The sequence below is a fragment of the Spinacia oleracea genome, chromosome 4 (genome assembly GCF_020520425.1).
Source record: "Spinacia oleracea cultivar Varoflay chromosome 4, BTI_SOV_V1, whole genome shotgun sequence".
Lineage (NCBI taxonomy): Eukaryota > Viridiplantae > Streptophyta > Magnoliopsida > Caryophyllales > Amaranthaceae > Spinacia > Spinacia oleracea.
In genome coordinates this window covers 42,075,442-42,147,530 of record NC_079490.1, presented here as the reverse complement: position 1 = coordinate 42,147,530, position 72,089 = coordinate 42,075,442, and the positions used below count along the sequence as shown (strand labels likewise).

At 38.5% G+C, this 72,089-nt stretch overlaps 1 protein-coding gene, 1 non-coding gene and 1 pseudogene across 2 annotated transcripts; 2 read left to right on the top strand and 1 right to left on the bottom strand.

The window, feature by feature from the left end:
* Positions 1-4,113: 4,113 nt before the first annotated feature.
* Positions 4,114-4,216, bottom strand: LOC130460308 (small nucleolar RNA R71). Its single transcript, XR_008920218.1, has one exon. It is a non-coding gene; the product is annotated as a small nucleolar RNA R71 (small nucleolar RNA).
* A 21,351-nt stretch (positions 4,217-25,567) lies between these two features.
* Positions 25,568-26,194, top strand: LOC130471493 (uncharacterized). Its single transcript, XM_056841667.1, has one exon. It carries the CDS (start codon positions 25,568-25,570, stop codon positions 26,192-26,194), a length of 627 nt encoding a protein of 208 aa, XP_056697645.1.
* Positions 26,195-26,496: 302 nt separating this feature from the next.
* LOC130471492 (uncharacterized) lies at positions 26,497-57,595 on the top strand (annotated as a pseudogene).
* The last annotated feature ends 14,494 nt before the right edge of the window (positions 57,596-72,089 follow it).

Below are 72,089 nucleotides of genomic sequence, written 5' to 3'. Positions count from 1 at the left end.
GGGATTGTAACTCCTTGGGTCTGGAGTCAGCCAAAAGAATTCTGTTTTCTCAACATTTAGATGTAGCCCCATCGCCAGGTCCTTCTGAAGTGATTACATGCAAAGCAGACGAAACGAATACAATGTCTCCAATAATCGTACTGTCATCTAGGTACCAAGCCATGAAATCCAGGTTGCATTTATTGTTGATCAAATGGACAAGTGGATGCAAGGTAAGCGCAAATAATAAAGGCCCCAAAAGGATCACCCTGCTAAACACCCTGAGAAGACAACAAAACAGACTCGTCATTATTATTATTATTATTATTATTATTATTATGAATTATTTTTATTATTATTCATGTAAAAATATTTACACAAAGTTGGATGGGAGCCTAACAACTAACTGAGCTCCGACGCCCTTATTCAAGGCAAAACACAACCGTTGAAAAAGAAAAGAAGTAATGTTAGCATTGGCCACGTTGCTCTGAGCAGCCCGTGTGACCCTAGACATAAAGTCGAGGGCATCATGTAGGGGAATACAGTTAAATACATATAACATGTGCAAAACAATCCCCAAAGCCAGAAAACATGTACAAAGCACATATTAAGCAAACTTACGTTCGAAGCGTGTTTTCCTAAGTTTATGATTCACGAACACGAACAAAGAACTCCAATTGTCATTCCTCTATTTGGTTCACCGACACGTTCAGATCCGTCTTGAGATTCGTAGCTTAGATGTCACTCAAGAGTTTGTGCTTTTGGGAAGAACACATCCATGGAGGCTAAGAGAAAATTAGGGTTTCTCTCTCCTCCTTAGGATTTGATGTGTGTAATCTGAATTGTGTGTTAGAAAAACATGTTCTTAGGTTATTAAAATAACTTAGATAATAAGCAAGCCAACTGACCAAGGCCTAAGGCCATTGGCCGGCCAACAAGCCCACGAAGGGCATTAGACGTGCACAAATTAAGCTGGGCCGTGGGCCGCTAGCTGATGTTGCTTGCTTCATGCTTTGTCCGCGCGTTCCACACAACAGCGAGGCCTTTGGGCCAACGCTTCATTGCCATGCACGCTGCGCCCATGGGCCTTGCGCTTGTGCGCTCCGGCTTGTGGGTTGCTTTCGTATTGCGATTAAATTATTTTTCGACAATTTATTTATCGTTTCGTACTTGACGATCCAATGTCGTACGATATGATTATTCCTCTCGCTTAGATACGAATATACGCAATACGATATACGATTTTACGATCCAATGTGTAATCGTATGATTATGTTTTAAGAAATAATTTCCCGAAAAGCTATTAAATGAATTTCCGATTTATTTAATCCGGTGATCTGTTACATGCAAATGGTGTGACCTTATAGGTTCAGTCAAGAGTAAGCCGTGAGCCTAACATAGATTAGAACTCACTGATCCGAAGCATTGCTCCAACTAGCTGTTCCGATCACTTGTTCTCACTAAATTAGTTGTTCGTAATTAATCTGAACCTTGGTATTAGAATAATACACCTTGGGTGAAGGACATATTTCTTTTTGTCTCCCATTTGTCATTCAGACAAGTGCGCATTCCGATTCCTTTGTCTCTTGGTGTTACTTACCGGACGTAAGGTAAGATCCAAGCCATCCTTATTAGGTCCAAAAGTGTTAATCGAATTACTGAGTTCAACTGTTAAACATTTACAGAAGGTTAAGCCTTAACCATTCTGAGCGCGGCCATGCATTTTCACAGTATCTAACTCTGTGAGAGGCCTTGTACAACAAAAACACCATATCCTATCAAAGATAGGAGAAAAATCCCTTCTTGTAACTTACGAAAAACTTTGATTCATAGTACGCCAATAACTGCTTTTATATCCTCCTTTTACGGTGCGACATTTAGCGAGCATTAAAGCGAACTAAATCTCAAACAAGCAGCCATAACTACTCAGGTTATGAGGAATAGGTTCCAATCACCATAAATGAGAACTACTTATGACATGACTTTAATCTCTTAAAGTGTTCTCATGGTTAATCCGATACAAGATCCAATAAGTATCTATGCAAATGATTTCTGCCATCCAGTCCATCTAGTTCATGAAACTAAACTATAAATCAACTTGCAATCTATTCGTCATTAGTCATTGGTCGTCCAACCTTTCAATGACCTGGATTAGGGATCCTTTTGTGATTTCAATATTCAAGTTCACTTATGGGCGTTTCTTTGTCAAAGAATCCATCTTGACATCGCATTTGAATGTTTTGAATCACTTGGACTTCATCATTTAATACTATATCAAGATTAAATGAAATATGAAATATAATTTCATAAATGAAATATGAAATATATCGCATCTGGGTCTGCTCGATCGCACGGCTGCGCGGGCTGACCTTTTCGAGTTCAAATTTCTATTTTTTAGGGGTTTGTATAAATAGAATTTTCATTATTTTTATTAGACAATTAATTTCAAAAATAGAATTTAGGAAGGTTTAGAAGGTTTGCTCTTCAAGCTAGTATTCTAGAGAGAGAAAATCATTGATTTTGAAGCTTCAATTTGTAATTTCTTCAACTCTTCTCTTTTCCTTGCAATTTAATTCAAGTTCTTAGTATTTTGTTCATGCTATTTTGTCATTGTTATTTGATTGATCTTCAACTTCTTGAATTCCTCTTTGCTTTTATTTTAATTTCATTGATTCTCAATTCCTTAGTTGTTGATTCTAGTTTGCAATTAAATTCTTGATTCTTTCCTTCTACTCCTTCAATTTCATAATTACTTGCTTAGAACTCATGAATTCCTTAGTTTCAAATATGTGTAGTGAGTAGATTTAGGTTAGGAAAAGGGGAGAATCTAAGGGCTTAATTAGGGGAAATTGATGATTGAATTGATGATTGATTGTTGTAATTAAATTGATTTAGTGATAGGATATCCATGCCTAATTGAGTGGTAGTTGCAAATGCTATTGGATTGGAATTTATTGGATTGCATAGTTTAGGTTTGGCAAGATATTGTGAGCTTATTTGTGCAAGAGAATGGTAGTTCCTATTATATGCAAGCTTATCTAGTCTAGGATTAGGCGAAAGCTCTTCCATAGGCTAGATTGCTTCGCGTGCTCCATCCGAGAGGTGGTGAGAACGTCATTCGATTCTATTCCCCTATATGCTAAGTCTTTACATGATCTTGAATGCTTGATTGTTTAGTTCGTTTCCCCCAATTTCCCTAGGCTATCCCCGACTCCCTAGCATTTCCCTTATTTGATTCAATTCGTGAAATTGTTAGCATAGTTCTTTTAGATATTAATTCAAACCAAATCTCGTTCAAACTAGCTTAATACCTAAACTCAATAACCACCGTTTCTATGGGACGATCCCTATACTTGCCGCTATAGCAATATAGCCGGTTAGTTTAATGGTTTTATAAATTTTGTTTGGTGAGGTGATTTTCTATTCAACGACGGAAAAACACCCTATCAGAATGGCGCCGTTGCCGGGGAACGGTCGTTGTTATTGAGTTTTGTTGAGACAAGTTTATCATTAGAAAATACAAAAACATTGCATTCTTGTTTGCTTTCTTATTTCCTTTGCAATACTCACGTGTTCTTTGAGTTTGTATGCTTGATAGGGGTTGTGCACGTCAAAGGACCCTCCATCCTCTTGACCTTGAATTGGAGAGGACACTTAGGAGACTAAGTCGTGTTCGAACTAGCTCATCAAGCCACAACCGATTCCAATCCTTGAGTGTAGGCGTTGAGAAAGAAGAGAGTGAGCAAGCTTTTGAGACTATGGCGCTCCCGGTTAAGAATTTGGGAATACCGGGGAAATTTGAAGCAACATGCGGTATCCAAGCCCCCACAACTAGTGCTAACAAATTCGAGATCAAACCCGCTTTGATCAACTTGGTTCAAAGCCACCCTTTTTGTGGGAAGAGCAACGAGTCACCCCACGAGCACCTTAAACAATTCGAGCACTATTGTGACACAATCAAACACAATGGTGTGACATCGGACTACGTGAGGTTGACATTGTTTCGTTTCTCTCTCCTTGGGCGTGCTAGCGATTGGCTTGACAAGGAGGTCAAGCCAAATTCACTTTGCACTTGGAATGAAGTGACTAGCACCTTTTTGAGCAAGTTTTACTTCCATGGAAAGACGGCGGAATATCGCCACAAGATTCAATCCTTTGAGCAAAAGAGGGATGAATCACTTTTTGAAGCTTGGGACCGATTCAAAGAATACCAAAGGGAATGTCCTCACCATGGGATCCCTAAGTGGTTGTTGCTTCAAACCTTCTACTTGGGATTGAGCCCATCCTCATAGACGAGTCTAGATGCGGGGGCGGGTGGTCCCATCATGAACAAGACCGAGGATCAAATTGAAAATATAATTGAGGATGTAGTCCAAAATTATAAAGCTTGGCATGTTGGTGCAAGGGACTATGATGGCAAGGGTAGGAATGATGATGGTAAATGGTCGGTATATGCTATGGAGCAATCTTGGATCATTGAAAAGCTTAGCTCGAGGTTGGAAAAGCTTGAGAGCACACCAAGTACCCCACCATCACCATCAACAATTCCACCGCCTTCGGCTACTCTTCTCACTAAGGGGAAGAGCAAGGTGAGTTCATATGACACAATGCCTCCGGGCACTTCTTTTTGTGATAATTGCCAAGATTATGGTCATTTCCCCAATGCTTGTCCCTTGGTTCATAATGTGTCTTATGTGAATTATGGCCCTTCGTGTGAAGGGGTTTTGATATGGAATATGCTCATGCCTTGAATGAGAGGTCTAGAAATGATAACCCCAACAATCAATACTTTGCTAGGCAAGCACCTAGAGGGATCCCTATGTATGGATCCCACCAAGGCTATTGTAACACCCTAATAATTCCTTGCTTTTTGTAAAACATTTTCCGACTCAAAACACAGGAATTACCAAGATATTACTGCCACCGTGATAACGGCTAAGGCTATTTACCAGAATTACGCAGCAGAATTAACTAACTTTCAAAACATATTAAATAAATAGTTAATGGTAATTAAAACAAGTTGGAACCGTTTAGGCCCAAACTAAAACAAACCGTTTGAAATCCATTAACTGAAAATAGTAGTAGTCGTGACATTGAAATAAAAATAGAGTTTAAGTATTACGGAAGAATAAACTCTCAACTCGAATCCCATGATAACTTCTCCCGCAAGTTATCTCTACAAACCTGCTTATTGAAAATCTACTCCCCAACAACGCAAATGCAATTGATGGATCATCATAGGGTCATTAAGGCGAAGGCCATGACAAGAAGACATGAAGCACGAAGTCAGCAATAGCTGAGTACGAACAAGCTAGAATAACATTCTATCATAACATGCTTCACTCGACAATTAAATAATCAACATGAAAAATCCATTTAATAAACAGATAAATATGGAGACAAGACTCGACACATGACACGACTCTTGACTCACTGATTAATAAAAAGTAGCTTCGAACGGGTAAAGTAAGTATCCTCAAAAGGAATGAAAAGGGTGATGGGAGCCAACCATACACCAAAATAGGTCGGGCTACTACCGACAGTCGGGCCATACCGACAGGAATTCCAATGCACAACGGCATAAAAGAGAATGAAACAACGTCTTGTATCATTCTAGGAGTACAAGTTTTCCGGCAAGACTCCCCCCATGGTTCATACTCAAGGTATATAGGTTCCAAGAGTTTTGAAGCTCTTTTGGGTTACACTTTACGTTAATTAGTATGTTATGTTCAAGGCGACTCAAGACTCTACACAAGACATAACTTGCAAACAATTAAACAATTAAACAATTCAAAAACGACACTTCATTATTTTACTTCTTTAGGACTTGTGATCAAACATAGACTCAAGTGAAATTACTCCCATTGTTCCTTCTCAAAACATTGTTTGAGATAACCCGACATTGCCTATAAACAAGCGGGGTGTGCCCTTAGCACGAATTGTCCTTAATTCAATTCACATAGACTCTCTAACATATTCTACCCCTTTGGTAGAATATATATTGCTCACTGGCAATATTCGACTGGCTCAATAATTATGCTAGACATCCTGTACTATAGCATAATAATAATAACAACTTGCATGCGCACTACTTATACATGCAAACCAACTTGAACAACATGCTTGACATAATTCAACGATTATAAAAGTCCATAACATGATAGTTCAATAGAATATATAAAGCATAATTCAACTCATAACATGCTTGTTCACATAGATTCAACAATAGTAATAACATACTCGTTCTCAACATTAAACATGAATTGATGACAACATAATCATTCCCAATCATCAAACATGAATTCATAGCATATAAGTTCACATGATTTGCATTCAATACACTTCACAAAGTCCTTAAGGGATGGGTGTTCACCCTAGTCTTGTACGTACCTGGAATACCTAAGTATGGGGGCCACTGTGCGAATCACGACTCACTAGAAATCTACTCCTATAAAACAAAATAAGAGAACTAAATTATTATCCATGTTTACTAAATTTCCAGCAACTATTTAAGAAACTAAAGCTCTTAGTTTAATTAAAAATCATTCATTAAATGGTAATTTAATAGTCTCAAATAGTCAACTCAAGTCCTAACATAAAAACTTTGACTTTTTAGCTTTAAAACCATTAAAAATCTACTTTTTAAAGCTTCTAAACAATCTGAAAATTTAGATTGATTCCCATAATTTAAGTTGTCATTAAATTATGTAAATCAATCGCTCAATCAATTTGAAACCAAAACCCTAGCAATAGTTTAATCCGAAAACATGTTTTGACTTCAAAAATCCATACTTTATAAACACATAAAATCTGAAAATCATAATTTCAATCATCAAAACCAATTTCTTTAATTAAAACACAATACTAACCCAATACGGTGGTCATAACCGTTTTAATTAATCTAAACAATCCAATAATTAAATCAATCACAACAATTAAATTGATTTAAAACTGAAAATTAATATTATTGAAAACAAAATTTGATCTTTCCAATTGACAACACACACACACACAACAATTACTTGTGTTGTGTGCGTGTGCGTCGCACAAACAACGCAACAACAACCACACGCAATACGCACCGCAAGCAGCAGTGGCGCGCACACGTAAAGGGACGAGAGGGGCGACGAGGGCGCTGGGCACAGCAAGGCACACACACGCGGCACAGCGTGCACGCAAGGGACAGGCGAGAGGTGCTGGGCACAGGCGAGACACAGCGCGCGCATACACAACACTACCGTTGTGTTGCGACGCGACGCGGGACGAGGGCGAGCAACAAGGTACCACCGCACAGCATGCAGGCACAATGTGCTACGCTGCGGCTACGGGAGGCGAGAGGGACGGGCTGGCTGCCTTGCGCCGCAAGCAAGGGCGACGAAGAGAGAGGGAGTGTGGTTGAGTGTGCCGCAAGGAGAGAGGAAGAGGAGAGAGAGAGATTTCTGAATTTTTGGTTGTGAGGGTTTGACATGAGGTCTTATTTATAGGTTCCTCTCCTTTGTGGGCTAGGTTAGGGTAATTTGAGTTGGGATTGCTTTCGGGCTTAGTTCATTAAATTCCTTGCAAGCTTTGTTGGGTTTAATTAAAACAAAACGACCGGGCTTTAAGTTTATTAAATTCGTTTTTGAAATACGACCCAACAATTCCCGACAAAATAAATTTTTTGAATTTATTTAATAAAAAAAATACGGTTTTCGAAATAATTAATATTTAAATTAATTAAAAATAAACGCGCATTTAATTCTCATTAAATGAAATTAATTTATAAAAATACAATGAAATGCTTTATAAAAATAATCAAATATATTTATAATAATAGAAAAATACGAGGTATTACAGTCTACCCTCCTTAAAAGCAGTTTCGTCCCGAAAATTGGGCACGGAAATCACAATTTTAAAACTAAACTAGAGACTATTTTGAGACTTTAGTGCGTTTTCTTTGTAAAAAGTTTTAGTTGCTGTACTCTTTAAGTAATTCAACATGACAATAAACATTGAAACTTCATTGGGAACAACGATTTAAGCATATCCTAAAGGATAAATTGGGTAAATAAGGTAAAAAGCGCGAAATTCTACCGCACTCTACCGCCCTTAAAGAAAATGAGTTACGGCCTCGTAACTCAACTAACCTCGGAAAAAAAAAGCTCGGGATATTTCTTTCTCATTTCCTCCTCCGCTTCCCATGTAGCTTCCTCAGACTCTTGGTTAGACCACAACACTTTTATGATCTTAACATCCTTAGTTCGACTGCTACGCACTTTGCTATCAAGTATCTTGACAAGTCTTTCCTCAAAGGTCAAACTTTGTTCTAACTCTATGGTCTCCGGTTGCAGTACATGAAACTTATCCGGGACATACTTCCTCAACTTGGATATATGAAACACATTATGCACTTTATGCAAGTCCATGGGCAAGGCTAGTCTATACGCTACCTTCCCTATCCGTTATAAGATCTCATATGGGCCTATATACTTCGGGCTAAGCTTTCCCTTCTTTCCAAATCTCATTACACCTTTCATTGGTGAAACCTTTAGCAACACTTTGTCACCTATTTGGAACTCTTTATCCCTACGCTTTAAATCTGCGTAGGTCTTTTGGCGATCTTGCGCAGCTTGGATTTTGGATTGAATAGTTCTAACCTGATTCATAGTGTCCTCTATCAATTGGGGACCTAGTACAAAGGTTTCACTAATATCACTCCAACATAGTGGACTTCTGCATTTTCGTCCATACAGGGCTTCGAATGGTGCCATTCCAATACTGGCATGATAGCTATTGTTGTAGGAAAACTCAATGAAATCTAGGCTATCTTCCCATCCACCTTGAAAATCAATCACACAAGCTCTTAGCATATCTTCTAAGGTTTGAATAGTTCTTTCGGTTTGTCCATCCGTGGCTGGGTGGAACGCTGTACTCATTTTCAATGTGGTACCAAAGTTCTTCTGCACACTCTTCCAGAAACTCGAAAGGAACCTAGAATCTCTATCTGATACGATATCCTTAGGAACTCCATGTAATCTCACTACATGTTTGATGTAAGATTTGGCAAGTTGTTCCATTTTCCAGGTTTTTTTTCATTGGTATGAACACTGCTGACTTAGTCAACCTATCGACCACTACCCAAATGGTGTCATTTCCACTTTTCGACTTGGGTAAACAAGTAACAAAGTCCATTGAGATACAGTCCCACTTCCAACTTGGAATTTCTAAAGGTTGGACCTTTCCCTGAGGTCTCCTATGCTCAATCTTAACCTTCTGACAAGTCAAACATCTTGCCACAAATTCAGCCACTTCGTTTTTCATCCTTGGCCACCAATAGACCTTTTTCAGATCCTTATACAGCTTGTCACCTCCCGGGTGAACAGAATATGGTGTATTGTGACCTTCTCTCATAAACTTTTCCTTAAGTCCACTACACTTTTGAGGTACACACCATCGTCCTTTATACCTCAAACTTCCATCCTCGTAAACCTTAAAATCAATCTCCTTTCCTTGCGAAATCTTTTGCTTGATCCGCTCTAACTTAACATCACCAGCCTGATTCTCCCTAATTTCATCAAATACTGACGACTGGATAGTTAAGGATTCATCATACTCTCAAGTCATTCTCCACTCACTATTTCTAGATTCAGTCGTTGCATGTCCTTACACAGCTCATTAGCAACTACTAACGCATTCACACCATGACTTGATTTCCTACTCAAGGCATCTGCAACTACATTGGCTTTTCCCTCATGGTATTGAATATCTAGACCATAGTCCTTGATCAATTCCAACCACCTTCGTTGGCGCATATTTAGGTCCTTCTGTGTGAAAATGTACTTTAAGCTCTTATGATCTGTAAATATCCTACATTTCACACCATACAGATAGTGTCTCCATATCTTAAATGCAAACACTATGGCGGCTAACTCTAAATCATGGGTAGGGTAATTGGATTCATATGGCTTCAACTGCCTCGATGCATACGCAATCACTTTCCCGTTCTGCATCAACACACACCCTAAACCATTCTTAGAGGCATCACTATACACATCATAAGTACCGCTCTCATCTGGCAAAGTTAACACTGGCGCGGTTGTCAATCGCGTCTTTAAGGCTTGGAACGCTTCCTCACATTGGTCATTCCATTCAAACTTCGCTTATTTCTTCATCAAGGTTGTCATTGGTTTGGCGATTCTAGAAAAGTCTTGCACAAAGCGTCTATAATAACCCGCTAAACCAAGAAAACTTCGAATATCGATGACACTCTTAGGTGTAGGTTACTCCCTAACAGCTTTTTTCTTTGCAGGATCCACTGCAACTCCTTCCTTGGATACAAAATGTCCTAAGAACGCAACTCTTTCCAGCCAGAATTCACACTTTGAGAATTTGGCATACAACTAATTGTCTATCAGGGTACTCAACACTAACCTTAAGTGTTCCGCATGATCCTCCTCATTCTTAGAGTAGAACAGAATATCATCTATGAAAACCACTACAAACTTGTCCAAGAATGCATGGAATACTCGGTTCATTAAGTCCATAAAGATTGCAGGTGCATTGGTTAACCCAAATGGCATAACAGTGAACTCATAATGACCGTATCTAGTCCTAAATGCAGTCTTTGGTATATAGTGATCTGCGATTGTCAACTGATGATAACCTGACCTCAAGTCAATATTCGAAAACATTCCCGCTCCTTTCAACCGGTCAAATAGGTCATCTATCCTAGGCAAAGGATACTTATTCTTGATTGTGACCTTATTGACTCCATGTAGTCTATACAGAGTCTTATACTACCGTCCTTCTTCTTCACAAACAAGACTGGCGCTCCCCAAGGCGATGCACTTAGTCTGATATAACCTTTCTCTAGTAAATCCTCAAGCTGACCTTTTAACTCACTCATTTCTGATGGAGCCATCCGATATGGGGCTTTCGAAATAGGTGCAGTTCCGGGTGCTAAATCTATGGTAAAATCGATTGGTCGATTGGGCGGCATTCCCGGGATCTCTTCCGGAAACACGTCCAAGAATTCACTCACCACTGCAATATCCCCTGGTTGCTCTTTCATTACATGGTCTAGGTCTCTTACATTGCATAAGAAAACAGGGTTCCCTTTGTGTATTAGCTTCACGAGTTCCATTGCCGTGACGATTCCTACACTCCTAGTCTTCCCTAAACGGCGATACCATACAACCTTTCCTAGACTAGACTTCAAGTGAATCTTCTGCTTCTCACAGTCAATCTTAGCTTTAAACATGGCTAACCAGTCCATTCCCAAAATCACATCTAAATCTCCTAACTCAAACTCAATTAGGCTAGACAAGAATATGGTCTTGGCTATGGTGAAAGGTACATTCCTATGGATCTTAGTGCATTTCACGATCTCACCTGTTGGTATCACTATGGTTACTTCAATCTCTTCAGATTCTTTCAATCCTAACTTCTCTAAGATACCCTTTGATATAAATGAATAAGTCGCACCAGAATCAAATAGTACTTTAACTAAAACGGAGTTAATAGAAAAAGTACCAGCTATGACGTCATACGAGTTTTCGGCTTCCTGCCTAGTGATCACATTCAGCTTCCCTTGGGCAACTCCCTTGTTATAGCCACCTCCATTGCAATTGGCATTTCGGTTCCCATTTTGCTGATAGTTCCCTCCGGGATTTCCATTACCCTGGCCACTATTGCCATTGTTACCATTCTGGTTACCCCTTTGGTTTCCACCATTATTCGCTCCATTCCGGTTTTGGTTATTCCGGTTGTTGTTCTGGCGGTTGCCTTGGTTGACTTGGTTGGGTTTCCCATTCTTGGCCCAACACTCAAATTCTCTATGGCCTAGCTTCTCACAAAACCTACAGACAACTTGGTTTCCATTACAGTCTCGACCTGGGTGATTGGTATGGCAACGTCTACACTCATAGACTCTCGTTCCATTCCCTGCAGACTGATTCTTATCTCCATTGTTATTGTGGAAGTTGTTCCTATTTCCACCCTGGTTTCTGCTGAACTGGAAATGGTTGTTTCCTTTGTTTTTCTTAAAGTTCCCTTGATTCTGCTGACCACCACCTTGGTTATGGTTACCAATATCCTTCCTCTTTTCACCAATCCCATTCTTTCTTTGCTGCAGGCCATACAGATGGGCAGCTTTTCCATATAGGGTGTCAAGAGATGTAAAGGTCTCTCCAGCAAGCATTAGTTGTAAGTACATAGTCAATCCACTCTCAAATCTCTGGGCTCTAAGCTCCTCCGTTGCCACCTCTTCCGGTGCAAACCTAGACAATTCGATGAACTTCGAATAATACTCTATCACAGACATACCATCCATTTTCAACTCGATGAACTCTTGAGCTTTCTGCTTCTTCAGGTATGGTGGGTAAAACTTGTTCCTTAAGGCTACCTTGAATGATTCCCATCCAAATCCAGGTGTAGCTCTCAAAGCATTCTCACAACTTTTCCACCATAAATAGGCTTCTCCCCTAAGGTAATAAACAACACTATTGACCCTAAGGTTCTCTGGGCAATTGACAGCTACGATAAGCTTATCGAATTCCCTTAGCCAGTTCTCAAGTACAGTTGGGTCTATCTCCCCTTGGTACAAAGGAGGCTTACTTTGGGCCACCTTATTAAACATCTCACCAGCTGGATCATTGATAGGCTGTCGTACACCCGTCAAAAATAAAATCCTAACGAAACCTCCTAACAATGTAGTAGGGTAAGCAGGGTCGAATCCACAGAGAGATGGCTATTTAAATCTAGCTTCCAAGGTATGGCGAAACTAACAATGTCACGAAATTTAGGATTCAATGTTTAAACTAAAATAAATAGAAAAATAAACTAAAAGATCTAGGGCAACGGTTCACCATGTTCATAGTTCAGAATCAATCAAAACATCATCAACAACTCAAATATTCAAATTATCTAGAGCACAAGTTAATCCTACGGTCGGGTCTTAACACTCTCAATTCAACATATGCAGTACGATCGCTAACATAATCAGAATTCCTAGTTGTAGGTAAGCCTCTAAAATTCGATCTTTCGATTCTAAATCCTATTAGCATGATTTAATCAAACAATTGATCAGATTGCAAAGATTAACAATATAAACCTAATCAACTAGAAATATCAATGAATAATCAAACCATCAACAATAATAATAAGGATTCATAATATAAACATGGATTCCCAAACCCTAGAAAAGAAACTACTCAATCATGAAACGAACAATGAAAATCAAATCTAAGAATGAAAACATAATTAAAAGCAATAAATAAAATAAAAACGAAAATCAATAATACCTCAAAGAATTACATTAATGGAGTTTGTAGAAAAACTATGGTTCATGAAAAAGAAAAGAGAGAAAAAAGAACGTGAATTAGAAATCTAGGAGAATTGAAACCTAAAGGAAAAATAAAGCATAAACGAAATAAAGCAATCCTTTCAAGTATTTATATGCTTCCTAAATTCTAAACAAAATAGGAAAAGATAACAATTACATAAGCTAAGATTTAATTGGACGATCACCAAGACGAAAGCATGAACCCGCGTGTGGAAGTAGTTGGGCGGAGAAACCAGCGGGCCCGCTGGTGGGTCGCTGGTTTTCGCGCCCAAGGGGAAGATTGGGCCATCGTTTTGGGCTTCGGGCGAATCGGATAGTCGAGCCATCTTGTTTATGTCATAACTCTTGTTCTACAATGCCTATAAGGACGTGTGACCTGTCGTTAGAAAGCTCTTGAAGTCTACTTTCTAGCCCAATCAAATTCGTCTCATTCCGACATGTAGAACTTGAGATATCATCAAAAGAGTGAACGCTTGTCCATTTTGATGCTTAGAAAAATAGCGTTTAGCTTCGTTGTTGACTCAAAATTATCCCTAGAGACATGCAATGATCCTCGAGTCAACATTCCATCCGTTCATCATCCAAATCAACTCATAACACTCCGAAAGCATCCAAATGACCGTAAAATCACCTGAAACATTAAGAAAACACAAACGGGGCGTAATAGAGTACGACAACGATAACTTATGCAAATGTGATCCTAAATGCAACTAAAATGATATAAATGCCTATTAATGCAACCTAAATGCGCCTAAAATACCCTATACAAATATGACTCATCAAATTCCCCCAAGCTAGACTGTTGCTTGTCCCAAGCAACACTAAACCAAAGGTAGAGAAACAAGACGCACATGACTTTCACAAAACCATGGTAAGACCAACCCAACTCTCGAGCAAACAATCAAACAGAGTTATTGAGACAGAAATCTAGCTCGGATACAAATAGAACCACAAAGCATCGTGATCCACAATCGAAACAACCAAGCTTAGCCACAAACTATTCTCAATCAAGCTAGTCGCCGCCGCATACCTTGTAGAATATAAATATATGATGCAACATGGGGTAAGATGACAATAGCAAGAAACGATTTTCATTCAATCACAAAACAAACATGCCGATCAAGAGGTCTTTATAATAAGCTTGTAATGGGGCTAGGTGAAAAGGAAGGGTAGGGTATAATTTGGAAAAAGTGAGAGTAAGGTCCAACTTGGGGAGCAAATGTGAACTATATGTGTCGGCGTGATAATGCCGCAAATCCAACTCCATCGAACCATGAAACCCGAACAATCAACCAAGTTACAACCAAGGGAAAACATAATATAATGTCAATGGTCTTTCTTCATTCCCCTTTCCTTGCTTTCAAATTACATACAAAAACGAAAAACATATTTTTTTTTTTGATTTTTTTTTTTTTTTTTTTTTTTTTTTTTGGTATGAAAATGAAACTAGATAATGAAATCGAAAGTACATAAATAAATCTAATGCTAACTGTTACAAGCTTGGGTGCCAACAATAATATACACCATTTCCGAACCACAAATCCAAACATAGCCTCGAACCACGAACTATTGGCTTAGTGTGCCAATCAATCAACATCAATGAAACCATTACGAACACCGAAGCTCCCCCAAGCTAGACTCGGGACAAGTAACCAACGGGGCTAATAGGGCTCAATTTTGTGGAGTTAAAACAATAAACGGACAAGGCTACAACATGGGTATGAAAGGCAGGAACTGATGTTTCTAAGTTCGTCTGAAGGCTTCCTAAGAGAATGGCCTCTGTCATACGCGGCATGCGTGAGTTGCAACTAAACTACTAATGAATCTCAAGCCAAAATCATACGATAACAAGTCACATCCATCACACAAACACATAGTAAGGTGACCTACAAGATAATTGGCTAGCTATTCTTGACACGAGACCAACATCTTACCGCATACCATTCAATTGGCTCACACAATGCCAAGCAGTTATCAATGTATAGCATGACCGACTGAATTTCAGAATCATAACTACGTTCAAAAGAAGCTCAAGAGAGTCAAATAAAGCCCGAACAAAGTTTGAAAGTCAATTGCATAATGCAGGGTATAAAGACATGCAAATGCAAGTAAAAATGCAACTAAATTGAACAATAACACTAGGAAAGCAGTACATTTTTTTTCGTTGCACGTAAACTCCCACCCCTAATGGATGGTACAAAGCGTACAACACCTAAACAAAACAATAAAACTATACTAGAAAGCAACAAAGATAGATATCCCTCCCCCAAGCTAAGCAAAACACAGTGCCCTCACTGTGAAAATAGCAACAATATAACTCAAACAAGGGAGAGGGATGGAAAGTGCTCACTCGTGATGAGGCTCGTCTGCCGAGGATGACTCGGTAGAACTGTCGACAATAGAAGCAGTGTGGCCAGAAGCTTCAAACTGACGACGCAAAGAGCCATTATCCATAGATGTGGTGGATTTGGGTGATAGCTAGTTGGTTTAGTTGTTTTCATGATACAACAACCACGATTTAAAATACTCCAATCAACCAAGATGGTGCATAATTCAAGATTCCACGATCAATCCCAACAAGCAATCCAAGCAATGACAATATTCGCCCAATGCTAATAATTCAAACTCAACAACCAACAAACGTTAACCAATCTCAACAAATAATTCATATAATATGCACAACAACGACAACCATTTGAATTCAACAACCAATATTGTCATTAAAATTCCAATTTTCTTTTCAAAATATGATTCGAGTGAATAAACTTTAGAAATTTTGAAATTTTAATATCTTTTATGCATCGCAAAGACCATAATTTAGTTGCGAACTCACGTGAATTCCGCAAACGAGCCACAATACTACACAATTTGTCAATGCCCACAAAGAATCAAAAACCCCCAAATTGATTTCAAAAGTTAGGGTTTAAAATTCAAAAACAAAATAATGGTGAATATGGGAGATTGGAGAGGATTAGAGGAGGAGGGAAGGTGGCAGATGCGGGCTGGTGGTGCGGCGCGCCGACCACCGAATTGCAGGCGGCCGGCGGCGGTGGTCTGGTGTGGCTGGAAAGAAGGTGGTTCGCGAAGGGAAGGTGGGTGAGGAAGGAGAATGCGCGAGTGGAGGTGAATGGCTGGGCGTGCGCGAGTGAGGGAGAAGTGGTGGCGCTGTCCGCCGGTGGTGAAGGTGGAGAGTCGGCGTAACTGCTGGTTGGTGAAGACGGGGATGGTGGCAGGAGGGAGTTTGGCGGTGGGGTGCTGTCGGTGCGGCGGATGGGCGAGGAGAGAAGGCGAGGGCGTCGTGGGTGATGGAAGGTGGTTGGCTGGTGCTTCTCCGACCACCGGTGCAGCGCCGCCGGCAGTTCGCTGATGGTGGGGAGAAGTTGACGGCGAGTAATGGTGGTGCGGTTCACTGATGTTGGAGAAGGCTGAGGGAGGTAGTAGGTGATGAAAGACTGAGTTTTTTTTTTTTTTTTTTTTTGAATTTGGTTGGGAGGGAAATCCAGCTAGGGCGCTGGTCCGCCAGCGGGTGTGGCAGTAAGTGCAAGTTTTGGGTGCTAACAAGCCAGCGGGCCCGCTGCCTACGCGCTGGAAAACGCGCACACGAGCAGCGACTGAGCCAACGAGGGGGCTGGTTAGCGCGTGTGTTGGGGCGAGTTGCTAAGGCTTGTCGATGCATCAAAATTCTAGGAATTAACTTGATCGTGCACCTACACATCCTAAAAAAAATCAAGCACCACTAAACTCAAAAATTAGAATTGTTAATAAAAATTAAACACACAAAAATAAATAAATTAATACGATTAAAGAAAAATTAATCTAAAAATGAAATAAAAATATGAATTCAAGCGAACTCAAAGGAAAAAAATCGTTAGTAAAATTAAACGCAAAATAAATAAATAAATACGATTAACGAAAACTAATCTAAAAAGGAAATTATGAATTCAAGTGAACTCAAAGGAAAATATTTTTGTGCTTTTGTTTTTTTTTTTTTTCCCCAATAAATTAACCAAATAAAAATAAAATGGAAATAGATAAAGAAAATTGAAATGAGGGAAAGATAGGAATCGGGTTGCCTCCCGATAAGCGCTCGTTTTAAGTCATTAGCTTGACTCCACTCAAATTGTTAATCAGAAGAATCCAACGCCTTGAGTAATTTATCAAATGCCCCTGCAAACATGTCATTGAGCACTGCGTATGGCTTGAGTAAAACCAAATTCATCCTCGCATATAGGGTATTAGATAAATAAACAGAAAAAATAAAACCAAAAGAAAAAGAATCAGAAGTAGAGGAAAAATCAAAAGAAAAAGAAAAAGGAGAATATTTACAACTTTCCTCTAATTGTTCCTCGGGCAATGTAAACGTTTTAGAATGAGCATCAAGGTCGGCAAGGTCAAATGTATCATGGAATGGAGACCTATTGATAAAGTGCGAAAGACTTAACATGGGGGATGTAGGAAAAAGATCAAGCCTCCGCGAGAACGGGACATAGGCGGAAGGAGATATAGGCTCAACATTGATGCTTTTACCTATAATTCCACCCTCGTGAACAAACTCGTCACTAAAATCGTCAACCAAAAGTTTCGCAACCAACGGTTTCTCAACCATCGATTCTACAACCATTAGTGATTCTTCATCCTCCAAAGTCTCCGTTATATCCAACTTTTCCTCATCAGTACCAAAAGCCAAATGATAACCTTCCTCTAATGAACTAAGATTCTCAAAAAATCCACCATCATCATCATCATCATCATTATAAAGGATTTTCATGTCATAATAAGATGGTTCGAGTTGGAAATTTTGCGTATTAAATCGAAGGAAAGGGTTGACAGTTCTAACATATGACTCGCTATAGGGACAAAGAGAAGTATCATGGTCATGACAATGACACCAAGAACAATAATACGGGGGAGGGGTGTGAGTTTGAGGAATAGGAAAAGAGAAATTTTGCAGAGTAGGTTCAACAAGCATTGTCATCTCCCACTCATATGTATCCCTAGCTAATTGTTCAATCAAATCCCAACACTCTTCTGGAGTCTTCTCCACAAATATATAACTACTCATGGAATCCAACAACAATCTTGTATCTTCATTCAATCCCTCATAAATCACCATACATAGTTCCCATTGTTCAAAAAGATGATTTGGACCAAGAAAATCTCCGAGTCTATAATAATACCTCCAAAACACTTCATTCTCGAATTGAGGAAAACAAATAGAAGCCATGTGTATTTTTTTTAAAAAAAGGAATTCTATACACAAACCAAAAAACTATATACAACGTAGCCTCACCAAAAATAAAAGCTAAAAAGAAAAATAAAACCGTCTCCCCGGCAACGGCGCCAAAATTTGATAGGCTGTCGTACACCCGTCAAAAATAAAATCCTAACGAAACCTCCTAACAATGTAGTAGGGTAAGCAGGGTCGAATCCATAGAGAGATGGCTATTTAAATCTAGCTTCCAAGGTATGGCGAAACTAACAATGTCACGAAATTTAGGATTCAATGTTTAAACTAAAATAAATAGAAAAATAAACTAAAAGATCTAGGGCAACGGTTCACCATGTTCATAGTTCAGAATCAATCAAAACATCATCAACAACTCAAATATTCAAATTATCTAGAGCACAAGTTAATCCTACGGTCGGGTCTTAACACTCTCAATTCAACATATGCAGTACGATTGCTAACATAATCAGAATTGCTAGTTGTAGGTAAGCCTCTAAAATTCGATCTTTCGATTCTAAATCCTATTAGCATGATTTAATCAAACAATTGATCAGATTGCAAAGATTAACAATATAAACCTAATCAACTAGAAATATCAATGAATAATCAAACCATCAACAATAATAATAAGGATTCATAATATAAACATGGATTCCCAAACCCTAGAAAAGAAACTACTCAATCATGAAACGAACAATGAAAATCAAATCTAAGAATGAAAACATAATTAAAAGCAATAAATAAAATAAAAACGAAAATCAATAATACCTCAAAGAATTACATTAATGGAGTTTGTAGAAAAACTATGGTTCATGAAAAAGAAAAGAGAGAAAAAAGAACGTGAATTAGAAATCTAGGAGAATTGAAACCTAAAGGAAAAATAAAGCATAAACGAAATAAAGCAATCCTTTCAAGTATTTATATGCTTCCTAAATTCTAAACAAAATAGGAAAAGATAACAATTACATAAGCTAAGATTTAATTGGACGATCACCAAGACGAAAGCATGAACCCGCGTGTGGAAGTAGTTGGGCGGAGAAACCAGCGGGCCCGCTGGTGGGTCGCTGGTTTTCGCGCCCAAGGGGAAGATTGGGCCATCGTTTTGGGCTTCGGGCGAATCGGATAGTCGAGCCATCTTGTTTATGTCATAACTCTTGTTCTACAATGCCTATAAGGACGTGTGACCTGTCGTTGGAAAGCTCTTGAAGTCTACTTTCTAGCCCAATCAAATTCGTCTCATTCCGACATGTAGAACTTGAGATATCATCAAAAGAGTGAACGCTTGTCCATTTTGATGCTTAGAAAAATAGCGTTTAGCTTCGTTGTTGACTCAAAATTATCCCTAGAGACATGCAATGATCCTCGAGTCAACATTCCATCCGTTCATCATCCAAATCAACTCATAACACTCCGAAAGCATCCAAATGACCGTAAAATCACCTGAAACATTAAGAAAACACAAACGGGGCGTAATAGAGTACGACAACGATAACTTATGCAAATGTGATCCTAAATGCAACTAAAATGATATAAATGCCTATTAATGCAACCTAAATGCGCCTAAAATACCCTATACAAATATGACTCATCAATCATCTCCCTGGTTATTCCTATCCTGTGTTAAGTTCTGCACTACTTCAGCTAGTTGCCTCACCACGTCGGCAATTCCTTGGGTAGTCATTTCCCTTCTCCTGAATAAAACAAAAGACTAACTTTAACAACTGAGGTTGGACACTGCCTTACTATCAAATTGCACTAGCTAGTCATTCGATTGGGGCACATACAAAAAATTTCGGACCCTAAGCCGGATAGGCGCCTGTTTATGGGCCGCTTTTCCCCTTAGTCCGCATCACAAAGTTCAAGTGGTGAAAGATTGAACCACCTTGAAAGTACAATTTCATTGAAAAAATGCATAAAATTCCTTTCGCGATAATCGCTCAAAGACAGTATAGACTTAGAATTAAGGATATAAGAAGGAATTCTAGATTTTATTACTTCAATGGAAAAATAATACATCATTTGGATCGTACTTTATTCGGAAAACCACAAAACTGAACTACTAAAACCATAAATAGTAGTGTACTACTTTATTGCTCCACTAAATCTAGGCACTAGCTATTACAAAAGCTTAAAATGCTACTCTACTAACCAACCACCTCTACAAACTGGTGAAGAGTGCTCATGGTCTTCAAAGTCATCAAAGTCTTCCTCCGGATCAGACTTATACTCTATATCCTCATTGTTTTGCTGTAGCACACTGTTCACTTCATCATTGTTGATTTCAGGCTCAATTTCTGTGTCAGTGGAGATCTCAATAGTGGGTTCAGGAATGATAGGATTAGGGTTCTCAATCTCAACAACATCATCATCACTATCCTCATCCATCTGAGTCTTTGTATCATGATCTAATCATGTAAGGTTGATGTTCTCTACCGTCTTACCATCATCAAAGCATTCCTCCGCAAGTTCTATAATTGTAGTCATAATCTCCAAATCATATCTCCATCTACCATCTGGAGTACCATACTTGTAGTAATTAGGAATACCATTTTCCATATGCATATCCCGAAATTGGTTCTTAAGCTCTATGTATGGGTTCTTGGAAGGTAAGCAATGAATACCCATTTCTGCCATAACATCTTTCTTTCTTAGTTCAGGTAGGTTCTTCACTGTAGCAAAGTAATTGCAGGCAAACTCAATCTTCTTGACATAAATGTGTGGGGTCTCACAGTCTAGCTTCTCTAGGTTCCCTAGATTTGCGTACTTTGAAATCAACATCTTAATCCTGAAAGTTAACAACTACTAAATCTTACTAAAGTGTTCCAAAAACAAAGTAAGTTCGTTGAGCCATACAATTTCAATGCACAAGTACATGCTTAATCATGAATCGTGATGCAATTAATCACATAAAGCAAAACAAAACATGATCAAACTTTAATTAAAAGATCACAACATCAAGGCATAGTCACATAAACACTTGATTAGAAAGGCATACTTAACCACACATACTTAGACTAATTATACCTTTCTTATTCTACCCATTCCTCACTTAGAAAAGAAATAAAAATTTTCGAAATTAATTTAAATAAATAACTTCAAATATACACGAAATTATTAAAAATTAAAATCAAAAATTTAAAATAATTAATCGAATAATTTAATTAATTCGATTATTTTCAACAATAATTAAAAGAATTCAATAAATAAATAAACAAATAAATAATTCGGAATTTTCGAAAAATATTTTATTATTAATTTTTTTTCGAAAGTTCGGAAAAATCCGAAAATAATTATTTATTTTTTTTTTTTTGAAAAATCCGAAAATATTTCGGAAACTCCAAAAAAAAAAAAAATTCGAAATTTAAATTAATTTTCAAATACTAGAAATAATTGGTATTTTCAAAATTTTGAGTACTCATAAATAACGTTTTGACTTTAGGAAAAAAGTTTATGAAAATCCTAAAGTTCCGCAATCGTAGTTTAAGGAGTTACCACTTTGCACTATTAATTAATGCAAAGCAGCTCTCAAACTAGAGCTCTGCAAATACCACTTTGTAACACCCTAATAATTCCTTGCTTTTTATAAAATATTTTCCGACTCAAAACATAGGAATTACCAAGATATTACCGCCACCGTGATAACGGCTAAGGCTATTTACCAGAATTACGCAGCGGAATTAACTAACTTTCAAAACATATTAAATAAATAGTTAATGGTTATTAAAAGAAGTTGGAACCGTTTAGGCCCAAACTAAAACAAATCGTTTGAAATCCATTAACTGAAAATAGTAGTAGTCATGACTTTGAAATAAAAATAGAGTTTAAGTATTACGGAAGAATAAACTCTCAACTCGAATCCCATGATAACTTTTCCCGCAAGTTATCTCTACAAACCTGCTTATTGAAAATCTACTCCCCAACAACGCAAATGCAATTGATGGATCATCATAGGGTCATTAAGGCGAAGGCCATGATCAGAAGACATGAAGCACGGAGTCAGCAAAAGTTGAGTACGAACAAGCTAGAATAACATTCTATCCTAACATGCTTCACTCGACAATTAAATAATCAACATGCAAAAGCCATTTAATAGACAGATAAATATGGAGACAAAACTCGACACATGATAAGACTCTTGACTCACAGATTAATAAAAAGTAGCTTCGAACGGGTAAAGTAAAGTATCCTCAAAAGGAAAGAAAAGGGTGATGGGAGCCAACCATACACCAAAATAAGTCGGGCTACTACCGACAATCGGGCCATACCGACAGGAATTCCAATGCGCAACGGCATAAAAGAGAATGAAACAACGTCTTGTATCATTCTAGGAGTACAAGTTTTCCGGCAAGACTCCCCCCATGGTTCATACTCAAGGTATATACGTTCCAAGAGTTTTGAAGCTCTTTTAGGTTACACTTTACGTTAATTAGTATGTAATGTTCAAGGCGACTCAAGACTCTACACAAGACATAACTTGCAAACAATTCATCAATTAAACAATTCAACAACGACACTTCATTATTTTACTTCTTTAGGACTTGTGATCAAACATAGAATCAAGTGAAATTACTCCCATTGTTCCTTCTCAAAACATTGTTTGAGATAACCCGACATTTCCTATTAACAAGCGGGGTGTACCCTTAGCACGAATTGTCCTTAATTCAATTCACATAGACTCTCTAACATATTCTACCCCTTTGGTAGAATATATATTGCTCACTGGCAATATTCGACTGGCTCAATAATTATGCTAGACATCCTGTATTATAGCATAATAATAATAACAACTTGCATGCGCACTACTCATACATGCAAACCAACTTGAACAACATGCTTGACATAATTCAACGATTATAAAAGTCCATAACATGATAGTTCAATAAAATCTATAAAGCATAATTCAATTCATAACATGCTCCTTCACATAGATTCAACAATAGTAATAACATACTCTTTCTCAACATTAAACATGAATTCATAACAACATAATCATTCCCAATCATCAAACATGAATTCATAGCATATAAGTTCACATGATTCGCATTCAATACACTTCACAAAGTCCTCAAGGGATGCGTGGTCACCCTAGTCTTGTACGTACCTGGAATACCTAAGTACGGGGGCCACTGTGCGAATCACGACTCACTAGAAATCTACTCCTATAAAACAAAATAAGAGAACTAAATTATTATCCATGTATACTAAATTTCCAGCAACTATTTAAGAAACTAAAGATATTAGTTTAGTTAAAAATCATTCATTAAATGGTAATTTAATAGTCTCAAATAGTCAACTCAAGTCCTAACATAAAAACTTTGATTTTTTAGCTTTAAAACCATTAAAAATCAACTTTTTAAAGCTTATAAACAATCTGAAAATTTAGATTGATTCCCATAATTTAAATTGTTATTAAATTATGTAAATCAATCGCTCAATCAATTTGAAACCAAAACCCTAGCAATAGTTTAATCCGAAAACATGTTTTGACTTCAAAAATCCATACTTTATAAACACATAAAATCTGAAAATCATAATTTCAATCATCAAAATCAATTTCTTTAATTAAAACACAATACTAACCCAATACGGTGGTCATAACCGTTTTAATTAATCTAAACAATCCAATAATTAAATTAATCACAACAATTAAATTGATTTAAAACTGAAAATTAATATTTTTGAAAACAAAATTTGATCTTTCCAATTGACAACACACACACACACAACAATTACTTGTGTTGTGTGCGTGTGCGTCGCACAAACAACGCAACAACAACCATACGCAACACGCACCGCAAGCAGCAGTGGCGCGCGCGCGTAAAGGGACTAGAGGGGCGACGAGGGCGCTGGGCACAGCAAGGCACACACACGCGGCACAACGTGCGTGCAAGGGACAGGCGAGAAGTGCTGGGCACAGGCGGGACACAGCGCGCGCACACACAACACTGCTGTTGTGCTGCGACGCGACGCGGGACGAGGGCGAGCAACAAGGCACCACCGCACAGCACGCAGGCACAATGCGCTACGCTGCGGCTGCGGGAGGCGAGAGGGACGGGCTGGCTGCCTTACGCCGCAAGCAAGGGCGACGAAGAGAGAGGGAGTGTGGTTGAGTGTGCTGCATGGAGAGGGGAAAAGGAGAGAGAGAGAGATTTCTGAATTTTTGGTTGTGAGGGTTTGACATGAGGTCTTATTTATAGGTTCCTCTCCTTTGTGGGCTAGGTTAGGGTAATTTGAGTTGGGCTTGCTTTCGGGCTTAGTTCATTAAATTCCTTGCAAGCTTTGTTGAGTTTAATTAAAACAAAACGACCGCGCTTTAAGTTTATTAAATTCGTTTTTGAAATACGACCGAACAAATCCCGACAAAATAAATTCTTTGAATTTATTTTATAATATATTTATAAAAAAATATATTTAATAAAAAAAAAAATTATTTAATAAAAAAAACTACGGTTTTCGAAATAATTAATATTTATATTAATTAAAAATAAACGCGCATTTAATTCTCATTAAATGAAATTAATTTATAAAAATACAACGAAATGCTTTATAAATATAATAAAATATATTTATAATAATAGAAAAATACGAGGTATTACAGCTATGGCCAAGGAAGTGGGTATGATAGCCAAGGCCGAGGTGGCTATAGGGCGCAAGGATATCAAGGCCAAGCACCCTATGGCCAATCTCAAGGTCTTTGCAATCAAAGCCAATACAATCAAGGTAGTTATAATCCCAACCATCAAGGTGGAGGGGGTTACAACTACTCTTATGGGCAATTTAGGGGTGCCTCTAGTGGGGGTTATCCTTTGAACTCGGGAGGTTCATATGGTGTTTCTCAATATCCACCTCCCGGATTCAATGGACCGAGGACCTATGGCAACCAATATCAACCAAACCTTAGTGGTTATGGAAATGCACCTCCACCGCTCCCGCATCTCAAGTCTAACCTTGAGGCTCTCATGAAGTTGTTTGTGGGGGCGCAAGTCAAGAAGAATGTTGAGTTTGAGGATGGATTTAAGCAATCCAACACTCACTTGAAGATGATTGAAACCCAATTAGCTCAACTTGCTAATACCATTAAGGAACATCATTCGCATACTAGTCTCCCACCCCAAAGTCAAGTTCCAAAGAAAATGAATGCCATAGTGACAAGGAGTGGGAGGATTTTAGATGATGTTCTTAGAGCTAATAAGGTTTCTAAGTCCAATGGGAAGAATCAAAAGGGAGTCATTGAGTCTAGCGACAATGATGCGATAGAAGAGGAGCCTCCCATCGATGATGTGTGTGATACTCCTATGCCAAAAGAGGCAACTCTTCTACCTCTCTCCACTCCTAAACTTCCCTATCCCCAAAGATTCATAAGGCACAAGTTAGATGTGCAATTCTCCAAATTCCTTGATGTTCTTCGAAAATTGCATATCACTATCTCCTTTACGGATGCGTTGAAACAAATGCCAACCTACTCAAGATTTCTTAAGGAAATCTTGAGTGGGAAGCGAGATTGTGACGTAAAGGAGACGGTGAATCTCACCGAAAATTGTAGTGCTATTATTCTTAACCAAATGCCACCCAAACTCAAAGACCCGGGTAGTTTTTCTATCCCTTGTGCTATTAAGATGCTAGAAATAAGCAATGCTTGTGTGATTTGGGTGCTAGTGTTAGTCTAATGCGTTATTCGGAGTATACCAAGCTTGAAGTTGGTGATCTTGTCCCAACCAACATTACATTGCAACTTGCCGACCGTTCGGTCAAATACCCTATTGGCATGATTGAGGATGTACCCTTGAGAGTTGGTGGATTTGTGATCCCCGTCGATTTTGTGGTCCTAGACATAGATGAGGACGTGCATGTCCCTATTATTCTTGGTCTCCCATTTTTGGCCACGGCGGGGGCCATTATTGTTGTCAAGCAAGGGAAAATTACTTTGAAAGTTGGGAAGGATAGTTTGTTTTTTTACTTGAATAAGGCCATGAGTTATCCTAGTTGTACTAATGAGAAATGTTTCTTGGTCGACTCTCTTGATCCCTTAGTGCATGACATGCATGAGCAGTTGCTCACTACTAACGATCCACTTGAGTTTGCTCTTTTGAATAGAGAAGGCTTAGGTGATTTCGTGGTTGAAGAGGCCAACTACAAGGAACTATTGGATTCTACCTCACCTTGCGCTCAATCGGAGCAATGCTTGATTGTGCTTGATTAAAATGAAGCTTCGGATAGTCATGAATGCCGAATCGGTAAGGAAGCTCCTAAGGTAGAGCTAAAACCTCTACCTTCGAGCTTAAGGTATGTCTTTCTCGGTCCAAATTCTTCTTACCCCGTTATTATCAACTCTTCTTTGGACGAAGAGAAAGTGCTCAAGCTCACTAATGTTTTGAAACGTCATCAAAGGGCTTTGGGCTACACCATTGATGATTTGAAAGGTGTTAGCCCAACATTTTGCATGCGTCATATCGAGCTTGAGGACGATGCCGTCCCATATCTTGAAAGGCAAAGAACACTTAATCCACCTATGGGAGAGGTGGTTAAGAAGAAAATCATGAAACTTTTGGCGGTCGAGATTATCTATCCTATTTCAAATAGTCGATGGGTATCCCCGGTCCATGTTGTCCCCAAGAAGGGTGGGATGACGGTAGTGAAGAATGCACATGGAGAGCTCATTTTCACCCGCACCGTAACCGGGTGGCGCATGTGTATCGACTATCGCCAACTCAATCTTTCTACTAAAAAAGACCACTTTCCTTTACCATTTATTGATCAAATGCTTGAACGGCTAACCAAACCCAAGTATTTTAGCTTTTTGATGGGTATAATCCGGAACACCAAGAGAAAATTACATTTACTTGCCCTTATGGGAAATTTGCCTATAGGAGGATGCCTTTCGGGCTTTGCAATGCCCCCGGGACGTTCCAAAGATGCATGATGAGTATCTTTGGTGACATGCTCGAGGAAGAAATGGAAGTTTTCATGGACGACTTTTCGGTGGGTGTAGACACCTACTTTTGTCCCCATTCCCGAAAGGGAAGGTTCGATGATGAGAATATAAATCTCCACTTGATAACGCATCTCCAATAAAATAACGAATCTCAATCCCCTTTTCATTTCACCCGAAACCTGCTATTTATAGAAACCTGCCATTTATGGCAACCTGCTAAAAATAGTAGCTGCCGTAATGGGTAGTTGTTAAAAGTGGCAAGTCATAAAAGATAGAAACCTGTCAGAATTAGGTGTTGCACTCCAACATAAATCCTAAATAAGATAGAAATTGCGAGAGAATCCTGTTCCTAATACGATTCGAAAATAAGAGTTACGTATTAATTAAAATCCTAACGAGCCTAGAGTTCGTAACGGGCCCAGATGCATTCCATCATAAAATTAATACCCACTAAAAGACTCGATTAAGTCTCATACACTCCGGATTCTAAGAGTCCGAATCTGACAAAGAAACGGCCCAGACCCTATTTTCAACGCCTGGCTCTGGGCGCCGAAATCTTCGGCGCCCAGCCCTAGGCGCTGAAAATACCTGAGACGTGTTCTTTCCTAATTCCTCGTGGATTAGAGTTCTACAATTCTATCTTTCCACAAACTCTTTTCTATAAATATAGCCCAAATTCGACGTGAAAATAAAACAACACACACAATTCATATTCTGAGTATTAACTCCAACCCCTAAGCCTAAGCCTCACGCTACGAAATTGATCACGCGTTCTGTCGCAATCGATCCAAAAATCGAACAGAACGTATCCTGTCCCGTAACTTGAGATTCGTTAAATAAAAGGAGAAATAGCAAAGTCAAAGTGGTTAGTTTTCTGAGAACCGTGACGCACCTCTCAAGGGTGCGTCGTAATGTGTCCCTTTCCATGATTTAATTGCTTTCCTCGCCCTATTATGAACTGTTAAACTAATTAAATCTGATTGTTCTATCACGCCTAATAAAGATAATATTTTGGGAAATTGGATTATCATGCTAGGTCCCTTAAAACAATCTAAATCAGATAATCGCGATCGATCTAGTATTATATGTTGCATATTGTTAAAATCAACTCAGATTAGTTTAATAGTTAACGCATGTCCCTTCAATTATTTATGCTGAGCTAGTAAGGATATCCTGCCTCTGGATTTATCGACGAGCGAGTACTCCTCTCGGTAGTTACAGTCCCCCGAACCCTCAATCTCTACCTTGCGGGTGTATGTTGAGAGATCCCCACACCATGGATCACAAGGGAACCTATGGCCGTCGTGGTCAAACATAATTGCACTCCCTTTATGTCACGATAACTGGGTTTTGTCAGTTTTTCTCATTGTCGTTAAAAACTGAATGGCGACTCCTATATTACTAGTTAATTGGGTGTAAACTCACTGGAAATCCAATTACACTTGATTTGACAAAAAGAAACGTCACACCCACGAGGGACGAGGTCACGCATTAGCCTCGCGCTTTTTCGACCCCCTCACAATGGCGACTCCACTGGGGATAGTGAAGGAAATACTCGTGCTCGTAGGTAATCAAAATAGCCGAAGGGTGAAACGATCCTACCCTGCGTTTATTTTCCCATCAAGTTGGGACGACCTGAAAATCAGCATATTAATGTGAACGGACAGAACCGCATAACGAATCTTGGCTCCCTTGGATGTTTCATCTCGGGAGTTGGGACTAAGGATACCCATCGCCAACCGGGGGGTGTATACGCTTCGAATGTTTTCCACTCGGCACTTTCGCTAGTAGCTCACCCGTCCCAAACCCAATCGCTCGCCCATTAGGTACCTCTCATTGGTGCATGCCCCCTTGGCTTACATCGTGATTGGCCTCTTGGGAGAAATTCGTCTGTTGAAGGCACTACCTCGACCGGGGCATGTGTTGGATCTACGATAGAAGCGGTACCAAGCCAGGCGCAAATACTACCCATAGAAGCCTATCATAAACTACATGACATATTATTATTGCCTCATGATGTAATGTTAGTTATGTGTAGCGAAATATGTGATTGTGTGTGACAAACAATCCTAGAAAACCAACGACCTTAAAAAATTGCCCAAACATTCATAAACCAATTGGCCAAAGAGTTATATCAAAATACGTGTTCCGCAAACCCGAACGATCGCCACAAAAATAAGCGACGCTCGGGATGGCCTGTAACGAATCCCACAAACGATGCACAACGCGTAAAGGACGTTATAAGGCAAGCACGCAAAATTAAAGTTGCAAAAACAAAAGTAGACGAAAACTGAAAACGAGAACCAGCCTAGGGACGCATTTTCAACGCCCCTGGCTGGGCGCCAAAATTTCTCACGCCCTACGCTGGGCGCTGAAGTTGCTGCCTTGCCTTTTGGTCAGGCGCAGCAGCCTCGGTGCCCGCACAAAAAATATGTAGCAAAAAAAAACCATTCGTAAAATTTGCTGCAAGAGCGTATGAAAGGCACTCGATTCTAAAAGCGACTTATGACGACATAAAAATAACTCTTTGTGTCGTTGTTAGGCCTCTTATGATAACAATGTTCGGCACCAAAACCGAGCATGCTAATCTAAATAACTTTGAATGTCACATGGGCAAAGAATTCAAAAAATAATGTTCAAATAGAGTCTTCAAGGAAAAATAATGTTCGAATAAAATAAATAAATCCGAGTCTAGACTAGGCTATGCCAAAGTACAATCTAAATCCTAAGTCTTAGTTGTCTTATCCATAGAATCGGTCCTAATACTTGGTGTCGTTCTGCAAGTTAAAAGGTTAAACCATATTGAGTCTCCCTTCCTAACATTTAAGTCAATAAGCACCCATATGTAATTGTCGTCCCTTGCTAAGAATCTACGGCCTCAATACTCTCTCTCACCAATAAAAATAATATATTATAGTATTTGGAAAATGGAAACAGTCACATTCTGAAAATCGTTCCCCCATAGTCGCACAACCCCCCAAAGTGAGCCTAAGGTGTCAATACCATTAGCAAAAATTAATGGCCTCAAGGCTTATGATCACATTGGGTCACGACTATCATAGTCCTCTCGAGCCACTCGCTCCTTTAAATACTCCTAAGTACGGACTAAAAGATTTTCCATGAATGCAACATGACCAACCATGAAAATACCCAAATCGGCATGCCATAAGGCTACCATTGGGGTAAAGCAATACACACTAAGAGGGAAGCCGCACTAATGATTCTAGTCTTGCAAAAATAAAAATTCGATCTCCCCAACTAACTACCTTGCCAACATTAAGCAAATGGCGCATGACAAATGAACACCCAAGGGTTAAAATCTAAAGTGTCAACCAACGCAAGTTATGGTCCAATTAGCCTAAGTCTGAAAGTTTCTTGGTCAAGTATTACAGGTTTACGCCACGTCATTACTTTGAGTCTAGGCAACTCCTTGTATTCCTACACGGGTTATAATCAGAAAAATTAATGAAAGTTCGAGTCTAAATCGCAACTTCCAATTAAATCCCGAAAATTGGAATCTGAAAAGAAGCAAAAATTATTTTCGATGTAATTCTTTCGTTAAATTTCAATAAGGTAGAAGCAACATTTTGAATCTACGTTATTTGCACATTTTAAGAAACGACTAAATACACTTGCAAAGTAAGACAATTTAAAGGTCCACCCTAGGCCCGCTAAAATTAAAAGGTCCACTATAGGCCTACCAAACGAGGCTCACTCAGTCTCGCCTCGTGACTCAAAGACCACAACCATCTACCTCTTAGCCCAAATAAAAATATTGAAGGATTTATGTTGGGGAGAAATCCGAAGCAAAAAGAAAAAATAGAAAGAGAAAAGGGAGAGCGAAAAGAGCCATGAAATACTTAAAGAGAAAGAGAAAAGGAAGAGCGAAAAGAACGAGCCATGAAATACTTAGCTCGTACCTCCCAAAGTACGAAATTTACCCAAGTAAAAGAAGGACAAGAATTGAGTCAACCAATCCAAATCATGTCACAAAAACTACATAAAGTTCTACGATGTCTACCCTTTCCAATCCTTATGTTCTTAGACGCCTTCGCTCTGGGCCCCTGTTCAGCTCATTTAACCCATCCATGTTCTCATTGCCATAACCCAAGAAACCATTACCTCGACTCTTGAACTTGTTATCAACCGCAAACCACGTACGGCCATTGACACGTGCGTCATACCCATTATTTCCAAATCCTGCTCTTACATCACCGTTAGCATAATGACCATATAGCTTGTTTGAATACATCCTGTTGATATACCCTTGAGCCGTCCCCATGCTACTCATTGACCTTGGTTGATGTAAACTCATGACACTAGCTTGAGGCTGCAAATTGTGACTCCTAGCAGATGTAATCCTCATGCTTGACCAATACCTATACAAATTATCCTATCGCATTCAACCCATCTTTCAAACCGTCTTGAGTCACGAATAAAAAAAGAAGACAAATGAAAAGTACAAATAAATAATAAATAATAAAAAAGCAAACTTTGCAAAGCGCCTTTAAAAGTTCGTCTAAAAAGAAAAAGAAGCATTTAGCGCACCAAAAAAAAAAAGATCCGCCCAGAAATCATTTTCAGCGCCCACAGCTGGGCGCCGAAATCTTAAACGCCCCAGCCTGGGCGCTGATTCTCTTTGCTTGCCAAATTTTGTCCAGAAGTGCTCGTCATTTTATCCGCACATGCACGGAAAAATAACGAACACTTGGAGGGGTACAACACGTATTCAGATATACGTACCAAAAAACACATGAAAAGATTTTTGTGCAAATACATGTACTTAAAAAAATAAAACAAAATTTTGGCTTACGGCAAAGCGGCAGATTAAAATAATAATAAACTTCACTTATTTCACCCTATTTCAAACATTACGATTCCACTCGAACGCACTTGTTTAAAATCAGCATTCTACGAAACCATTTTCTGGCTAAGAACTACGCAAGACCTGATTCCAAATTAAATTTATTTAAGGCGGATACGTAGGCAATCCATGATTCGGTCCAACCAATTTGCAAAAATGTTAAAGCCTATAGATTAACAAGAATAAGAAATAGAGTCCCTTATTAAAATTTAATTATTTGCAACCCAAGTCGAAAGAAAAAATTGAAAGCACGAAGAAGAATCCAAGTCATCAAGATGCCAAAATGAGCACACATCGAAAAATAATAAGGGCACGTACCCTTGCCAGAAGGAGCACTCACACTCCTAGGCACTTAGCCAAGACTTAAAAGATCGCTTTGCCTCAATTGAATGGGGGCTAGCGCAAGCGTCCATGACCTCTAAAGTACTCGACTTGACCCTCCCTGAAGCGAACTAACTCATTTAAAGACCTTCTTCCAAAACTAGACACAGTCATAATCGCCAACAAGTAGTAAAGGCAGTAAGCTTGCAATAAAGAGGATTGTTCTACGACATCGCCCCATCGTTCCTTCGAGCTCAGGGCACCCGTTCATGGTGATTCAAATGCTTGCACGGGACTTGACACTTAACCAAGGCTCACCCTACTCAGACATATGACATATGGTGATTCAAATGCTTGCACCCTTTGAAAAAAATCAGACATTGTCAATAGGACTTGACACTTAACCAAGGCTCACCCTACTCAGACAGATGACACGGGCATCTAAAATCGAAATCTGAAAAGCATCATTAATGGGAAGACATAACAGCAGCTGGGGGTTAAAAATTGAAATGAAAGAGCTAGGGAAAGAACTAAGTATACCTTGACCTTTTGTACAGACATACACCAAGTAAATCAAAGTCAATTTAAAAAACGGTTTATATTCCCGCAATTCTGGAAAAGATGGCCCTAAAAGCCCAAAGCATGTGCCACACGGGCGCAAGTAATATCTTGACGCCTGCACCCTGGCTTCCAGCAAATCCTTAGACAGCATTCCAATAATCGTAACAGTATTTTGATTCACTCATGTAATCCTGTACGAAGCCTTCTATAAGTCAACTTACTTAGGACACCTCGGATTTTACACAGTAGGACTCGGATCTCAAATAATTTTCAAATAATTTCTTCGAACATAATAAAGTGTCGTTGGTTTAATCTAAGTATGCATTTATCTCGATGTTGCAAGTGAGTCAAAATGATTTCTAAATATGATTATGGGTAAAGAAAGGTACCTAGCTTTTGGACAAGGCACACTTCAACATGTGACTACCTTGACCATGGCAATGTCGCACAATACGACATTTACAAGAGAAGTAGCAAACCACTACTCAAACGTAACTTGCACTAAACGAGTCTGGTTCAAACTATTCATGATCCATGTCACCATGAATGCATAAAAACGTATGCCAAGCATTATAGCACCAAGCCAATCCCGTAGCTACAATTGGGGGCTTGAGAAAAACACTCTAAAAATACTTGAAATGACGATTTTATCGCAAATTCTCGACGCTAATGCTATACACACGTCATAGGGGCACAATCTTAAGCTTTAATCGTGTAAAACAAACCTTAGAATGGCTACAACCCCTCCCAAATTCTAAGCACTACTTAGAATATATAAAAAATCACCCCACTAACAAGGGTAACTGAAAACTCCGATCAAACTACTGCACCTAACGCTCGCCCTATAAGCGCCCGTTACACAGTCTACGTCGTTCCAAAGCAAAAGCGAAAGAAAAATCAAGGATAAGAACTCTCAGAATATACCCAGAAATCATTTTCAACGCCCAGAGCTGGGCGCCGATATCTTTAACGCCCCAGCCTGGGCGCTGATTCTTTCTGCTAGCCAAGTTTTTCCCAGATGTAAAAATAAGAAAGAAACACCTATGAATCCTCGCATCGAACGAAGTAATAAGCCGTGCATACCCACGCCGAAGATGCTACACTTGTTCGGGCACCTAAACGAGGCGTGAGAAAGTACTCCAATGCAAAAAAATGATATCCCAACACCTGGAGGAATGTTCTAAGACACGCTGTTAGGCCACACAAGCCTACGTTGCACCATAAGTTCAACCATCCCACCGTACAAGTCTAAAAAAAAGTAAGGCACATTGCACTAATGCGGGCACGACCAAGAGTAAGAGGCAAAGACTACTTATCGCCCAAATGCAAACCACACGACTTCTACATTAAGGATTAAAGGTAGCAAAATATTACCTACCACGGAAGGGATAGCTCGCACCTACACGAGTGGAACCTACAAAAAATCGTACGCCAAAAGGAAGCATCCCAACATGCATACTTGGGGGCTCCAAGATACGAAACAACCATAGCAAAATAAAAAAATCCCTAAGCAAATGTTTGAACAATCGAAAGGGCACGATGTTTGAGCCCACTTCATGAATGGGTCTGAACCCTACCAAGCTTCTAAGCAAACTATTCAAAATCAGTCATTGCTCAAAAAAAAAAATTGATTCAAGCAAACTGATTAATGGACCGCACACAACGGCAATTCTATGAACGCTCGTTCGCACATACATATCATCTTTTCTAAACATTTACGAACGCGTTCAAAAGAAAAAAAAAAGAAAACGAACGAACAAGAGGCCAACTGTGTGATCAACAAACCTCGCCAGAAATTATTTTCAGCGCCCAGCGCTGGGCGCCGAAACCTTTAACGCCCAGGCATGGGCGCCGAAAATGATCCTAGACCCAAAAAGGCCCCCCTGATTTCTATAGGGCCCTGCCGTATCTATCCAACTCGAAAATTGCCGATTTCTTTAATGAAAGTCGCACCTCACGGCTTTGCTAAGAGTAGCACACCACTACAAAGATCGCTCGCACTTACGAGCACAATCCCAAACACGATCAAGGACATTAAAGAATGCGTATCCCCAAGGAACCTCTTCAACAAGAAATGACCGTCAAGCACGAGTGCTTGGGGGCTCGAAAGAAAATATATATTATGCAAAGGTAAAACAATATTGCCAGACTACGCTGTACGAAGTCCCGTGTCTGGATGTCTCAAAAGATAAAATCGGTTTACGACCTGAAGACAAAGGTCGCCGTCGATACCTATACGTAGTCCCCTAATCAAGGACCCAAGTAGTGGCAAAATTGAGCCGTAAAGACTAGCTCAAGACCATGAAAGATGAAAGATGATGACCACGAGACAATGGTCCGTCTAAGCACGTTGTCAACCCACGTTCAGGTTGTAACTGAATCCGAGCATCCCTCGAAAGAAAATAAATTCTTAAAAAAAAAAAAACAGGCTCGCCCACCTTCAGCGGGCGGGGTCTTCGTCACTAACCGCGCAGGTCCTCAGTTTTCGAAAAATAATATCTTCAAATTCAAAATAGGCTCCCCATCTTTAGCCGGCGGGGTCTACGTCACAAACAGCGTAGGTCCTTATTTAAAAAAAAAAAAAAAAAACAAACTTCAAAACAGATTCGTCCACTTCTATCGGACGGGGCGTCCACCCTTAGCGGACAGGCTCGCCATCGTTAGCCGGCGGGGTTCGCACCACTAACCGCGCAGGTCCTTAGTCGCTGCAGCAATAACTTTTTCTGGTTTTCCCTAGCTTTTTCCAAAAATTAAAGGATCTGTTTTCCCTTTTTCCAAAAATTAAAGGATCCGTTTTCCCTTTTTCCGAAAATTAAAGGATCGGTTTTCCCTTTTTCCAAAAATTAAAGGATCGGTTTTCCCTTTTTCCAAAAATTAAAGGATTGGTTTTCCCTTTTCCAAAAATTAAAGGATCGGTTTTCCCTTTTTCCAAAAATTAAGGGATCCGTTTTTCCTTTTTCCAAAAATTAAAGGATTGGTTTCCCGTTTTTTCCAAAAAAGAGCGATGTGATTGGTTTTCCCTTTTTCCAAAAATTAATGGATTGGTTTTCCGTTTTTCCAAAAAAGAACGATGTGATTGGTTTTCCCTTTTTCCAAAAATTAAAGGATTGGTTTTCCGTTTTTCCAAAAAAGAACGATGTGCTGGATTTTCCTTCATTTTACGTCCCATAAAAACAAGGAGGTTTTCTCGTTTAGCTAACCCTGAAAATGAGAATCTTTAAAAACATTTTTACCTCGTGATTGGGCTTGGCTAGGCCCAATTACACTTTATAGCTTTGATTTCGAAAACATCTGTAGCTACTCCCAATGACAAAGTGAGGGAGTTTCTACGCCTCTTTAGATACTTCCAATGACAAAGTGAGGGAGTTTCTATACTATCAGTTGACAAATCCCAATGACAAGTGAGGGATATGTCGACACTTCAAGCGATGACCCTTAAGTCAAATGTTATCACTCGGGGGCTCGTGAGACCCTCGCAAAACAGGTCACATACACCATGGCTTGTGTGACGCACTCCGTCTAATACTTTGACCATCGTCTTACTCCAAGACTCAGTCAAAGTTGGGCTAACTGTAGACACCTACTTTTGTCCCCATTCCCGAAAGGGAAGGTTCGATGATGATAAAATAAATCTCCACTTGACAACGCATCTCCAATAAAATAACGAATCTCAATCCCCTTTTCATTTCACCCGAAACCTGCTATTTATAGAAACCTTCCATTTATGGAAACCTGCTAAAAATAGTAGCTGCCGTAATGGGTAGTTGTTAAAAGTGGCAAGTCATAAAAGATAGAAACCTGTCAGAATTAGGTGTTGCACTCCAACATAAATCCTAAATAAGATAGAAATTGCGAGCGAATCCTGTTCCTAATACGATTCGAAAATAAGAGTTACGTATTAATTAAAATCCTAACGAGCCTAGAGTTCCTAACGGGCCCAAGTGCATTCCATCATAAAATTAATACGCACTAAAAGACTCGATTAAGTCTCATACACTCCGGATTCTAAGAGTCCGAATCTGACAAAGAAACGGCCCAGACCCTATTTTCAACGCCTGGCTCTGGGCGCTGAAAATACCTGGGACGTGTTCTTTCCTAATTCCTCGTGGATTAGAGTTCTACAATTCTATCTTTCCACGAACTCTTTTCTATAAATATAGCCCCAAATTCGACGTGAAAAGGAAACAACACACACAATTCATATTCTGAGTATTAACTCCAACCCCTAAGCCTAAGCCTCACGCTGCGAAATTGATCACGCGTTCTGTCGCAATCGATCCAAAAATCAAACAGAACGTATCTTGTCCCGTAACTTGAGATTCGTTAAATGAAAGGAGAAATAGCAAAGTCAAAGTGGTTAGTTTTCTGAGAACCGTGACGCACCTCTCAAGGGTGCGTCGTAATGTGTCCCTTTCCATGATTTAATTGCTTTCCTCGCCCTATTATGAACTGTTAAACTAATTAAATCTGATTGTTCTATCACGCATAATAAAGATAATATTTTGGGAAATTGGATTATCATGCTAGGTCCCTTAAAACAATCTAAATCAGATAATCGCGATCGATCTAGTATTATATGTTGCATATTGTTAAAATCAACTCAGATTAGTTTAATAGTTAACGCATGTCCCTTCAATTATTTATGCTGAGCTAGTAAGGATATCCTGCCTCTGGAGTTATCGACGAGCGAGTACTCCTCTCGGTAGTTACAGTCTCCCGAACCCTCAATCTCTACCTTGCGGGTGTATGTTGAGAGATCCCCACACCAGGGATCACAAGGGAACCTATGGCCGTCGTGGTCAAACATAATTGCACTCCCTTTATGTCACGATACCCGGGTTTTGTCAGTTTTTCTCATTGTCGTTAAAAACTGAATGGCGACTCCTATATTACTAGTTAACTCACAGGAAATCCAATTACACTTGATTTGACAAAAAGAAACGTCACACCCACGAGGGACGAGGTCACGCATTAGCCTCGCGCTTTTTCGACCCCCTCACAGTGGGGGGTGCTTGTTATGATGAATGCCTCATCAATCTTGGAAAGTGTCTTGAGAGGTGTGAAAAAGTTAACTTGGTGCTCAATTGGGACAAATGCCACTTCATCGTGCAGGAAGGAATTGTTCTCGGGCACAAGGTCTCTCACCGTGGTATTGAGGTAGATAGAGAAAAGATCGAGGTCATAGAGAAGCTACCTCCCCCGATCAACGTTAAGGAGATTCGGTCCTTTCTTGGGCATGCCGGATTCTATAGGCGGTTCATTAAAGACTTTTCATTGATTGCTCGGCCTCTCACAAACCTCCTCCAAAAGGAATGTGACTTTCACTTTGATGCCGCGTGTCTCAAGGCCTTCAACACAATCAAGGGTGCCCTTATTTCTACTCCTATAGTTCAAGCTCCGGATTGGTCTCTTCCTTTCGAGTTGATGTGTGACGCAAGTGATTTCTCGGTTGGGGGAGTCCTTGGTCAACGAAAGGACAAAAAGCTTCATGTGATCTATTATATGTCTAAGACTCTTAATTAAGCACAAGCCAACTACACCACGACCGAGAAGGAATTTCTCGCCATTGTGCATGCCTTTGAAAAGTTTAGGACTTATTTGGTAGGGTCGAAGACTATTGTGTTCACGGATCATGCGGCAATTCGATATCTTATGGCAAAGAAAGAGGCCAAACCTAGACTATTCGTTGGGTGCTCCTCCTCCAAGAATTCGACATCGAGATTCGTGATAAAAAAGGAGCCGAAAATGTGGTGGCCGACTACCTATCTAGGTTAGAACTTGGTGGTGAGGCTACGGATGAGGTGCCAATTGAAGATGCTTTGCGAGATGATACCTTGTACATGATTGGGAGTTCATATCTTCCTTGGTTTGTTGACATAGTGAATTATTTGGCTTGTGGGGTGATCCCCGAAGATCTCACAACTCAAGAGCGCCGCAAGTTGAAGTACGATGCTAGGCGCTATATTTGGGATGAGCCCACATTGTTGAGACGGTGCCCGGATGGCCTTTTAAGGAGGTGTGTTCCGGATGAGGAGTTCACCAGTGTTCTTCGTATGTGCCACTCTTCCCCTTATGGTGGGAATATGGGAGGTGATAGAACCGCTTCAAAGATCCTTCAAAGTATGTTGTGGTGGCCCACCCTTTTTCGGGATGCTTGGGCATTTCTCAAGTCTTGTGATCGTTGTCAAAGATCGGGAAATATTTCCATGAGACATGAGATGCCACAAAATCCTATTTTGGAGTTGGAGGTGTTCGATGTGTGGGGTATCGACTTCATGGGTCCCTTCCCCTCTCCTTATGGCAATCTCTATATTCTTGTGGCGGTTGATTATGTTTCAAAGTGGGCGGAAGCCATTGCCTCTCCCAATAATGATCACAAAGTGGTTATCAATTTCTTCAAGAAGATCATCTTTCCGCGCTTTGGGGTTCCTAGGGCCTTGATTAGTGATAGGGGATCCCACTTTGCCCATGGGAAGTTCAAGACCCTCTTGCGGAAGTATGGTGTTCATCACAAAGTGGGCGTAGGTTACCATCCTCAAACTAGCGGCCAAGTGGAAGTTACCAATCGGGAAATCAAGTATATTCTTGAAAAGTCGGTTTCCAAGAACCGTAAGGATTGGCCCATCAAGCTTGATGATGCCTTATGGGCGTATAGAACGGCTTTCAAAACGCTAATAGGGATGACTCCTTACAAGCTTGTTTATGGCAAGAATTGCCATTTGCCGGTAGAGCTTGAGCACAAAGCAATGTGGGCCATCGAAACTCTGAATTTTGAACTAGTTAGTGTGGGTGAGCGGCGCTTGCTTGACCTCCATGAGCTAGAAGAGCTCCGCATGAATGCCTATGACTCGGCGAGCATCTACAAAGCTCGGTCTAAACAATATCATGACGCTAGGATTGAAAAGAGAGAGTTCAAGGAGGGGGAGAAAGTCCTCCTTTATAACTCCCGGTTGAAGTTTTTCCCGGGAAAACTTAAGTCCCGGTGGAGCGGTCCATTCGATGTTGTTCGGGTCTCCCCGAATGGTACAATCGAGATTCGGAATGATGATTCCGGTTCTTTCAAAGTGAATGGGCATCGCCTCAAACACTATTACATGGGTGATCCTATTGGCTCCTTGGTTCCTTGGACCTCAAAGTGTTAGGTTATGATACATATGACAATTCATAAATCATGTGGAAAAACCATAATGCCAGGAAAGCATATTATTTACACATAATCATTTAGCATAGAATAGATGCATACATGTTGTAGCGTGCCTTCCCTAGCTGCGCCCGAACCGAACAAGAACAAGTCTTTAGGACTCCAAATGTCGTCCCTCCGTAGATAGTCCACAGTACGTCCGGATCCGCCTCAAGTTAGACCAACTAGAATCGCCCTTAAGGTACTTAGGATTTTCGGCTCTTATTGCAAGTGTATGGCTGATTTATATTTCAAAAACTTACCCTTTGAATACTTCAATCGTACCTGAAAATAATGACCCTAGGCCCTTATTTATAGAGGTATGGAAAAGGAACTGGAATCCTATTAGGATACTAATTAGTCAAACTAGAATCCTAGTAGGACTCTAACTAATTAATTTTAATCATCAAACAAATCCTATACAATTTAGGTTTCGTATGTGAACACAAACTCTACACGAGCATGACCCACGAGCGTGCAGGCCATGCCCGCGCACAGCCCACACGGCTGCTCGGCCCACGCGAGCCGCAAGCCCACGCGAGCAGCAGCACAGCTCGCAACCCATTGCTGCGCGCGCTGCGCGCGCTGCCATGGCCTGCTGGGCCTGGCCTTGCGCATGGCCTGGCGTGGCCTTGGCTGTTCGTGTGGCGCGCTTGGCTTGCTGGGCGATGGCCTGGCTTCGTGCTGGGCCCTCGTCCGGCAGGCCTCGTCCGATGCTTATTCGTACGATACGCTTCCGATTAAATTCCCGGTTCCGGAATTCATTTCCGATACGAACAATATTTAATATTTCCGATTCCGGATTTAATTTCCGTTTCGAACAAATATTTAATATTTCCGTTTCCGGAATTATTTTTCGATTCCGATAATATTTCCGATTCTGACAATATTTCCGTTTCCGGCAATATTTCCGATTCCGGCAATATTTCCATTTCCGATAATATTTTCGATACGTACCATGTTTCCGTTTCCGGCAACATCTACGACTTGGATAATATTTATATTTCCGATACGATCCATATTTCCGTTTCCGGCAATATCATCGTTTCCGGAGTATTCATTTCTTGCTTGTGACGATCTCAGCTCCCACTGAAACCAAGATCCGTCGATTCCGAATATCCATAGATAGAGTATTTAATGCCATTAAATACTTGATCCGTTTACGTACTATTTGTGTGACTCTACGGGTTCAGTCAAGAGTAAGTTGTGGATTAATATCATTAATTCCACTTGAACTGAAGCGGCCTGTAGCTAGGCATTCAGCTCACTTGATCTCACTGAATTATTAACTAGTTAATTAATACTGAACCGCATTTATTAGACTTAACATAGAATGCATACTTGGACCAAGGGCATTATTTCCTTCAGTCTCCCACTTGTCCTTAGGGACAAGTGTGCATTTCCTAATTCTTTTGTCGCTCGATGCTTGCTCTTGAACATAAGGTAAGAATTGTCATCCTTATTATGTCCAGAGGTGTTTCTCGATTTCAGAGTTCAACTGATCAAATAAACAGATAATCATAGCCTATGATTCATCCGAGCACGGCCATGCATTTCACAGTTTCTAGCTCTCCGAGTGGCCTTGTACAACTTTTAAGCATCTCATCCCGATTTATGGGAGGACAATCCCAATCTTGCGATCTTGAGATTAGACTTCGTTTGATAGGTGATTACTTGAGCGTTGCCTTTATAGCCTCCTTTTACGGTGCGACGGTTGGTCAACGTCAAAGCAGCCAGTTCTCAAACAAGTAATCTGAAATCACTCAGGTATTGAGGATTTAGTGTCTAATAATTTTAATGAAATTTACTTATGACAGATTTTCATCTCTTACAGTAAAGTTTCATAGGTCTTGTCCGATACTAGTCTTCCCAAAGTAAGTATCTATGCAAATGATTATGACATTGCCATGTCCACATAGTTCAAGAAACAGAACTACTAGTCATCTTGCATTCTAGTCGTCTAACGTTTTCTATGCGTCCAATTTTATAGAAAACTCCGACTAGGGACCATTTTCAACTTTTGACATTCAAGTTCACTTGATAGACATTTCTTAGTCACAGGACTGGTCCTGACAGTCTATCTTGAATATATCGTCAATTTGAAGGGACTCATCATTTAATACTAAACCAAGATTAAATGGAATATGAAAAATACATTTCATATATGATAAATGTTCAACCCCAATGTTTTACAACCATGGGCCTCAAACCCATCTTTAAAACAGTTCATGGAATTCAAAGCTATGCTTGATTTCTAGTGCTACAATGTGAGTGTTGCTTCTCACTTGTTGCATAGGTTTAGTTATCATGCTTTGCTAATCTTAATATCCTTTTTCATCGAATGTTCTTCGAGATATGATGATAAGATCTTTTTGAGTTTGTTTATTATGTGATCTAGTCTTTCTTACTTTGATAGTGGTTTTACGCATTTTGCAATGAAGAACCATCAAGTTAGCAGACGTTTTTCTTGCTTCAAGAGTGGTTCTACGCATTTTTCAATGAAGAACCATCAAGCCAGCAGATAGGTGATCTACCCAAGTTCAGTGAAGAACTTTAAACAACTCTGTTTTATTGCTTCTTAGGCAATAATTACTTTTACTTCAACTATTTAGGTTGCTAGTGATGCTTTGTTTGGATTTACTTATCCAAGCAGTTCACAGATATGTGGAAGACTTTCCAACTGTATCTTAGAACATAGAAATTAACATTTTAATTTCCCACGCAACAACTCATGGTCTCCAATCCATGTTGCCATTTCAAAACACGATGCTCTATAGCTCGTCCTTATCAATGGTTAACTCCAAAGGGTCTTGCTTGATCCTTTGCCAGTGTTTATGCGTGTAGCATCAATATTTAGCATATCTTTATTTCCTTGAATCAAGACCTATTCCTATGTACCTTTTCAAGTACAATAAGTATTCTTGATCTCAATCTAGTTGATCTTTACTTAGATCAATAGAGATTGGTATATGTTCGTCATGCCTAAAGTCATACGATACGTTTTTGGCGATCCTCATATTATATCATACATGATAAATTCTTTTGCAGAATAATTCCCATTTGAATTCTATTCATATAACTTTAGCTCATTCAATTTCAGTAGATACTGAATCCAGCTAAATCTTTGACATATAATATAGGTTAAGAATCTTACTTAGATCCTTTGATGTTTAACTTAGTAAACGCTTATACATAGTTCAGACATCTTTTACTTAGATTTATTCACATGGGTCGAATATCTCCAATGGAGTATTTCGTGTTTGATTTAGTAAATGCCATTACTTAATCCAAAACAATATTATAAGATCTTTGTAAATAGATCTTAATACCCAATATGTACTAAGTTTCGCCATGGTCCATCATTAACGAATAATCTCAAATCTAAGTCATTAGCATTTGAATGTTATTTCACAATAGAGAGATATGTGTATGATACACATAGGACCAATTAAGTTTTACGTACTCCCAATAAACTTCTTATATATATATATAAGAGTCATGTACATTTTATGAAACTAAAATACTTATTAGCTTCACTAAAATACATTTCTAATTCCCAATTGCTTGCTTAAATCTATACTTAGATTTCATAAGCTAGCTTTCCTTTTCAAGTATTTATTTGGATCCACAAATCCTATGACATACCATGTACATAGTTTCTTCCAACATTTGATTGAGGAATACATTTTGTCATCCAATTTCCATATGTACCAATATGCAATCATTGCTTGATTTATAGACTAGTGTATTACGATTATGCATGAGGTTTCAACACAATCCATGCCATGAATTTGCCTGTAACCTTTAGCAACTAATCTAGCTTTGTGTGTGAACACAATTCCATGTTTGATGGTGTTTATCCTTAAAACAAACCTGCAACCAATAGGTGTGAAACTATTCTTGCAAATCAACAAAATTTCAATTTTGTCATCAAAACATTGAGTATGTTTTATGGCCTCTAACCATTTAAAACATTTGAGTCTATATATGGCCTCTAACCATTTTAGGAAATCTGGGTTTCGTCATAGCTTTCTTACAAGTCACAAACTCATTAATCTACATGATAATAGTTTGACTGCAAGTTGTAGGTTTCTTCACTGTCTAATAGAAGAATTGCATAGTTTCAGTGACCTGAACTCCATGTTTCTTCACTATCTAATAGAAGAATCTCATAGTTTCAGTGACTTGAACTCTATGCCTACAAGGGTATAGAACATCAAACAACATAATATCAATAGCCACTTAAAAGTCCTTTGAATATTCTGTTCTCCTTGAAGCACTTGTAAAGTCTTCTAAGAGATGTCTATTCTTTAAAGCCACTTCTAAAGTCCTTAAAGAATAAGTTCGAATTTTCTGAAGCACTTCGAAAAGCCTCCGGAATGTCCGTTTATGTTTGTTGTTCGCCTCGACGTCTTTCGAGGTCTATTTTCTCCCACTTGTCATTTTGGAAACGAATCTCCAAAAGGACATTATTTCGAGCAAACAAACATTATGTTCTCAAAAATTCGTGGTAGAAACGTACAATACCCTTGTGTCTCATTTGAATAAATCACAATGAAACATATATCTATACTTGGGCCTTAGTTTGTTGAATAACAAACACTAAGCTCCCACTGAGTTTAGGAACTCTTTAGATATATTATGAAAAGATATTCTGAAATTACTTTTCAATAGCTTTAACGAATTTGGTTTAGTTTGGTGGTAGTTGAGCATTTTTGTTTAGAAATTATAGGAAAAGTCTTTATGATTCATCATTGATCGAATCAAGTATTAATTGACTTTGATCATTCCACTTAGATATGCCATATATTATGGAGTTAGATTGTGAATTTTACTACACACAATCATTGATGATCATTTTGGTCTCAAGTAATCATTAACATGATCTATCCTAGATCTTTATGATTTCTTGCCAAGTGGATTTTATACTTCTGAATCTTTGAACTAGCCAAACAGATTCAACTTATATCATATTTGAGTAAATAAACCTATATTCACTCAAATCCATAAAGTCATAAAATCTTTCTTTAGCTTTGAACTCTATTGTCTAGGCGTTCTAACAATAGTTCATATCTTTTGTTACTTTCAACAAGTAAGACTAGCTTGTCTTGAATGATCTAGAAATTAATCAACTTTCAAAAGTCCATTAAAATAGAGCTTATGAATGTTAACTTGTTGATATGGTCTAAGCAACAATGCAAAAGATAAGTGGAACTCAAATCAAGGGGTTGATTTGAACCTAGTAAAGTTCTTATTGTTTAAAGAGTTGCTTGTTTTAATCAAGCATATTGACTCAACCCGTAAATGACCATTTCATTCAAATAAACAAACAAACATTGTTTTTTTTTGTTTTTCTTGAATATGAGTCTTTCTGTGTTTGAAGCAGAAATTTAGGTATGCTGATTATGGAACAAAATAGCCATTAAGTTCCAGCCTTTGAAAGGACTTAAAACAAACTAGATGATCCTACAACTAATGTAGCATTGCCATGCTTCATTTCCCACTTGTAGGTCATTAGTGTATCCTAGCTCCCATTGTTTGAGTTATTGCCGAAGTAAGAACCTCAAGCGGTATATGATACCAAGGAAGTTCGATTGCTAGGTCACTTCTCTTTAAACATAAACTTATAGGTAGAAACGGAATCCTAAATTCCTTTCACTTGTTCCTTGTTTTCCTATTTCTTGTACCCTTTCTAATAGCCTTAAGAATTGAATTCTCTAGTGTTGACTCTTATACTTTATTTAGACATGTCCAATGTCACTCCAACAAAGTTCTTACCATTTATGTTGAATATTCTGTTTCAACTAGATGATCTTACCAGAAGCTTCTAAAGTTCTCTAAGCATCAATCTATTCGAATGTCTAGGGACTAGACTCATTCGAGAATTAAATGGACAAAGATATTAGGTTGTTAACCATTGGTAAAGCTGAGTGTTTAAACTCAATGCTGTATGATCTCAAAACTACATTGTATTTTGAATTCACAAGCACCAATCGGTTTGCCATTCGACTTTGATACTCGAAAACAACCATGAAAGTCGCTAAAAGAAACGTACATTTTAAATCGCTCATTTTCTCTCATTTCCGTGAATCATTCTTGGATTCACTACCAATCGAGGAAATTTACTGTTACCTTTCTAAAAGGATTTATTGCAGTGCAAGATATTTAATTATAAACAATAATTAAAACATACATTGAGGCATGCAAAGTCTAAACATTTATCATGAATAATAACTTGAAAATGAAAGCAATCATGCAATCTAAACAAGTCATTAGCATTTTATTCGAATTATGTGTTCCGGCAGGTGTGAATAAAATGATTCCAAGACCCTAAAATCATTGAAGAATTAAGCACAGTTTGTCGACTTAATCCTAAAACATCTTAGGTAAGCAAAAGCCTTTTGCTAATAGTCTAGAAACTATTCTTGGTTGATAGGTACGTCTAAGAACTTATTAGGTAAACCTATCGATTTTGCCACGACATAAAAGGACTCCTTACTTATATCGTTGAGTTTCACCAAAACTAACAAGTACTCACAATTATTTGTGTACCTTGCCCCTTTAGGACCAATAAGTAACACCTCGCTGAGCGAAAACTATTACTAGATTGATGTAAAGGATATCCAAGCAAGTGTATATTTTGGCATGGCACCTTTTAACTCAATTTTTAAGTTTGGAACTTAAGGCTCTTACTATATTGGTTAGATTTTAAGTGAACTAAAATCCTTAATCATGCAACATAATCAAGCTTTGATCTCATGCATATTTATGACATATTTAAAAGCAATAAATAACTTAAAACATGCATAATATAAATGTGATCTAGTATGGCCCGACTTCATCTTGAAGCTTCAACTTCAAAGTCCGTCTTGAAAATCTCCGTGGGAGGCACCATTTTCTTCAAATAGGATAAGCAATAATTAAAACTAATTACAACTATTTGATGGTACGCAGACCATATTTGAATTGAAAAACAATTTTGGTACTTTAGACCAATTACATTCAAATTAATGGTACGCAAACCATATTTTCTATCCTATTTGGGCCATACTAGTCACTTCATAACCTGCAAAACAGTACATATACAATATATACCATTCACCCATTCATTATCATGAATGGCCCACATAGCTGGTTAGTAAAACATGTTATGCATCACATAAATATTTGCAGCAATTAATCAAGGGCACCAATAATCTACAAATTATTCAGTCCTTATTAATTCTAATCAAGTTGTTTTAACCTTAAGGATTTGTAGACCTAATCAAGAGTTTATGACTAAAAGGGCTCCCACTTAAACCAATAAATTCATATGCTTTACTAATTTTAAACATAAAAATGTATTTCTAGGCTAACCGGAAACATACAAATTTAATTAAAATTTAAAGCTCATATAAATTTATAATTGAATCCGCTTATTTATTTTATTTTTCAGTCGTATTTAAATTAATTCATGATTTTAATTTTAGTAAAATAATTAGAATAAATAAAATTATTATAATTACAATATTCAAAATTAAAATCCAAGAAATTAATTTAAATTATTAATTTTAAAATTAATTAAAATTACGTAAACTGAAAATTTCAAATTAAAATTTCAAAACGATCTAATCGCAATGCAACAACCCCACGCAACGCACGCCCATGGGCCACACGCGCACAGCACGCCCATGGGCCACACACGCCCATGGGCCATGCTGCTCCCCATCGCAAGGCGCGCGCCAGCCCTCGTCGCAACAAGAATGCTGCTGACCATCGCTGGGCGCAGCGCTCGTCGCACGTCGCAACGAGCACGCTGCTCGCCATCGCTGGGCGCAGCGCTCGTCGCACGTCGCTTGCGCTCGCTGCGCGCGAGCCTCCGCACGCTTGCGCGAGGCAGTGCGCGCTGTGGCGCAGCACGCTTGCTGCCCACACGCGACTGCTCGTGCCTTGCTCTCGCCCTTGCCCATGCGCCCATTGCTCACAGCCCACGACACAAGGCAGGGCTGCTGCCTTGTGCTCGTGCACCATGCCCTTGCTCGCTGCATTCGTACCGCATGGGCGACGAGCTCCCTTGCTCGTCGTCGCATGCCCGCACTATACAACACCCCTTAAGGGTAACACGTAGCGTCCATTGCTTTGTGCGTGCAAGTTATATGAGCGAATCGCATAAAAATTAAAAAATTATATTCAAAATTATTGACAAATTAATAAATAATATTAATTTCATAATTTTAGGGCGAAAAATTTAAAATTTATTATTTAATTGATTTCCGATTAACATGGATTCAAGTCTAGGTCATAAAAATTTAAAATTTAACATAAATTTACAATTTTTATGGTGGTTTTTAATCATAGGTATCTAATTAAATTATAACTAATTATGAAAATCAAATTAATTCTAAATTATTCAAATTTTCAACAAATTAATCATAATTACAAATTAGATTGCATAATTAACAAGGCTAGGCATTCAAACTTGTTAAACATATACAGTAGGTCAATCAAAAATTCAAGATTTATCAACAAGAATCGCAAATATTTAATTTAACATCTTAAATTTACGAAATTTTGCATTCGAAAAACTAAAACCTCCGAAAAGTCATAGTTAGGCTTCGAATTTTAGAATGCCTTTTACATGCGGAATTGACACAAAAATCACTCGATTTGGATGAGTAACGAAGAAACTGCCGAAAAACTGCGTACGTATAATTAAATAAACGCAATTTGCAATTAATTAACAATTACGAAAATTAATCACCCCTTTTAATTCTTGCAAATTTGTAATATTTAACCATGTTTATGCAATTTAGATTATGAAAATAATAAGAGGCTCGTGATACCACTGTTAGGTTATGATACATATGACAATTCATAAATCATGTGGAAAAACCATAAAGCCAGGAAAGCATATTATTTACACATAATCATTTAGCATAGAATAGATGCTTACATGTTGTAGCGTGCCTTCCCTAGCTGCGCCCGAACCGAACAAGAACAAGTCTTTAGGACTCCAAATGTCGTCCCTCCGTAGATAGTCCACAGTCGACCGGATCCGCCTCAAGTTAGACCAACTAGAATCGCCCTTAAGGTACTTAGGATTTTCGGCTCTTATTGCAAGTGTATGGCTGATTTATATTTCAAAAACTTACCCTTTGAATACTTCAATCGTACCTGCAAATAATGACCCTAGGCCCTTATTTATAGAGGTATGGAAAAGGAACTGGAATCCTATTAGGATACTAATTAGTCAAACTAGAATCCTAGTAGGACTCTAACTAATTAATTTTATCCTTTTAGGTTTAGGAATTTAATCATCAAACAACTCTTATACAATTTAGGTTTCGTATGTGAACACAAACTCTACACGAGCATGACCCACGAGCGTGCAGGCCATGCCCGCGCACAGCCCACGCGAGCCGCAAGCCCATGCGAGCAGCAGCACAGCTCGCAGCCCATTGCTGCGCGCGCTGCGCGCGCTGCCATGGCCTGCTGGGCCTGGCCTTGCGCTGGGCCTGGCGTGGCCTTGGCTGTTCGTGTGGCGCGCTTGGCTTGCTGGGCGATGGCCTGGCTTCGTGCTGGGCCCTCGTCCGGCAGGCCTCGTCCGATGCTTATTCGTACGATACGCTTCCGATTAAATTCCCGGTTCCGGAATTCATTTCCGATACGAACAATATTTAATATTTCCGATTCCGGATTTAATTTCCGTTTCGAACAAATATTTAATATTTCCGTTTCCGGAATTATTTTCCGATTCCGATAATATTTCCGATTCTGACAATATTTCCGTTTCCGGCAATATTTCCGATTCCGGCAATATTTCCATTTCCGATAATATTTTCCGATACGTACCATGTTTCCGTTTCCGGCAACATCTACGACTTGGATAATATTTATATTTCCGATACGATCCATATTTCCGTTTCCGGCAATATCATCGTTTCCGGAGTATTCATTTCTTGCTTGTGACGATCTCAGCTCCCACTGAAACCAAGATCCGTCGATTCCGAATATCCATAGATAGAGTATTTAATGCCATTAAATACTTGATCCGTTTACGTACTATTTGTGTGACCCTACGGGTTCAGTCAAGAGTAAGTTGTGGATTAATATCATTAATTCCACTTGAACTGAAGCGGCCTGTAGCTAGGCATTCAGCTCACTTGATCTCACTGAATTATTAACTTGTTAATTAATACTGAACCGCATTTATTAGACTTAACATAGAATGCATACTTGGACCAAGGGCATTATTTCCTTCACAAAGACCCCCCATGAATTTGGGGGGATTCGTCAAGCTAATGACATTAAACGAGCGCTACCGGGAGGCACCCCGCGGCCCTTATGCATATTCTTTGTTTGGTTTCATTGCGGTGGGTTCACACTTTCCACCTTTGCCTTGTCCGTCGTTTTTTCGGTGAGTTTGGTTTTGTTTTTACTGGTTCTTTGCGGGACTTGCTCCCATGCATTCTTTGGGATGGGCATATTTCTTGTGGGGCATATGGTTGGATGGGTATCTGTGCCCCTCCATAGTTTTGTTTTAGGCCTTGGGGACATGGCCTAACTCAAGCTTGGGGAGATTTTTGTTGTGTGGTTGCCTATTTGTGAAGCTCATTTCTATGAAATCATACCTTGTGTGCACTTGTGTATATTAGTTTCTTTGTTTTTAGTTTGATTTTAGTTTGATTTTTGTTTTCTTTTGTTTCCTTTTCTTTTCTTTTGATTCTTTTTGTTTTCCTTTTCTGTGATTTCTTCTTTTCTTCTTTTTCTTTGTTTTCCTTTCCTTTTGTCAAGGCAAGTTTTTCTAGGTTTCTTAGGCAATATTCTTGATTTGGGCAAATAAAATTGGAACTTGTAGGTTAAAATGCTTTTATTCCTAATTGGTAGATATTTGCACGGTTTTCAATGTCTTGGGTCGAATCTAGGATTTAGGTGTCAAGAAAGTTGGTTGAACTTTAAGTAGCATGCGTTTTGAACCCTTGGTTTGTGGTAAGACAGTGTCGATCTCTCTAATCACTTGAAACCGGAGAGAGTAGTATTTGCTCTCATTGGTGAGGATCATGTTCACATTATCCCAAACACATTGTATACATATATTGAGTGGCATGGATCCTTAGCATTGACTTTCTTATCTCCCGAGTTTGACTATTTCCTTCCCGAGACCCTACTTTAGGGGACGATAGAGGCATTTCTTTCGGTGACTATTTTTCTTTTTAATTTAGGACTTTATTTTCTATTTTTCTCATATATTTTTGTTTGCATTTGCCCACTTGCTAGCCATTTGAGCCTTTCCCCTTCATTTCTTATGAGCACATTACAAGCCTATTAGCCTTTGTTTTATTTTCACCCTTAGAAGTGATAGTGAAGCTTTGAGTTACTATGCTTGTTGGTTATGAATGTTTATGCAAAGTTGAGAAATGATTGTTGTTGGCATTAAATGGCAAGTTTTGGAAATTATGTTGTATATAGTGAATAAATGATGCATATGCAAATAGAGAAAGAAAAGTTGTGAAAAAGCCAAAAATAGAGAAAAACAAGGCAATGAGAAAAGTTTCATTTGAAACACAAAAAAAGAGAAATCAAATCAAGAAAAGTTCAAAAAAGAGTTTTAGTTTAGTGTAGTTGTTGAATAAGCTTGGGGGTACCCCAAATAAGTGGTATGAGTTTGCTTTGGTTCGATTTGCTTGAGTTGAGTTCATTCATTGCGCTTCACTTTAGGTATGAGCACCAATTACCAAATTTTTTCCACACCTTACTCCTAGCCTACGTTACACCCTAAAAAGTCCTCTTGACCCTTTTGAGTTGAGTCTATGTTGGTGGAGGGAGGATTTGGTCAAATTTATGGAATGAGATTGGCGTGCTAAGATGTCGAGTAACCTTCTCTTCTCCCTTGCAAATCTTGTTTGTCGGCGCCTTCGCGGCGTCATGAGACACTATTCTTAAGGGTGGATGGGATCTAGAGATTTGAAGTGGTATGCTCGGTTGAAGGGGAATTGATAAGTCCTTACCCTTAGTTCTCTTTGCTTGGCATTTTCATCTTTCACTCGACTTAGGACATTGGTTAGCGTGCATTCGTTTATTTGGTTAGTAATATTAGCATTCTCTCATACTTGTTCCATAATAAAGGCCCTTATCTTGAATTTTGTAGTTTCATTTTTCTTTCTTTTCTATTTTCATTCCTTTTCTTTCTTTTTCTTTCCTTTCTTTTTCTTTTCTTCCTTTTTCTTGGTTTGTTTTTCATTTTAGGTCTTGCCTTGATTGTGTTTTTGGAAGAGTTATGGGTGGTTCTCTTTGGAAACCCTTGCGAGATCCTACTCACCCTCATGAGCGATTGTGGGGTTTAAAGAGCTTGTTGCATGCGCTTAAATGCAACCGTGATTCCTGCGAAAGTGAGGTAGGTTGTATATTCTTTTAGTTCTTGTTTTTATAGTTGTTAGATTCTCAATAATATGCTCATCCTTCCCTAGTTCGTGCCTAGCTTGCTAGAGACTAGCAAACGCCTAGCTTGGGGGAGTTTGATGAGCGGCATTTATGTCGCTCTAGGCTTAGGATTTTATAGAATTTTATTATGCTTTTTGATAGTTTTGTATAGTTTTGTTGCATTTTTATCCCCTTATTCCATCTATGCACTTTTCAGGTAGAATGTTGGAAAATGATGGAAGAGAGTTGAAGTTTGCTCGAATCAAGCCCGTGCGACCGCACAGGAATTCTGTGTGTTCGCACGGGTCAGCAGACTTGGCTTCAAAGTCAATCAGGCTCGTGCGCTCGTGCTCAGGAATGTGTGTTCGCACGAAATCGAAAAAACCAGGCAGGAACTATTTGGGAATTCGTTCGATAGCACCATGTATGAGCCCGCTCGCACGAATTTTTGGTGAGCTCGCACTGAATTTCTGTGCGAGCACATGAAGAATTTCGAAGAATGGTGAAGAATTGGCTAAGTCAGAACCGTGCGATCGCACGGATTTGCAGCTCGATCGCACAGATAGAAGTAGTGAATCGTCGCTGAACACGTTCGCACGGAATCAGGTCCCGCTCGCACTGATGCGATCGCATCTGGGTCTGCTCGATCGCACGGCTGCGCGGGCTGACCTTTTCGAGTTTAAATTTCTATTTTTTAGGGGTTTGTATAAATAGAATTTTCATTATTTTTATTAGACAATTAATTTCAGAAATAGAATTTATGAAGTTTTAGAAGGTTTGCTCTTCAAGCTAGTATTCTAGAGAGAAAAACTCATTGATTTTGAAGCTTCAATTTGTAATTTCTTCAACTCTTCTCTTTTCCTTGCAATTTAATTCAAGTTCTTAGTATTTTGTTCATGCTATTTTGTCATTGTTATTTGATTGATCCTCAACTTCTTGAATTCCTCTTTGCTTTGATTTTAATTTCATTGATTCTCAATTCCTTAGTTGTTGATTCTAGTTTGCAATTAAATTCTTAATTCTTTCCTTCCACTCCTTCAATTTCATAATTACTTGCTTAGAACTCATGAATTCCTTAGTTTCAAATATGTGTAATGAGTAGATTTAGGTTAGGGAAAGGGGAGAATCTAGGGGCTTAATTAGGGGAAATTGATGATTGAATTAATGATTATTTGTTGTAATTAAATTGATTTAGTGATAGGATATCCATGCCTAATTGAGTGGTAGTTGCAAATGCTATTTGATTGGAATTTATTGGATTGCATAGTTTAGGTTTGGCAAGACATTGTGAGCCTATTTTGTGCAAGAGAATGGTAGTTCCTATTATATGCAAGCTTATCTAGTCTAGGATTAGGCAAAAGCTCTTCCATAGGCTAGATTGCTTCGCGTGCTCCATCCGAGAGGTGGTGAGCACGCCATTCGATTCCATTCCCCTATATGCTAAGTCTTTACATGATCTTGAATGCTTGATTGTTTAGTTCGTTTACCCCGATTTCCCTAGGCTATCCCTTACTCCCTAGCATTTCCCTTATTTGATTCAATTCGTGCAATTGTTAGCATAGTTATTTTAGATATTAATTCAAACCAAATCTCGTTCTAACTAGCTTAATACCTAAACTCAATAACCACTGTTTCTATGGGACGATCCCTATACTTGCCGCTATAGCAATATAGCCGGTTAGTTTAGTGGTTTTATAAATTTTGTTTGGTGAGGTGATTTTCTATTCAACGACGGAAAAACACCCCATCACAAACCCAGACTGTGATTTGAAATCATCCTTGTCGGTTTGGAAACTTGCGTCCGTATAGCCTTTAACAATTAATTCATCATCTCCACCATAGACTGGGAAATTATCTTTGTGCCTTTTCAGGTACATCAGAATATTCTTGGCAGCAGTCCAATGTGCCTCTCCTGGGTCTGACTGGTAGCTGCTCGTAGCACTGAGTGCGTACGCAACATTCGGGCGTGTAAATATCATAGCATACATTATTGAACCAATCAATGATGCATATGGAATCCCACTCATTCGTCTACGCTCATCTAGTGTTTTTGGGCACTGAGACTTGCTTAGAGTCATTCCATGAGACATGGGTAGGTAGCCTCGCTTGGAGTCTGCCATATTGAACCTTTAAAGCACCTTATTGATATAAGTGCTTTGACTGAGTCCAATCATCTTTTTAGATCTATCTCTGTAAATCTTGATGTCCAGTATGTACTGTGCTTCTCCTAGATCCTTCATCGAAAAACATTTCCCAAGCCAAATCTTGACAGAGTTCAACATAGGAATGTCCTTTCCGATAAGTAATATGTCGTCGATATAATACTAGAAAAATAATTTTGCTCCCACTGACCTTCTTGTATACACAAGATTCGTCTGCGATAAGTAATATGTCGTCGATATAATACTAGAAAAATAATTTTGCTCCCACTGACCTTCTTGTATACACAACATAGGAATGTCCTTTCCGATAAGTAATATGTCGTCGATATAATACTAGAAAAATAATTTTGCTCCCACTGACGTTCTTGATGAAACCAAAGTCACTGACTGCTTCATCAAAACGTATATTCCAGCTCATTGATGCTTGCTTCAATCCGTAGATTGATTTCTTAAGCTTGCATACCTTTTTAGCATTCTTTGGATCCTCAAAACCCTCAGGCTGTGTCATAAACACAATTTTTGTTAAAACGCCGTTTAAGAAAGAGGTTTTGCATTCATCTGCCATATTTCGTAATCGTAATATGCAGCGATTGCTAACATCATCTGAATAGACTTTAGCATTGAAACTGGTGAAAAGGTTTCATCATAATCCACACCGTGGACTTGCCTGTAACCTTTTGCAACCAATCTAGCTTTGAAAATTTCAAGTTTCCCATCCTTGTCCTTTTTCAGTTTGAAAACCCATTTGCTTCCTATGGCTTGGTAGCCATCTGGCAAATCGACCAAATCCCAAACTTGGTTTTTACACTAGTAGAAAAAACCCCTGTTGCAGCCCCCTTGTTGCAGCGTACATGTATTAATACGCTTCAACAAGCAATAGGTCAATGTGGGTCAAACCCTTTAAAGGGTTATTGCAACGTACAAATTAATTGCCCCCTGCAAAAGAGCTATTTGCAGCGTACATATTAAAAGTCCGTGTAACAAAATTTGTTTGCTGCAATAATATTATTGTTGAATAATTCATTTAACTAAAATATCTATCTCAAAATTTTAGAGTTTCTCGCGCTCAACTCCAAGCTTCTTCCCTCAGTTTTCAATTCCTTGCGTCGCCGACGAACTCAGAGCTTGCTCGGTCTTGCGTCGCCGTCGAACTCATCTTGCTCGGATCCGCCGTCACTCTCCTTGCCGGTGAGTGTCTTTTCTCGCCTCCTCGCCCCCGTCGCATCCTGTACGTTCTCCGCGCTGAACCACGACTGACATAGTCGCTGAAAACTCAGCTAGCTCGGCCGGTGGTTCTAAGAAAGAACGGTCTGTTCTCCGGTGCTTGCTCGGCCGCCACTCCTCGCCACAACAAGTAATTATCTTCCTGTCCCCTTTTGATTTTCGATTTTAGAATTAGGGTTTGTACAATTCTGTTTTTGTTTTTTTTGTTTTTTTGGCTAGTTGTTCAATTCGTTCATTACACTTAATTTGTGAAGATCGTACTGCCTGCAGGAATCTATCATCGTGCTTGTCTGGATTTAACAACTGCATTAAGTTTCTCTTTTTCGTCTTTTGAAAGTATGAGGCCAGCTCATAGGAAGTCATAATTTCTGTATCTTTGGTAATTGAAAAGTTTAATTTTTGGCATTATTTAGGAATTATAGATAAATTACAAGTTGGTATGTAATTTGAATGCAATTTGAAGTAAATTTGAAGCTTTGATTCTGGAATTCTTCTTTTCTAATCACCTTTTTGGTTTTTCTTTTGTTTGTATTATCTGATAATTTAATTGTAAAGTCAATGAAAATGCTTCCTGGAATATCTGTAACCCTTTTGGATTAAATTGATTGACTTCATAGCAATACGCTGACACTTAACTGACGTTTTATAATTTTGATACCAATTGAACATGCAGGAGTTTGAGTAGTTTCTTATTTTGTGATTTTTTGAAAATGCAGGCTTGTATTTTGCTGTTGACACCAGCATTTGCAAGGCTTATTTTGCGACTTAATCTTCAGCCTCCTGAATTAGTTACTGGTACTTATTATTTTGAGTTGGTCTTATGAAGTATTACATTGACATTTACTCTCTTTTGCCTAGTTACAATCAGATCTGTCTATTCTTTTAGATTTTGAGTTAGCGCTCCCTAGTCAAATCCTATTCTGCTATGGTTCCAGCTAGCCTCTTGCTTGTAGCCTTGTAGGGGATAAGAAAAGGTAGAGTTCCCCAAAAATCATTTGCAAAATAATCGATTTCTGTGCCTGGAAGTCTACGATTACTCATTGGCACCAACTTTGCGTCTGCTGGTTCGGGTTACGCCGAGAGAACAGCCAGCTTATATGTAAAGTTTCAATCTTTCCATACAAAACCTTGTTAACTCATAAAACTTAACTTGAATGTTAAAGACTAACTTTGTTGGGTTTGCAACTACAGAGTGCGGTATCTCTTACGCAACAGTTGGGGTACTACAAGGAGTACCAGAGTAAGGTGACAAAATTGGTGGGGATTGAGAAAGCAAAAGGGATGTTCTCAGCTGGAATTCATCTTCTCAGTTCTGGAAATAGTGATTATCTTCAGAATTACTACATCAATACTTATATCTACAGACAATATACACCTGATGAGTTTGTTGATCTTCTTATGACCTCCTTCTCTAACTTTGTCTAGGTCTCTCTCTCTCTCCTAAATCTCCTCATTTCACAATTTAAATGCATACTGAAATTAGATAAGGAATTTTAAATCCACCTCTCTAGCTTTGTCCAGGCCATATCCATCTGTTTGTCCACTTCTCTAACTTTGTCCAGGCCATATCCATCTGTTTGTCTAACTCTGAAGCACTGTTACTGTTAGTTATCATTATTTAATGGCTACTGATAATACTCTGCTCTCGTACAACAACTGCACCTCCCTCAACTTCATTATCTTCTTCTTCATCAATAACTAAACTCTGTCTTCTTGAATTTCCCCTGCTCCTTCCAAACATCACAACATCATCTTCTACAACCCCATCCAGATTATCACTCATTTCGAATTCTAAGCAAAGCTACAAACAAAATGAATTGTTAATAAACTGAAAAGTTGAATCCATACTACAGTTTTTCTTAGGTTGTATTGGTAATAAGTAAAGAAACTTTGAGCTTAACACAAAGTATATACTAGGAAGTATAATTGAAGTGTTTGACTGATGATTGAAGTGTTAGAGTGTCAAGTGTTCCAAATTAAAACGTTACTAATTTGCATATGCAACTGAATTTGAAGTAATTACCAATTGGTTGATTTTGATGGAAATGGTTGATAGTTCTTGCAAAATTGGATTACTTTGCAATAATTGTGTTTGGACAATGATAGCTTCCAGTTACGGATATGAATTTGCGGAAGCCACTTCCAAAGAAATGTGTAGATGTGATTGATACTTTCTTGGAAATGAGGGAATGTAATTCTGTTCTAAAATTATTGAAACTTTACTTTTTGAGGAAAAACAAATACTTTTACTCTGTAGTTTGAGTTTTGATCCTTCTGTTAGAAGCAACTTCTCTGTCTGTGTCCCTAAACAAATACATTTTAATATAAACTTTACTTTTTGAGGAAAAACAAAGTCTGATTTGTGATGGTATTATACTATTAGTATTCAATTTGGTTCATTTTTACTCTATTGATATAGCTTTTGTGATTTGATGCCTATCACATAAGATATTGCCCTTCCTTTTCTTGTACCTACTCTGTGAGTTCTTCTGTATATCTGTGAAGGAGAGATTTATATTTGCTCGTTGTCATTGTGCAGTTCTTTAAGCACTCGGTGGATCAGTATGAGAGTGACTTGCAGTCTGTGGTCCAATCTCTTTTACTTTCTATGGATGTAAAGGAGCTTCAGCTTGTTAAATCTGGTCTATGCTATGGAAATTGTATTCGTTATGCTTTGGTGAAGCTTCTCAGATCGTCGGGCTACAATGCTGCAGTATGTGCTTCAAAATGGCAAGGTTGTAACAAGGTACCTGGAGGTATAATCGCTTCCTGAAAATCTCATTCAATAACATTTTTTTGCATATTCTAAATTCTCGGGTTTATCCAATTCTCATACTTCCTCAAAACAAAAATAACTTAACCAAATATAAATTATGGCCCGTTTATGAGTTTTTAAGTTAAATTAACTAAAGGAAAAAGAAGTCCGCCTATGAGCTTAGCTCAATTAATAAACGAGCTGAACATGAACATATTGATTCTTTAAAGTTGAGAGTTGTACAGGACAAGTATACATATTCTTCTTAAAGTGCGCGTTAGAGTTTTGTTGGGGGCTGGGGTGGTGGGAGCATGATGATTTCTAAGGATGAATAATTATACGAACATCGTATTTTTGGTAATAACTATAGTAGTCATGCATAAAGATGATAAAAATGTGAACGTGATAATGCTAGTAGTATCTGAAATAAGTATGCATAATAAATCTATAATAGTCATTCATAAAATTTGAAAACAATAATTAAACTAATTATTAGATTAACTAGAGCATCTTTTGCTCTGAAAAATTACCTACTTTCCTCGGCCGGTGAAGTCCACCCTGTTCTCCGTCAATCTTCGCCGCGGCAGGTAAATTTCTTCCCTGTCCCTCTTCATTTTTTTTTCAGAATTAGGGTTTGTTCTTTAATCATTTTTTGTGTGGACAAAAGTCGTGTTATTGAGCCTGAAGAAGCTTCGAAAGAGGACCTTTTAGTGGTAATCAGCACTTGTTGCCCAGTTGTTCTCAATAAGTTTTTATGTCTCCCTCTCTTGTCACTGCTCAATAATGCAATGACAATTATTTGCTGTCCTGACCCTGCAAGCAGTTGTTGGTCCATTGCCTCTTGAGTAATTTCTAATTGGGAGTTCAATTATTTACAGGTGCATCCAGAGAAGTACCTGGATAGTCTTCAAAGCAGCTCAACTGTTGCTCAAATTGTGGAGGTATATCAGAAATCGTAGAAACTAGTCACACTATTTGGATTATATTTAGGAGTTAGAGCCTTATGAATTTTGACTGTTACTCAAAATCCAAAACCTCTAACGATTTTTTTGAACGTGTCAAACAGAGTTCTAAATATATTCTAATTGATTTTTTATTTCATGACCATTAGGTTTCTTGATTTGTATTTGGATCCACAGAACGATAAGGAACCAATGCTCAATGCTGTAGTTCGCCTTCTTCATAATCACTGAGAATCACTCGATCCTCTGCAAGTCCTAGAGGTATTTGACCAGACCACGGTAATCGTTTTGTTACTACATGCAACAACATCCATTTTTCATGTTCATTTTTTTTTGTTGCAATTCTGTATAACATTTTGATTTCAACTAGCTAATGCAATTTCATGATAAGCTAATTGAAACAGATTAGAGCACGGGGTTTATAATCTGTCTCGACTAAGAGAATCAGCAGCCACCAGATTCAAGTCTTTTCACATCCCTGTTCATTGGATGCTTGACACCGGATTCCTCAGTCAGGTGAAATTATTTTCCTTCAACCATTTTCTGTTACACATCATTTTCTTGCACCCTCTCTTCTGATTTACAATCTACTCATGCACATTTAAGGCTTATTACAATCTACTTATGCACATTTAAGGCTTGTTTGGTCGTTATAGGTCATATTTAGGCTTAAATGAGACATTTTCGCTCCCAAATTTGAACTAAAGAACCTAAAAACTCATTTTATACTTATTATACATTTAATATGCATAGTTTTAACTTTTTAAGACTCATTCCAATCTATTTATGCACATTTAAGGCTCATTGGGTCGTTATAGGTCATATTTAGGCTAAACTGACATTTTCGATCCCAACTTTGAACTAAAGAACCTAAGGACTTATTTTAAACCTTTTACATGATTAATATAGCTTGAAGTTTCCAAGATTCATTCCAATCTACTTATGCACATTTAAGGCTTGTTTGGTCGTTATAGGTCATATTTAGGCTAAATGAGCATTTTCTCTATAAAGAACCTAAGGACTCATTTTAAACTTACTAAATGTTTTATATGCTTAGTTTTGAATTTCTAAGACTCATTCCAATCTATTTATGCACATTTGAAGCTCATTGCGTCGTTATAGGTCATATTTAGCCTAATATGACATTTTCGCTCCCAACTTTGAACTAAATAACCTAAGGACTCATTTTAAACTTATTATATGATTAATATGCTTATTTTTAAGTTTCTAAGACTTATTCTAATCTACTTATGTACATTTAAGGCTTGTTTCGTCGTTATAGGTCATATTTAGGCTAAAATAAGACATTTTCGCTCCTAACTTTGAAATAAAGAACCTAAGGACTCATTTTAAACTTATTACATGTTTACTATGCATAATTTTAACTTTCTAAGACTCGTTCCAATCTATTTATGCACGTTTAAGGCTCATTGGGTCGTTATAGGTCATATTTAGGCTAAAATGACATTTTCGTTCCCAACTTTGAACTAAAGAACCTAAAGAGTCATTTTAAACCTTTTACATGATTAATGTGCTTAGTTTTAACTTTCTAAGACTTATTCCAATCTATTTATGCACATTTAAGGCTTGTTTGGTCATTATAGGACATATTTAGGCTAAAATGACATTTTCGTTCCCAACTATGAACTAAAGAACATAAAGACTCATTTGAAACCTTTTACATGATTAATATGCTTAGTTTTAACTTTATAATACTCATTCCAATCTATTTATGCACATTTAAGACTCATTGGGTCGTTATAGGTCATATTTAGACATTTTCGCTCCCAACTTTGAACTAAATAACCTAAGGACTCATTTTAAACTTATTATATGATTAATATGCTTATTTTTAAGTTTCAAAGACTTATTCTAATCTACTTATGTACATTTAAGGCTTGTTTGGTCGTTGTAGGTCATATTTAGGCTAAAATGAGGCATTTTCGCTGCCAACTTTGAACTATAGAACCTAATACTCATTTTAACCTTATTACATGTTTAATATGCATAACCTAAGGCTAGATGAGGCAATTAATTAATTTTCCTTACTCTTGCTTCGTATTTTAGACTATTAGGACATTGCCATTAGTTGCTTGAATGTTAAAATGTGATATTTTTTTTGTTTTTGTAAAGGTCTATACTCCGAGGAATACGTCTTATGCTAGTGAGGAAATTGATGTGGTTCGTGAGCAATGGGCTGCAAGTATTTATTATTGGCCTAAGGGCGCTTGATCGAGTTAGTTTAGATATTATAGAACAATCTTTTATGTTAAAATGTATGCGTACGTTGAAATTGGAACATACATATATTTAAATGTATATGGTACGTGCACTTTTGTTTTGGGATATCTTCAAAATACCATTTATTGTTTTTATATTTGTTATACAGGTTGCGATATTCTATTATTGTTGTGACAGGTTTCTATATTTGGGCAATCTAGGTATCCCAAAAACTAAAATTTTACACCCTTGTTACAGCGTATATATATATGTACGCTGCAACAAGGGTGTAAAATTTGGCGAAAAACCAGACCTGTTGCAGCGTACAAATAGATGTTCGCTACAACAGGTTGGGTTTTTTGTAGCGTACACCTATTTGTACGCTATAACAAGTCAAGATTTTAGCCAAAATTTAGACACTTGTTGCAGCGTACAAGCATATGTACGCTGCAAAACACCACTTTTCGCAGCGAACATTGTACGCTGCAACAAGTTCAGACTTGTTGCAGGCCCCCCAGTTGCAGCATACGATGTACGCTGCAACAGGGGTCTAAAAGCCCGCAGCAATAAGGGTTTTTTCTACTAGTGTTAGACATGGAGTCTAATTCAGATTGCATGGCTTCTTGCCAATTCTTGGAGCTAGGGCTCGTCATAACTTGTTTGTAAGTCGCAGGTTCATCACTTTCAAGTAATAGAACTTCATAGCTCTCGTTCGTCAAAATACCTAAGTACCTTTCCGGTTGAGATCTATATCTCTGGGATCTACGCGGGGTTACATTTCTAGATGGTCCTTGATTCTCACCAGATACTTCTAAAGATCTCTGAGTTTCAACCTGAATGTCATCTTGAGCATTCCCTAGAGTTTGTTGTTCGACTCGAATTTCTTCGAGGTCTACTTTTCTCCCACTTGTCATTTTGGAAATGTGATCTCTTTCCAAGAAGATACCATCTCGAGCAACAAACACCTTGTTCTCAGATGTATTGTAGAAGTAATACCCCTTTATTTCCTTTGGATAGCCCACAAGGATACATTTGTCAGATTTTGGTTGAAGTTTGTCTGAAATTAATCGTTTGACGTATACTTCACAACCCCAAATCTTAAGAAAAGACACTTTTGGAGGCTTTCCAAACCATAACTCATATGGAGTCTTTTCAACAGCTTTAGACGGAGCTCTATTTATAGTGAGTGCAGCTGTGTTTAGTGCATGTCCCCAAAATACTATTGGAAGTTCGGCCTGACCCATCATTGATCTAACCATGTCTAGCAAGGTTCTATTCCTCCTTTCCGACACACCATTCCATTGAGGTGTTCCAGGAGGACTCAATTCTGATAGAATTCCACATTCTTTCATATGGTCATCAAATTCATAGCTCAGATATTCACCGCCTCTATCAGACCGCAGTGCCTTAATCTTCTTGCCTAATTGATTCTCTACTTCACTCTGAAATTCCTTGAATTTGGCAAAGGATTCAAAATTATGCTTCATCAGATAGGAATAACCATATCTACTGAAGTCATCAGTGAAAGTGATAAAGTAGCTGAAACAACCTCTAGCATTTGTACTCATTGGTCTACATACATCTGTATGGATTAACCCAATAGTTTAGTTGCTCTTTCTCCAACTTTAGAGAAAGGTTGCTTTGTCATTTTGCCAAGTAAACATGATTCGCATTTACCATAATCCTCTAAGTCAAATGGTTCTAGAATTCCTTCCTTTTCAAGTCTTTCTATAGGTTTTATGTTTATATGGCCTAATCGACAATGCCATAGATAGGTGAGATCTGAATCATTCTTTTTGGCCTTTTTGGTATTTATGTTATAAACTTGTTTGTCGTGATCTAATAAATAAAGTCCATTGACTAATCTAGCAAATCCATAAAACTTTCTTTAAAATAAAACGAACAACTATTGTCTTTTATTAAAAAGGAAAATCCCTTAGCATCTAAGCAAGAAACATAAATGATGTTTTTAGTAAGACTTGGAACATGGAAAAAATCTTCTAGTTCCAAAACTAGCCCAGAGGGCAACGACAAATAATAAGTTCCTACAGCTAATGCAGCAATCCGTGCTCCATTTCCCAATCGTAGGTCAACCTCACCCTTGCTTAACCTTCTACTTCTTCTTAGTCGCTGTGAATTGGAACATAAGTGTGAGCCACAACCTGTATCTAATACCCAAGAAGTTGAATTAGCAAGTATACAGTCTATAACGAAAATACCTGAAGATGGAACGACTGTTCCATTCTTCTAATCTTCCTTAAGCTTCAAGCAATCTCTCTTCCAATGCCCTTTCTTCTTGCAGTAGAAACATTCAGATTCAGAAGTGGGTTGGCTCACCTTCTTCTTTTCAGACTTGGTGCCGCCAGGTTGCTTAGTTGGGCTGGACTTCTTGCCACCTTTCTTAGAATTCCTCTTCTTGCCAGATTTCTTGAACTTTCCCCCACGCACCATAAGCACATCTTGCTTATCACTTTTGAGCGTCTTTTCAGCGGTCTTCAGCATACCGTGAAGCTCAGTGAGCGTTTTTTCCAGACTATTCATACTGTAGTTCAGCTTGAACTGATCATACCCGGTATGAAGAGAATGGAGGATGGTGTCTATAGCCATTTCCTGAGAAAATTGCTGATCTAGCCGACTCAAATTCTCAATGAGTCCAATCATTTTGAGAACATGTGGACTTACAGGCTCGCCTTTCTTAAGCTTGGTCTCAAGAATTTGCCTATGAGTCTCGAATCTTCCGACTGGAGCCAGATCTTGGAACATGTTCTTTAACTCACTGATGATCGTGAAAGCATCTGAGTTGATGAACGTTTTCTGTAGATCTGCACTCATGGTAGCAAGCATTAGACATTTCACATCCTTGTTGGCATCAATCCAACGATTGAGGGCTGCCTGAGTGACGCCGTCGCCTGCGGCTTCGGGCATCGCCTCTTCCAGCACATACTCCTTTTCTTCCTGCATAAGAAATATTTGCAAGTTCCTTTGCCAGTCAAGGAAGTTTTTCCCGTTCAACTTCTCATATTCGAGAATTGATCGGATGTTGAATGAATTGTTGTTTGCCATAGTAAAAACTACAATTGAAAAAGAATAAACATATAAATATCCATTCACAGTTTCTCTTAATAAACTTAAACTCTAGCATTCATGCATAATTTATCATTTATTAAGCATTTTATACAAGTTATGTGTTCTGGCAGGTGTGAATAAAATGATTCCAAGATCCTTAAATCATTGAAGAATTAAGCACATTATGTATTTAGACTCAATTCTAAAATATTTTAGGTAAGCAAAGCCTTTGCTAATAGTCTAGAAACTACTCTTGGTTGATAGGTATGTCTAAGAACTTATTAGGTAAACCTATCACATTTTCCACGACATAAAAGGACTCCTTACTTATATCGTTGAATTTTACCAAAACAAACATGTACGCACAATTACATGTGTACCTTACGCCTTTAGGATCAATAAGTAACACCTCGCTTAGGCGGAAAACTATTACTAAGATTGATGTAAAGATTATCCAAGTAAGTGTTATTTTGGCATGGCACCTTTTAACTGAATTTTAAAGTTTGGAACTTAAGGCTCTTACTATGTTGGTTAGATTTTAAGTGAATTAAAATCCTTAATCATGCAACATAATCAAGCCGTAATCTCATGCATAATTAAGACATATTTAAAGCAATAAATAACTTAAAGCATGCATAAGATATAAATGTGATCTAGTATGGCCCGACTTCATCTTGAAGCTTCAACTTCAAATTTCGTCTTGAAAATGGATTGGAAACTCCGTCTTGAAAATTTCACCATGGGAGGCGCCATTTTCTTCAAATAGGATAAGCTATAATTTAAACTAATTACAACTATTTGATGGTACGTAGACCATATTTAAATTAAAAACTTTGGTGCATTAGACCAATTTTACATTCAGATTAATGGCACGCAGACCATATTTTCTATCATATTTGGGCCATACTATTCACTTTCAATAACCTGCAAAACAGTACATATACAATATATACCATTTACCCATTCATTTATCAATGAATGGCCCACATAGCTGGTTAGTAGATCATATTATGCATAACATAAATATTTGCAGCAATTAATCAAGGCTTACAATAATCTACCAATTATTCAATCCTTATTAATTCTAATCAAGTTGTTTTAACTTAAAGGAATGTACCTAATCAAGAGTTTATGACTAAAAGCTCCCACTTGAACCAATAAATTTACATGCTTTACTAATTTTAAACATAAAATTGTATTTCCTAGTCTAACCGGAAACATACAAATTTAATTAAAATTTAAAGCTCATATAAATTAATAATTGAATCCTTTAATTTATTTTCAGTAGAATTAAATAAAAAAATAAATTTAAATTTATTCAAGGTTTTAATTTTAGTAAAATAATTAGTATAAATAAAATTTATAATAATTAGATTATTCAAAATTAAATTTCGAGAAAAAAAGAAATTTAAATTACGAATTTTAAAATTAATTAAAATTGTTTCCGAACTGAAAATTTAAAATTAAATTGAAAACGCATCAATCGGATCAAGACGAGGCACATGGGCTTGCGCCCATGCCCCGTCGAGTGCACGAGGCATCAATGCCCCTCGAATGATCGCATAGCAATGCACGAGCAGGCCACGCGCATACGCAGCCAGCCCAGCCACGCATGCGCGCAATCCGCTTGCTCGACGCGTTCTGGTATGCTCGCTAGGCGAGGCAGCGCGCGTTGTGGCGCAGCATCCCTCGCTGCCCACGCGCGCCTGCTCGCTCCTTGTGCCGTGCCTCATCGCCCATCGCCCATGGCTCGCAGCATACACGCCCAGGCATCCTTTGCCTTGCGCGCATGCATGCCACGCCCGTTGCTCGCTGCATTCGTACCGCATGGGCGACGAGCTCCCTTGCTCATCGTCGCATGCCCGCACTATACAACACCCCTTAAAGGTAACACGTAGCGTCCATTGCTTTGTGCGTGCAACATTCATGAGCAAATTATATAAAAATGAAAACTTTTAAATTCAAATTTATAGACAAATTAATAAATCATATTAATTTCATAAATTTAGGGCGTAAAATCGAAAATTTATTATTCAATTAATTTCCGATTATCATGGATTCAAATCTAGGTCATAAAAATTTAAAGTTTATCAAAAATTAACAATTTTTATGGTGGTTTTCAATCATGGATACCTAATTAAATTGTCAATTAATTATGAAAATCAAATCAAATTCTAAATTATTCGAATTTCAACAAATTAATTACAATTACAAATTAGGTTGTATAACTAACAAGCTTAGGCATATAAATTTGTTAAACATATACAGTAGGTCAATCAAAAATTCAAGATTTAACAACAAGAAGCGCAAATATTTAATTTAACATCTTAAAAATTACAAATTTTGCGTTCGAAAAACTAAAACCTCCGAAAAGTCATAGTCAGGCTTCGAATTTGGGAATTCTGGGTTTGGCATTGTTAAGATTCAACTTAATCTTAATCTTGTGTTGTCTTTCATTCATCATGTACAATTCCTTTTATATGCAAATACAAAGAAAGTTACAATTTCCCAAATGCAATGAAACTACCATACTAATACCTCCTAATTAAGTAGGTAACTTCTTTAATAAAACCTCCAATTAAGTACAAGAAACTCACCATATAACTCCCCTAATAACTTCTAATTAATCAAGGATCATAAACATCTCAATACCCCGCTTCAAGTTGGAGAGTGTGGATCTCGAACACCCAACTTGCGCAATAAAAACTCGAACTGTGATTTTCCCAAGGCTTTTGTAAAAATGTCGGCAAGTTGTATCTTTGTTGGGACATATGAAGGTGCAATAAGTCCGTCTGTAATCGCATCTCTCACAAAATGACAATCAGCCTCAATGTGTTTAGTCCGTTCGTGAAAAACGGGATTTTGTGCAATATACAATGCCGATTGACTATCACAATAAAGTCTTATTCCTTTCTCATGTTTTACACCTAAGTCTCTAAGTAACTGTTTTAGCCACTTTAACTCACATGTAACGGCTGCCATTGAACGATACTCTGCCTCTGCAGAAGAACGAGAAACTGTGGGTTGTTTCTTAGTCTTCTAAGACACAGGAGAAAACCCAAGCAATACGAACCATCCACTTAAGGATCTCCGAGTGAGAGGACAACTTGCCCAATCAGAATCACACCATCCTTCCAAGCTTAAGTCACTGTCCGACCTCAATAAAATCCCTTGACCTGGATTCTTTTTTAAATATCGTACTACCCTTAGGGCTGCTTCCCAATGTTCTTCTCTAGGTTGTTGCATAAACTGTGACAAAATGTGTACGGAGTATGCGAGATCAGGCCTTGTAACACTCAAGTAAATAAGCCTCCCAATGAGTCGCCTATATTGCTCCACATCCTCATATAACTTCCCATTGGCCAATGCTAGCTTATGATGTTGTTCCATGGGAAACTCTGCTGGTTTAGCTCCCAACAACCCGGTTTCAGAGATGATATCCAATGCATACTTTCGCTGACACATAAAAATCCCTTGAGTACTACGAGCTATTTCTAGCCCTAAGAAAAACTTCAACATTCCTACGTCCTTCATCTTGAAACATCTCCCCAAATAAGATTTAAAAGCAGACAAGGAAATTTTATCGTTTCCTGCAATAATCATATCATCAACATATATAAGGACATTAACTTGAATATTTCCCCTTGTCAATGTGAACAATGAATAATCTGAATAGGACTGCACAAATCCATATTTCTTCAACGCCGTTGCTAATTTTGCAAACCAACACCGGGGAGCTTGTTTCAAGTCGTACAACGATTTTTTCATCCTACACACAATGTTTGACTTTTTATTAGCAAAACCTGGAGGGATTTTCATGTATACTTCCTCTTCCAAATCTCCATGTAAGAAGGCATTGTGAACATCCATCTGATGTACTTCCCAATTCTTAATTGCTGTTATTGCTAAGAATGTTCGTACAGTCACCATTTTCGCCACAGGAGCAAAAGTCTCGTTGTAGTTTATTCCTTCAACCTGATGGTTTCCAAAAATCACCAATCTCTCTTTCAATCTCTCTAGATTCCCATCTTCATCGCGTTTCTCTTTATAGACCCACTTGCTTCCAAGTGCCTTTTTTCCGGGAGGAAGCTCTTGTAACACCCAAGTTTTTTGATCTTCTAGTGCTCGTATTTCTTCTCCCATAGCATTTCTCCATCCTCTTGATTTCATTGCCTCCTTAAAGGTTTTAGGAGGATCACCTACATTTAGGGCAGCTATATATTTCTTATGACTGTCAGAAAAACGTTCACAGTTTACAAAGTGTGTGATGGGATAAGGAGTACCTGAGGAAGTCGACGTAGAGGGTGAACAATTGGAAGGACTTTTCTTTTTCACTATATTATGCGTCACATACTCACGGTAACAAGAGTTGGGAAACTTTTTCCTCATTCCCCTCCCCATTTCAGTCACCCATTCCACTACCGAAACTCCACCATCAACCACATCTTCCACATTTTCTACATCTTCTACATTTTCCTCTTCAGTCAACCCCTCCTCACGTTGCTCCATTGTTGTTGGTGTTGTAGTTGGTGCCTCAACAACCCCCTGCCTGAACCCAACACCAGTCCCACTATTTTCTACAAAAAACATCTCCTCAAAATCATCCTCATTAAACCCATTAACCCCATTCCAAATGCTAGTAGACTCAATTGTAGTATCATGCAATTCTGACAAGGGAAATACATGTTCAAAAAATTTCATATCTCTAGAAACAAAAACCTCTTTTGTTTCTAAATCATACAATCTCCATCCTTTCTTAGCAAAAGGATACCCAATAAACACGCATTTGCGGCTACGACTAGCGAATTTATCACCTCTATGTTTCTTATTATGAGCATAACATAAGCATCCAATCACCTTAACATCATCCATGCCAGGTGCTTTACCAAACAAACATTCATACGGGGTCTTATAATTAAGTATGGCAGAAGGAGTTCTATTAATCAAGTGACATGCCGCCAAAATACAATCCCCCCAAAATGTTAATGGTAAATGACCTTGGAACCTTATGGCACGTGCAACATTTAAAATATGTTTATGTTTGCGTTCCACTCTTCCATTTTGTTGAGGAGTCCCAACACAAGAAGTCTCAAATATAATGCCGTTCGAAAAAAAATACTCTTTTAAGCACTTAAATTCTGTGCCATTGTCACTCCTCACCCTTTTTATTTTCTGACCAAATTGCCTCTCAACCAATGCCACAAAATTAAGAAAGATAACCTCAACTTCCAGTTTATTATAAAGTAAATAAACCCAAACGGATCTCGAAAGATCGTCTACAATTGTCAAGAAATAGGACGCCCCACAAGATGAACGCGTCCTATAGGATCCCCACAAATCACAATGAACAAGTTCAAAACTTTTACTAGCTCTACTAGTACTAATGGGAAAACTCTTACGAGGTTGTTGTGCACGAAAACAAACATCACAACCATCTTTATTCTTGCTATTAAATTGACTCACATATGGAAGTTTCCTAAGTACTTTCTCCGATGGATGCCCTAAAGGCTTATGCCATAACTCCATTGACGAATCACCATCAACTGCTAGAACCTTCACTTGAGGGACACCCCGAAAAAAGAAAAGTCCTTCCTTTCGCTCAGCCACTCCAATCAACATCCTCGTCTATGACACACAATGTATTAGTAATTTGAACGTTACATTTAGCTGCATCTAATAGTTGTGTTACAAAAATCAAATTGCAATTTAATTTCGGCACAAATAACACATTCTCAAGTTTCATATTTCCGGGTAACATAACACTGCCTATATGTGTCGCTTCTGTTGAATGCCCATCTGGAAGTCCTACTGGACAATTGCTTATTTTCTTCACATCAAACAAGTTTTTGAAAGTTCCTGTTACATGGTGAGTTGCCCCTGTATCTACAATCCACAAACACTCACCATTCAAACGATCACGAGGCTAAGGTAAGTTGAGAAGGTCTAATAGATTTTTCCATTGAGCTGGGGTTATGCCCGCTAAGCCTGCTGTCTCCGGAGAGCTTGGTTGTGCCTGTGAAGTACTCATCTGCCCCGAACCCGCTGTAGTTTTGTTGGCACGAACAGAAGACTCACCCTTCCATGCATTACTCCCAACCGTTCCTCCACCACGTCCTCTTCCAGCAGAAGCTCCACCTTGGCCCCCACCACGGCCAGAAGCTGGTCCACCGCGACCATACCCACTCCCACCTTTAGGTCTATCTCCCCACCATTCCGGGAAGCCATGAATTTGGAAACATGTACCCTGGTCATGACCTTCAGGGTTGCAATGGGTACAAAATTAGTCAGAATTATCAACATGCTTAGATTTACCTCGTGTATCGGATTGAACCTTAAAAGTCATAATGTTGTCACGATCATCTTTTTCTAATGCCGAGCTTCCACCACGCAACCTTTCTTCTTGAATCAAGCTTTGATAAGCACGATTTAATGATGGAAGTGGTTCTTGAGACAATAGATTTGACCTTGCAGACCCATATGCACCATCAAGTCCAATTAAAAACCAATGCAATCGGTCTTCTTCCACCATTTGTGTGTATTGAGCACCAAGGCCACACGTGCAGTTGCTACAACCTCCACACGTGCATGACGGAACAACCACATAGGTAGTTAAGTCATCCCATATTTTGCTTAAGCGAGCAAAATACATCGCCACAGACTCTGTTTTCCCTTGCTTACAGTCAGCCAATGAAGATTTGAGTTGACAAATGCGAGTCCCATTCACCACACAATATCTCTCCTTCAAAACCTTCCATAATTCACTTGCATCTTCATAATAAGATAAAGTCGAACGTAGAACTGGTTCGACAATGTTTGATAGCCAAGCCACCAACATAGAGTGCACTGTGTTCCAATCTTCTAATTTCTCCTCTTTTGTAGGTTTAGGTACAGTCCCTTCCAAAAGCCCAAACTTACG

Bases quoted from the DNA above. Each gene is read 5' to 3' on its own strand.
- LOC130471493 (XM_056841667.1), top strand. From the start codon at position 25,568: ATGATTGAAACCCAATTAGCTCAACTTGCTAATACCATTAAGGAACAT.